Here is a 72,089-nt window from a genome sequence, read left to right on the forward strand (position 1 = left end):
ATGCTGAGGAAATTTGTGTGAAACGTATTCCAGATTTTCTCTCAGTTGTTCTGCCACTAATGCTGCTGAGTCTGGAGGTCGGTAAAAGGAGCCAATTATTAACCTAGCTCGGTTGTTGAGTATAACCTCCACCCATAATAATTCACAGGAAGTATCCACTTCTATTTCACTACAGGATAAACTACTACTAACAGCGACAAACACTCCACCACCAGTTGCATGCAATCTATCTTTTCTTAGCACCATCTGTGCCTTTGTAAAAACTTCGGCAGAATTTATCTCTGGCTGCAGCCAGCTTTCTGTACCTATAACGATTTCAGCTTCGGTGCTTTCTATCAGCGCTTGAAGTTCCGGTACTTTACCAACGCAGCTTCGACAGTTTACAATTACAATACCTGTTGCTGCTTGGTCCCTGCATATCTTGACTTTGCCCCGCACCCTTTAGGCTGTTGCCCTGGCTGTACTTTCCCGAGGCCATCTAACCTAAAAAACCGCCCAGTCCACGGCACACAGCCCCTGCTACCCATGTACCCGACTGCTGGGAGTAGTGGACTCCTAACCTATCCAGTGGAACCAGAAACGCCACTACCCTATGGCGCAAGTCGAGGAATCTGCAGCCCACACGGTCGCAGAACCGTCTCAGCCTCTGATTCAGACCCTCCACTCGGCTCTGTACCAAAGGTCCACAGTCAGTCCTGTCGGCGATGCTGCAGATGCTGAGCTCTGCTTTCATCCCGCTAGTGAGACTGGCAGTCTTCACCAAATCAGATAGCCGCCAGAAGCCAGAGAGGATTTCCTCTGATCCATAGCGACACACGTCATTGGTGCCGACATGAGCGACCACCTGCAGATGGGTGCACCCTGTACCCTTCATGGCATCCGGAAGGACCCTTTCCAGAGAGGATTTCCTCTGATCCATAGCGACACACGTCATTGGTGCCGACATGAGCGACCACCTGCAGATGGGTGCACCCTGTACCCTTCATGGCATCCGGAAGGACCCTTTCCACATCTGGAATGACTCCCCCCGGTATGCACACTGAGTGCACATAGGTTTTCTTCCCCTCTCTTGCTGCCATATCCCTAAGGGGCCCCATTACGCGCCTGACGTTGGAGCTCCCAACTACCAGTAAGCCCACCCTCTGCGACCGCCCGGATCTTGCAGACTGAGGGGCAACCTCTGGAACAGGACAAGCAGCCATGTCAGGCCGAAGATCAGTATCAGCCGGAGACAGAGCCTGAAACTGGTTCGTCAAACTGGGGAGGCCTTCCGTTCAGCCCTCCGGAATGTCTTTCGCCCCCTGCCACACCTCGAGACCACCTCCCACTCTACCACGGGTGAGGGGTCAGCCCCAATGTGGGCAGTATCCCGGGCAGCCACAGCCGTAGTCCGATCGGGGGATGCGTGGGACGAGCTGGCCGTCCCCGACAAACCCCCGCCCGGACCCCCACAGTGATGCCCATTGGCAACAGTCTGAAGCTGTGTGACCGAAGCCAACACTGCCGGAAGCTGGGAGCGAAGGGATGCCAACTCAGCCTGCATCCGAACACAGCAGTCGCAGTCCCTATTCATGCTAAATACTGTTGTGAAAAGAACGTCTGAACTAATCTACAGAGAGCACAAACAATTCCACACAAAACTGAAAAGGTTATTAAAATACAAGACTGCCTAGTAAATGCGGTAATGCTACTACTTGCGCATTGCTGACACACTGCTCGGCGGCAGAAGGAGACTACGCAATTTTACACTGTTCAGGTACTAAAACGCGATGCTACAACTCTCAAATACTGTAATACGCCCGAAATTTATGAATTAAACAATGCAAGTACCCAAAAACACGCAAAGAAATTAAGAATTAAACTATGTAACAAATAAGTGAGCTAAGAGTATACGACTTGCTGCTGGCAGCTGCATATCCAACGGCGGCAGGGAGTCAAATTAATTAAGGAATAACGTCAGCTTTGCTATTAAAGAATAACGCCAACTTTGGTAATAAATACAGCCACTTATTATGACAGCCCTCCAGCAGCTAATAGAGTATAGTAAACCAGAGTAAGTATATTCATGTTGCAGTTCGATGTAGCAGTCACATGGCTATCCAGTAACAGTAAAAAAGGTAAGGAACAGTTCTGGGTTATTGCAGATAACGACTGACGGCCACGACGACGACACATTCTATGTTTCGTCGAAATAATCAGAAATTCACCTTTAATAAGCAGCAATTAAAGTTGTATGCGAAGACTGAGAAAGAGAATAAATTTCAAAGGTAAGATTTTATTTGTTATTATTAAGCAAGAGATAGAAATCCTAAGGAAAGGTTTCATAGGTTATTGTAGAAGGGAAAGTTGCGTAAAAAAAGAGAGAAATAGAGGAGACGGGAAGGTTTCAGCGGAATTAAAGCTGTGAGGACGGGGCGTGAGTCGTGCTTGGGTAGCTCAGTTGGTAGAGCACTTGCCCGCGAAAGGCAAAGGTCCCGAGTTCGAGTCTCGATCCGGCACACAGTTTTAATCTGCCAGGAAGTTTCATATCAGCGCACACTCCGCTGTAGAGTGAAAATTTCATTCTAGATCAGTTTGAGTTCCGGAGAAATGTAGAAATTCACGTGGTAATTTGGACCCTACGGTTTACCTTACAAGATTGCCTGAAAAAATGCATCTTTAGCATTTGTATATTTGGAGAAAGCTTTTGATAACGTTAATTGGACTAAATCCTTGGAAATTATTAAGGTAGCAGTGACATAGTAAAAGGAGCGAAAGGTTATTGATAACTTCTACAGAAATCAGACTGCAGTCAAAAAATGGCTCTGAGCACTATGGGACTTAACTGCTGAGGTCATCAGTCCCCTAGAACTTAGAACTACTTAAACCTAACTACCCTAAGGACATCACACACATCCATGCCCGCGGCAGGATTCGAATCTGCGACCGTAGTGGTCGCGCGGTTCCAGACTGAAGCGCCTACAACCGCTCGGCCACTGCGGCCGGCTCAGACTGCAGTCATTAAAGTAAACGTACTTGAGGGAAGACGGTCGTTGATAAGGGAATGAGGCCGGGTTGTAGCCCATCCTCGATGTTATTCAATTTGCACATTTAGCAAGTAGTGGAATAGGGCTTCCAAGAGCTGTTGAACGGAACAGGCAGTGTATTAAAAAGAGATTGTAAGATAAACATAAACAAAAGTTAAACAAGGGTAACAGAATGTAGTGGAATTAAACCAGGCTATGTTAAGGGAATTAGACTAGGAGACTGGATACTAAAGATGTCGATTGGGTTTGCTATTTGGGCAGAATAATAACTGACGATAGCAGAAGTAGACAGGATATAAAATGCAGATCTGCAATGACAAAAAAAGGTTCCTTTCTTTTTTGAGAAAGAGACATTTGTTACCACTGAATATAAATTTAAGTGTTAGGAAGTCTATTCTGAAAGAATTTGTATGGAGTATAGCCATGTATGGAAGTGAAACATGGACGATAAACAGTTCAGACAAGAAGAGACCAAAAGCTTTCGAAATGTAGTGCTACAGAAGACTGCTGAATATTAAGTGGGTAGGGCGAATAATAAATGAAGGGATATTGAATCTAATTGGTGAATACAGGAATTTAGGACACAACTTCACTAAAAAAAGGGATTGTTTGGTTAGAGACATCCTGAGGCGTCACCGAATCGTCAATTTGGTAATTGAAATAATTATGGAGGGCGAAGAATGTAGATAGAGACCAGCGTGTAATACATTATGCAGATTTAATACATAATGTTAACGTTGTGTTAGGTCTATAGTACAATCACATTGGTGTTGCTGTATATTGTTTGTGTCATCCTACTATTGATTTTTATTACTTTTTTGTCATTCCTGTATGCATTTAAGTCGTTGTAGTCAGTGTTTAGCACCTAAAATGAGTTATTCTAGTCGGTGTCAATTGGTCATCACTGTTTTCTGGGTCGTAGTTGCCTGAACTACTCTCACTGCTACCGGTTTCTGTCTCGTCAGTTTTATTTATACCGCCTGTCGTGCTTTGATATTTTGTGGTCTGTGTACTCGTTTTTGTCGATTTTCGTCGATGAGTAGCACAGGGAATGACAGTTGACCCTGGAAGTAAACTAACATCACATATTACGCATAAGCGGGTGGATAATACCACTAACGTAAAACTGCTCGATTAGCGACAAAGCGCTACCGTAAAATACAAGGGGTACCATTCCGGAGTGACCACTTACAACAAACTGCAGGAGAACCAGCCAGTCTGAGATTCAGTGGCAGAGCTTAAGGAAATGTCATTCATCCTCGAAAGAAATGACTTACAAAGCTTTTGAGGGGATCAGAAGCAAAGGGAAGTAAGTATACTTACCGTAGTTTTAAGAAGTTAATGTTCACAATCTTTCAGGATTCTCTTGAGACTACAAAGTGGAATTTCCTTTCTTTTGTACAGTTTTCTGTTCGCTTGTTGGAATAACAGGTTAATATAAATGAACAGTTTTATATCACACTTCGTAAAAGTCGGTATGCACTTGTATCCCTTTTCTTCCAGACTATTGTGAATCAAGAAGAATGTGATTTATGTTTTCTCTAGAATGCTTTATAATTGGTTGTTATCAATTCATTTATCATAAAACTGCGATTTAGAGCTGTAACAAAATATTTATATAGTGTTACATGAACACCATATCATTTGTGGGTTACTACAATAAAATAAAATGATAAAGATTACTGCTAATGCTTTATCCCATTATTGAAAAATTTCACACCACCTGGGTCACTTCACTGTAGAAAATATATACCACTAAAAATCGGTATAAACATACAGGAATGTAACTGTTTCGTAACAGCTTTAACTATTTTTCTTTACGTTCACCATGGAGTAGCACGGAATGGGATTTCACATGTATCCCTTTGCCACAGCAAAATTTACATGCCTTACCATGCTCTAGATGCACTTATCTCATTTTTGTGGGAGATGTCACTTGTACCCGTTTGCTCCTAACCACCTTATGTCCAGGCCGATTCCTCCGCCCCATTCATCAGTCTGGGACTCTTACCAGGATTGATTAACAGAAGAGACAGAGAAGATCCAACGTAGAGCAGCACGGGTCGTTCAGTGGACGGAAGAGCGTACCTGAAATGTTCAACAAGATCGAATGCCAGACGCTACAAGAGAAGCGTTGTGCAGAACTGAGAGGTTTAACTCTGAAATTCAGAGAGAGTACGTTCCAGGTATGGTCGGGCTACATGTTATTATATTTCCTCTCACATACATCTCGCAAAATGACCAAAACGAGAAAATTCGAGAAATTAGATCTACTGCAGAGATTTATCGACAATCGTGACATTTTTGAATGAAACAGGAAAGGGAGAGAATGTTAGTGGTACCGAAAGTACCCACTAACACTCACCACAAGGTAGTTTGAGGACTATAGACACAAATATGGGTTTTGTTGCGCTCTGAGTACGTAGTGCCCATCATATTTGTCTTCGTCGACCTTCGTCGTGTAGCGTTTTAGATACGAGGGTAGTCTGAAAAGTTATCGGAATAGAATAGAAAGAAACGTCTTAACCCAGTTACGTTGTTTATTTTTCAGTATAATCTCTCTTTAGACTAACGCACTTGGTCCAGTGATGTTCCACTGCCTCGGCCCATCTCAAAATTAGATTCCCCCAGGCCTACAACATTCCTGTCAAGTTCAACCGTCAGTGCTTCGTTTAAAGAAAATCTCCATCCACCGAGGAAAATTTCGAGCTCCTAGAAAAGAATGAAGTCTGATCGTGCCAAATCAGGCGAATAAGGCAGAAAGGCGGATGTAGCAACAGTTCCTATGTTAGTTCACATATTTTTCTCATGGCAATGGCACTCATGTGTGGACCGCATTATCTTGATGAAAGATGACTTTCTTCCTTGTCATACCTAGACTTTTCTCCACGTGTCTTTTGCTGTTGTTGGTTCAGGAGTTTAGCATAGTATTTCAAATGGCTCTGAGCACTATGGGACTTAACATCTGAGCTCATCAGTCCCCTAAACTTAGAACTACTTAAACCTAACTAACCTAAGGACATCACACACATCCATGCCCTAGGCAGGATTCGAATCTGCGACCGTAGTAGTCTCGTGGTTTCGGAGCGAAGCGTCTAGAGCTGCTCGACCACAGCGGCCGGCCACTCACATAGGGTGACCTATTACTACGAGAGAACTTTGTTGAACTAGCACTGACATCTGGTGCTGAGTCCGCGAACTTTTGAAACCGTCGTCGTATTTTATCTGCGTTCCGCGTGACGGGAAGGGATTTGAACCAGACTACTTCGAAATGGAAGAGCAGTTGAACGGAATGGACAGTGTCTTGAAAGGAGGATATAAGATGAACATCAACAAAAGCAAAACGAGGATAATGGAATGTAGTCGAATTAAATCATGTGACGCTGAGGTTGTTAGACTTGGAAACGAGACACTGAAAGTAGTAAAGGAGTTTTGCTATTTGGGGAGCAAAATAACTGATGATGGTCGAAGTAGAGAGGATATAAAATGTAGACTGGAAATGGCAAGGAAAGCGTTTCTGAAGAAGAGGAACTTGTTAACATCGAGTATAGATTTAAGTGTCAGGAAGTCGTTTCTGAAAGTATTTGTATGGAGTGTAGCCATGTATGGAAGTGAAACATGGACGATAAATAGTTTGGACAAGAAGAGAATAGAAGCTTTCGAAATGTGGTGCTGCAGAAGAATGCCGAAGATTAGGTGGGTAGACCACGTAACTAATGAGGAGGTATTGAATAGAATAGGGGAGAATAGGAGTTTGTGGCACAGCTTCGCGAGAAGAAGGGACCAGTTGATAGGGCATGTTCTGAGACATCAAGGGATCACAAATTTGGTATTGGAGGGCTGCGTGGAGGGTAAAAATCGTAGAGGGAGACCAAGAGATGAATACACTAAGCAGATTCATAAGGATGTAGGTTGCAGTAAGTACTGAGAGATGAAGAAGCTTGCACAGGATAGAGTAGCATGGAGAGCTGCATTAAACCAGTCTCAGGACTGGAGACCACAACAACAACAACTCCGGAATGAGAACTTGGAGCCTCAGTCACTGTGGCAGATCGCTAAGTCGTCGCGACAGGGAGTCATTGGTAGCCGCAGCTGGAACTGTGGCTGTTCGGAACTGCACGACCGCAGCTGAACCGGCGAGACGTTCTGAGAATGTGAAGGGAAACGTTAAAATGGAACATCGCACGCTGCGTGGGAGGTGTCGGAAGACTGCGGTTACGTCAGGCAGAATGGACACTCCCGTGAAGCGGACGAGGAAGAAGAGCTGTCCGGGAGTCCATCCGAGACTCGGCATGAGCTTCCGAAAAGCAGAGTTACAGGCGTGAGCCATGTGCGACGGCACGTGTCACGCGTCACCGGGACAGCCTCCTTCCCCGCTCAGCAGCTCTGCGCACGCGCGAACATAGGAAGTCCGTTCCGGGCGGCTGGCTGCCGCCGAGTTATCAATAGACGTATTATTCTGTAAGATTTCCGGTGCGACTGACGCGCCCACACGCAGTTATCGACTGAAACTCGGTGACTCAGCAAGCCGAAAATTTCGCACCACAGTTGTCGCAAACTAAACTTAGATGCGATACAAATGTACCCTCACGTCATCCACACATATTGCACGTATATTCTTTTCCACTGAACTTTCTGACAACTCCCACTTCCAGTCCGCTGTTTACGCATCCTTTTTGAACACTCTTCCCTCCCTATCCTACTCTATACTACTCCCTCTTCCCTATCTATCTTTACCTATCTCTGTCCGTACTCATTTCGAATATTCAAGAACAAACTGCGAGTGCGTGGTGAGAAGTAATGCTTGGCATTCTTCATATGAAAGCTTGCCTGCTTTTCTGTCTACATATTAATTTATCAACACAGTCACCCAGGCGACGAATACGCTTCTTCCATCGAGAGACCAGTTCGTTGATACCGTCACTGTAGAAGGTCTGACACTGTTGACAGGGCAGAAATTTCATCTCACTTTCACAAGTAAGTCTTCGAAGGTATACTTTCAGTTTTGGAAACATGAAAATCGGATGGGGCCACGCCGCGACTGTATGGAGGATGGTCGATGACAAAGAAATCAAGGCATCGGACTGTTGCTGATGTCACAGCGCTCGTATGTGATCTGGTATTGTCATGCTGATGGAGGGGGTGCTCCATGTGTGATCTCTTTGTACTTGAAACTCGATTGCAGCGTGCTCTTTCTCACGCACCGACATAGTTAAAGTTACACAACGAGACGTTGCACGCTGCAGTTCGGAGCCCTCAAGCGGCAGAGGGCTGCAAATTTTCATATAAAAAGGTCGGACGCTGTCGCAAGAACTAAAAATATGGAAGCCCTATTAGACAGTGCATCCCTGAAGAATGGAGGTTCCACATACGAAACAAATACCAATTGAGACACAGAATCTGGGTAGTTTTAGAGAATCCTTTACTCATGTTTATCTCTTAACCTTCTTTTTTAAATACGCAATTTTATTTTTCTTTGTTTCATGATTATGTGCATAATACAGCGCAGGAAACTGTTACGATTAGTTTGTTCTGTTAATGTGGAACTGTATAATACAAGAAATTTAGTTTACGAATAACACCATTGGTTATGCTTAATGTGTAAGTAGTCACCTTCCGGATAGTTGGATTGGCTATGGTAGTAGTATTACTGAAAAGCCATTCCAGTTGCTACGTCTACGACTGGTTTCAGCCTTTACATCAGAGCATTTTCAGGTGAAAATGAAATTGCCAATGTTAATGCATAGGCCTAATATGATGGATGCATAAATATTTTACATTATACGACACGAAAAACAAATCTTAGATAATTAAATATAGTATGAGTACAGAATGAATATACAGGCGACTTCCATGATGCTGTTACAAACTTTCAGGGATTATGGAGGAGCGTAAATGTGTCTATAATTGAAAGTCGTTCTGATACCTCTGATGGTGGAATAGATGTACCGGCACCGTTGCTGCTAACACTGTAGGATAGGCAACTTTCAGAGGCGTCAGTGTGGACGAAAACAGCTGTGAGCACTTTTTCAAAAATTCAAAATGGTTCAAATGGTTCTGAGTACTATGGGACTCAACATCTTAGGTCATAAGTCCCCTAGAACTTAGAACTACTTAAACTTAACTAACCTAAGGACATCACACACACCCATGCCCGAGGCAGGATTCGAACCTGCGACCGTAGCAATCCCGCGGTTCCGGACTGCAGCGCCAGAACCGCACGGCTACCGCGGCCGGCGAGCACTTTTTCATCTTCGATATTGGGAAACACATATTTTCCACTAAAGAAGTGCCCATAGCTGTTAGGGTAAGCATTTTCGAGCCCGTAGGTACTGGAACTTGCTTACTTCCAATTTATACACACTGAACCGTCAAAGAAACTGGTATAGATACGCGTATCCAAATACGGCGGTATGTAAGCAGGCAGACTACGGCGCTGCGGTCGGTAACGCCTATATAATACAACAAGTGCCTGGCGCAGTTGTTACATCGGTTACTGCTGCTGCAATGGCAGGTTATCAAGATTTAAGTAAGTTTTAACATGGTGCTATAGTCTGCGCACGAGCGATAGGTCACAGCATCTTCGAGGTAGAAATGAAGTGGGAATTTTCCTGTACGACCATTTCATGCGTGTGCCGTGAATATCAGGAATCCGATAAAACATCAAATCTCCGACTTAGCTGCGGCCGGAAAAAGATCCTGCAAGAATTCCATCGACGACGACTGAAGAGAATCTTTCAACGTCAAAAAGTGCAACCCTTCCGCAAATTGCTAGTGTCAGCGTGCGAACCAATCAACGAAATATCATCGATACGGCCTTTCGGAGCACTTCAGCACTCGTATACCCGTGATAACTGCACGACACAAAGCTTTACGCTTCGCCTGGGCCCGTCAACACCTACATTGGACTGTTGATGATTGGAAACGTGTTGCCTGGTCGGACGACTCTTATTTCAAAACGCATCGAGCGGATGGACGTGTACAGGTACGGAGACAACCTCATGAATCCATGGACCCTGCATGACAGCAGGGGTTGATCAATCTGGTGGAGACTCTGTGATTGAGTGGGGCGTGTGCAGTTGGAGTGATATGGGGCCCCTGATACGTCTAGATACGACTCTGACAGGCGAAACGTACGTAAGCATTTTGTCTGATCACCTGCATCCATTGATGTCCATTGTGCATTCCGACAGACTTGGGCAATTCCAGCAGGACAATGCGACACCCCACATGTCCAGAATTGCTACAGAGTGGCTCCAGGAACACTCTAATGAGTTTAAACACTTCCGCTGGAAACCAAACTTCCCAGATGCGAATATTGTTCAGCATATCTGGGATGCCTTGCAACATGCTGTTTAGAAGAGATCTACACTCCTCGTACCCTTACTGATTTATGGACAGCCCTGCAGGACTCATCGTGTCTGTTTGCTCCAGCGCTACTTCAGACAAAATGTGTGTGAAATAGTAAGGGACTTAACTGCTAAGGTCATCAGTCCCTAAGCTTACACACTACTTAATCTTAATTATCCTATGGACGAACACACACACCCATGCCCGAGGGAGGATTCGAACCTCCGTCGGGATTAGCCGCACAGTCCATGACTGTACTTCAGATATAAGTGGAGTCAATGCCACGTGGTACTGCGGCACTTCTGCGTGCTCGCGGCAACCCCACACGGTATTAGGCAGGTGTACCCGTTTCTTTGGCTCTTGAGTGTATTTCCCTTTTTCCATCATCCCTGAAAGTTTGCGACATCATTACGGAATCACTTTATATATCTTACTTTGTACAGTAAGGGGTAGGCAAATGAAAACGAGGCAGATGGAAAAATGTAATTAAATTGTTTATAATTTCAAAAGTACAACTATTAATACATTTATTCCAGTGTGAGGAAAGACGGTCTACGCCTTCATAATGTTCGGACATCCACATGTAGCCATGATTGTTTCACTACCCTGCAGAAGTTTTTCTGGGTAGCCTTTGCACATATTCTGCACAGTCCCGATTTCTTTCCGTGCGATTCCGATGTTTCTGGAGCCCTGAAGAACACCATTCGTAGTCGTCGGTTTACTTCGGACGAAAAGGTGTACGCCTCGGTACAATCATAATTCCGTAGGCAGCAGCGAACATTTTTTCATCAAGGCATTGACCGTCTTGTCTCATGGTGTGATAAATGTATTAATGGTTATGGCGATTACTTTTGAAACACTATGCAGTTTACTCTCTTCTTTCTGCCTGTCTCGTATTCATGCGACTGCTCAAAAGTGGTTCAAATGACTCTGAGCACTATGGAACTTAACATCTGAGATCATCAGTTCCCTAGACTTATAACCACTTAAACCTAACTAACCTAAGGACATCACACACATCCATGCCCGAGGCAGGATTCGAGCCTGCGACCGTACCAGCAGCGCGGTTCCGGACTGAAGCGCCTAGAACCGCTCGGCCACAGCGGCCGGCATGTGACTGCTCGTTATATATTCTTTCGGTACTTATATTGTAGATATATAAGTTCTGTTTTTTTCGATTATGAAAAATTTTTGTGTATCCATCGACTTCCATTGTGCTGTAATTTAAATCTTATATTTTTCTGTACTTATACTGCACATATCTAAGATATGTTTTTCATATCCTATCAAGTAAAATATTTTTCTATCCATCATAATATGCATTAAAACTGGTGGTATCGTATCCACTTGAAAATGGACTGGAGTTAAATCGGAAACCGGTCGTGACCTTAATAAAGTTCTCATCAACAACTGGAGCGGCTTCTCATTAACTGTACACGTTTGCGGAGTCAGTGCCATCCATCATGGAGAAATTAATAATGCAGTAGTAGTAATAGCAGTAGCAATAGTCAGCCCACTTCCAAGTTAGAGGGAAGGCTACTCGCTTCGACGTGCTTAGTTGTGGATATAATAACGACTTCTAACAACTAACTTGTAAAATAGTACATAACTTCAATCGTTGCAATAAACATCAAAGTAGATAGGTGTAGACAGTAACACGTTTTTTTTTAAACTTGAGTTGTGGAGCATAAATGTAAATTTAGATGTAAGAACCACATCCCTTTTCCCTTTACACTGTAACCTGTCGCAGGCCCGATTCTCCCGCTTCTGTTTCCAGAATATAAAACTTACACTCATCTCCACAGTGACAACCCACAGGGCCTCTTTCATTGCACCCTCAACCTATTAACACCCAGTAGAACTCCTAATGCTCACTTCTATGACCAACCCTCCGCAGTCCACATCCTTCAAATTTTGGCGAATTTGCAGTGCTTTGTTTTAAAATTGCCCCTTTCTGCGCCATATTTATAGATGTATAATAATAATTTACATTTATTTTTGTTATTAATTAAAAGCAACGGTAATTAACATTTGTTTGATAATATCGATGCTCATTTTTCCTATGACGTACTCGTGTAGCTTGAGAGACACCCACATGCCTTGCTCATACTGTGGCATCAAGCAATCAGTCCTGCAAGATGAGTGGTCTGCCAAGCGAGTGGATTCATTCTTATTTATCGAGTAACATGAGCTCTAATACTCACAATTAAGTTACAAATTGTTCTCCTGTTTGAATATTACGCAACGGAAACGGATAACGCACTTCTGACTATTAGTAATTTACACAACTCTGACTGTTCACTACGCACTGGCAGTACCACATTTTCTTTCTTACCCAACGGCCTTGATCAACACGTGGCCATCGCACTGAATATGAATGGCGCACACATTATAAATTCTGGGTATCATGACAACATACTGTTCGAAGGAAAAGGCCACCAATCTTTTTCTTTTCACTATCTTTTTTATTCCGATAAATTCTATAACCTAAACACACCATTACATTTTCTACAACAGTTGCACATGAGAAACTCCGCCCAGTGGGCATGGCTTTACACTGGTGATTCTCTATCTTATGGTCTCGTAATTATCTAACACTACAGTGCACTTTCTCGATAGGATGGTGGATATTTTGCTATATCTCACACTTCGACTCTCACACCCATCATCACGAAAATTTCCTCCAGACCGAGCGGTACAAAAGGAACATACATAACCCACTACCTCTGTTCCTATCTTGCTACTCTCCCATGCAAACCACACATACTTAAATTACATGAAATGCACCGCACTGGCAACATGGAATACAACACAAGGTATAGTCACAACGTTATAATCACATCACTTTCAGCTTTCCCACTTCAATTTGTATTCATCCCAGTTTCACATGACACTTCCCCACTTCGTAGCTTTTCTTTCCTACTATGAACTCTGGAGGATGTGTGCACGTCTTCCTGTGCAATGCAAGCCAAGTGGCGTTGCTGGATAGACGGCTGACTCACCTTGCTTCACTCTCAGAATATTATAGTTTGAATCAAGCGTCACACGGAAACATAACACGCAAAGTAATATTAAGAACATATTCGTCACACACGCGAGTCCTCAACTGATACCATGGACGAGTACTTCTCCTTATCCTTTGTCTCATACACTGATTGAGACTCACACAGTACTCACCACGTGGAAGTGCTCGTCACTAATTTCAAGTCCTGCACACGCCATTTCTTAAATATTTCCAACTTATAGTACACACGCCAGTAATTCAGCTTAACTTCAGCACTCGGAAGTATTTCAACTTATTGCTACACGTGGTTTCATTGTGACCGTTGGTAACTTCCGAAGATTACTACGATCCCCTAATTATTACCTGCCTGACATTTAATTCTCCCCACAAAACTTCCTGAAATAGAGAAATTATTATTCCAAACTACTCTTAAGTATTACACATGCGTACCATTCTATCCACTCTTTTGTCTTTACGGAGCACACCTAAGACAGGTCATACCAAAATAAGATCCAGCGCCAGAATGCTGAAAACATGGCCGTTCTTCAGGTCATCTCGCACCTCTGTCGAGGTGGGGGAAGACCATGCGACCCATTGGTCAGCCACATCTCAGGCGCTCAAAGCTCAGGTAAATTTCATCTCTTTCGTTCCACCAAAGGTGACCAAAGGACCGTCTCAAAGATGATCATATATTGAACATTCACTATCTGCGGTTAGCAGACGACCATACATTCATTCATTTCGCAGATCTCACCAAATTGGGTGTAGGGATTTATTTTGTGGGAGTGCACATGTAATCAATTAAATAAATAAATTGTCATTCTTTCCTACACTGGTATCCGACTTAGCTGTATTAATTGAAATTGAGTTATTATTAGAAAAAATATGCTGTTATGACAGGAATAACGAAGAATGTTGTACCTATTTTCAATTGTCGGGCGGTACTGTACCCTTTCAAGCTAATACGTAGTAGCGCACTAGGTGGCGAGATGGGATGTGTAGCCAGAAGCAGACTGAATCCGTGGGCCGGGTTATCTGCTGAAGGTCTGCTACATCGGCCAGCCTGCGCTTAGCTTATTGGCAGTTTTACACGTTCTTCTAGACAAATGCTGGGGCGGTCCGCGATTTCAGGCTTAGAGAATAAGAAGCACAAACAACGGAAATAACAGCGATAACACACGGAACAAAGTGTGCTTGGCTCACAGGCTGATGATGCACAGGTCTTCCCACCTGCGTATTGATGACTGTGGGGCAACAGCAGATCCCCGTACGAATGGATAACTCCTAAGAAATAGAGAACAGGCCTACAAGTTACATTTGTAATAATTTCACAATCATTTATACATATTTCACCATCCGCATTACACTGTTTCGGTTAGGTATTTGTAAACCCATTGCATGAAGATTGCAATGTTTTCACGACTGGCAGCTACCAGCCACCAGCCATGTGGGGGGGGGGGGGCAAATGAAACAACAACTAAAAAAAACAGCTTCATACTAACGGTAGAAAGTTTCACCCTAGAACAAAAATAATTCACTTTCGGTGTTTAGCCGTATTATTAGTTGCGAAAGGCCAGCTGAAAAATAATGGACTTAAGCCAATAGAAAGTTTCACCCTAGAAGAAAAACAATTAACTTTCGGTGTTTACCCGTGTTATTAGTTGCGAAAGGTCAGCTGAAAAATTATGAACTTAAGTCAAGAAAGATGAGTTTCAGTTACGTCTCCAAGAATGCGACGCTCAAAACGGGCGCAAAAAATCATTCGTGGGGTGCAGGGTTGTATGGAAACGTTTCATTAAAAGAAGAGAAGCGCATATTATGCAAAAAGGGACTTATCGTAATACTTGCAGAACGTATTGCTTTCGCGGATCAAAATGTAAAAGTTAGTGCACACCGAAGTAAGGAACAACACGAACAGTGCCATATCGTGCACACGACTCTGAAAAGTGATGATATAATGTTCTATTGCTGTGGATGCATGCCGGCCCAAGTGGCCAAGGGGTTCTAGGCGCTACAGTCTGGAACCGCGCGACCGCTACGGTCGCAGGTTAGAATCCTGCCTCGGGCATGGGTGTGTGATGTCCTTAGGTAGATGAGTCCCATAGTGCTCAGAGCCATTTGAACCTTTTTTTTTGTGGATGCATATGGGGTGAAATGACTAAAGATGGGAAAACATTGGTGAATGAAAAATGCTACTGAAAAAACATTACTCGGAATTTAATTAAGTTTTGTATTCTGTAATGGCCACGGTTTTGCCAAGGACAGTCACTACTGCAAACATTAAAGATTTTATTTTTGTTGTGACAATGCAGTTTCGCTATTGAAGAATAACATTTCAGCAGCTTTATTCAGTTTTGCGTTAGTTGCTGGCTTAAATCATTGTGCGGCTACCGGGGAACGTTTAAACAGCACTGGTTTCATGATATTAGAGCTTCACAAGAAAAGTAACAACCATGTATCGTTGAATCGTGATGCGTTCCCGATTAATGAAATGAGAGGAACTGTACAATATTAATTATGTGAATCTCAAAAAGTGGGAGTTATTGCTGAGTATTGGCACTGAAGTAAGAAAAAGGCAGAGTTTGTCACAATCAAATGGTTCAAATGGCTCTGAGCGCTATGGAACTTAATTGCTGAGGTCATCAGTCCCCTAGAACTTAGAACTACTTCAACCTAACTAACCTAAGGACATCACATACATCCATGCCCGAGGAAGGATTCGAACTTGCGACCGTAGCGGTCGCGCGGTTCCAGACTGTAGCGCCTAGAACCGCTCGGCCACACCGGCCGGCTTGCCACAATCGATACCCAGATACGACCATAGTGAGAATACTGCGTACTCCAAGGCAGCGTAATGTTTTGAGTACACATAACGTGATTATAATTAAATCCCTGTTTCAAAACGCTGTGAAAAAAGAACCACTGCTCAGAATGACGTCAAATTTGAATGCAGTATTAACGAAGAACGGGGAAACGTTATGGAAATAAGACATTACCGAAAATTTGAGCACTGGATGCCGCTGTAGACGGCAGAATATGCCAAATAAAAGACGCGGGGTACACAATTGCTTCTCAGTATATGTTTGAGATTCTCGCCATAACTGTCTCGATGCAGGATCTTGAGCTGCTGGTAAAACTCTGTTACGAGAACGGTGACGCTCAAGGGTATGAAAAAAGGCGTAGGTCCGATATTTGTCAACGTTCTGGAGAAAATTCGAAAGAACAACTTGTTTTGAAGTGCGAAATTTCAAGGGAGGAAACAACTGCTCCGACGACAGTGGAAGATATGGCCTAAGTATTGCCGGAAGTGGTGCGCAGATGTGCAGTATACAGGGAATTATTCATATTATGGACATGACTGTGGGCAGGGTGAACGAAGTTCTACGTAGCGTCATGCATTGCTATCCATACAAAATTACCCATATCCAGGAGTCGCTTTATACTGACCTGCCAGTGAGGCAAACGTTTGCTCTAGGATTTCTTATACGCATGCAAGCGGACAGTGAATGGAAAAGGAACGTTCTGTGGACAGACGAAAGCAATTTCCGTCTCCAAGGACATGACAGTAAACAGAATTTTAGAATATGGGCAATGGAAAATCCGCGCACACGTCAACCGGTATCGCTTCATTCTGCAAAGGTAAAAGTGTCGTGCGGTTTGACGGTATCGTTTACAGCGGGCAACAGTTTTCGAGGAGATGAGTCCTGCTACCGGTGCCGCCACTGGCAAACGCTACGAGTAATAGTGTGTAGGCTTTCACAGCCGGCGGCTTCATTAATTAAAACTTCAGAGCTAAGAGGCCATGGGCGAACAGTAGAAATTCTTCCTCCTGACGTTTCGTTGCCAACTGCGGGCAACATCTTCCGAGGTGAGCCAACGACTGGCTGCTAGGCCGTGGAGTGCGCATAGAGGGCGCCACCGCTAATCACGTGTTGTCGACAGTGAAACTAACTCTGACTAACGTCGTTACTCTCGATCAAAAGTAATCGGTTGTCACATCGTTGGTATAAAATCGACCGTCAAATCTTATCTAACTTTAAGCCTTCTTTTTTGTTGCAATTATTGTGGTGTTTGTAAATCTCTATGGCTTCTCTGTACATACGTGCATAACAATGCAATTTCTTAGCTAGCACGTTCATCTCACTAAATTTTATTTCATGATCGCCGTCTTGAAAACACGTTCCGCTACAGCCGATTTGTCGGCGTGTCCCAGACGACAGTTCCTTTTGTGTTTGGTTAGGTGGGTATTAACACATCTTTTCTTTGTTCAAATATAAATCTTCCTACAACTACACGGAATTTTGTGCAACCCAGGGGCTGCAAAAGGATGTTGTGCTTCTTTGCCGATCCTAAACATTCACTAATGTTCTTGGTGGGTCTAAACACTGTTTCAACTCGAAACTCGGCCAGAGCTTTCCCAATGCGATCCGCAATATTGTGGATAAATGGAAGAAAATCTTTCCCAGCTGACAGCTCTTGTGGTTGTTGTATGTTTTCGAACACTTCTCTTCTGGGATGGAGTGCTCGATCTATCTCAGTTAGCAACATATCCATTTTTCTTAAAAGCTGTTCTCAAATGATTTAGCTTCTCTTGGAAATAAACTGGCTACCAGATTTTATTAGCCCTGCCCATCAACACTTTCTCTATTCTGCCTGGGATGATGATTCGATTCATTATAGAGATCACAATCGGTATCTGTGTTTTTCTGTATATCTTACGACTAAAGTCCCATGTTCCTGTTTAATTACTGAAGCATCCAAAAACTTAAGCTGTCAGTTTCTCTAGCTAAGCTAGCTAGCTAAGACTTTACATTATTTTGCACATGTCTACAGAGAAGTCATAGATATTTGTAAACACCACAATGATTTTAACAGAAAAGAGGGAAGCTTAAAGTTGGGTAAGATATGGTGGTCGATTTCGTACCAACGATCTGACAATCGATTACCTTTGATCGACAGCAATGACATTAGGCAGAGATAGTTTCACTGTCGACAGCTCGTGACAAATGGTGGCGTCCTCTATGCACTCTGTAATTATAAACGCGACATCTACGGTGTAGCAGCCAGTCGTTGGCTCACCACGGAAGATGTTGTCCGCAGTTGGCAACGAAACGTCAGGAGGAAGAATTCCTACTGATCTACCACAGCCTCTTAGGCCGGAACTTTTAATTATGAAATGCTAAAGAGTGTCTTTCGCGCGCCAACGTCATTCCAGCCTTTCAACAGCGTGAATGTGTGGGTAGGAGTATTTTTATGCGAGATGGCGCTCCACCAGACATTGCACAACCAATGAACCAGCTGTTGCAGATGCATTTCGGAAATGCTAGAATTATCAGCCGTCTTTTCCCTACAGCCTGGCCGTTCAGATCAGCTCATCTTAATCCGTGTGACTTCTGGCTTTGGGGTTATCTGAAATATCCTGTGTTCAATGCTCCAATTACAAACGTAACTGAACTGAAAGCACGCATCGCGCAACTCATTCTGATTGTGACCCCTGAAACACTTCGATCTGTAGTGGAACAAGCTGTTTCTCGATTTCATCTTGTGGCAGAAATGGTGGACAGCATGTTAAACATGTCTTGCCCCAGTTTTACCCCATTCGTTACTGAGCGAGAGAAAAATGACTGTTTACATGCCTCTGAAAGTGCCTTAATCTCTCTCATCTTTTTCATCGTGTTGCTGTGCGAGATATACGTAGGTGGAAGCACGACTGTTGCTTTTTGTGAGGTTTTTGGCCTCATGACAGTTAAAAACACATTTATTTGTGGATTTTTACGTGTGTTTTTTTTTTATTATTGGTCTCAGAATACTTAAAAACCGATTTTTCCCATCCGATGAGGATGTGTTTGGAGTCGACTGGCGTTCATGGCGAGGGTGTCCGCACCATCTGATGCGGTATGACTGTGCCATGGTGGACGGTTTTACTAGCGGTTGAATGCCAAATTTGTGCTCTCACATACTTTGCACAATGCGGTTGGTTTAATGTGCAACTCACGTCATTTTGCGGTTCATCTGTCACTTGTAGCCGAAACCATTTACGTTACGACGCTTAAAGCGCCATCAGTGGAGAACGTTTCGTTAATTTTTTTTGTTTCCATTGGGTTTCCCCATTCTTCTACAATATTCCCTTCAAATTTGACTTCATTTTGAGCAGCGCTTCGTTTTCTACGGCATTTTGAAACTGGGACTTTATTTATAATCACCCTGCAGAACTACAAAATTGCTCGCTGATGACGCATTTATATGCAGGAAAGAATCACCGCTCGATGATAGTACTGATCTGCAGAAAGACTTGGACATTTCCATTTGATTTAATGAATGGCAGCTCTCTTTAATGATACTGGGGTCATATAATTCATTACTACGGAAGGCATATGGTATACTTATTGTAAAGTTTCTGGAATAGAAAATCACATACAAGACGCTAGTCTAACCGATTCTAAAATATTGTTCCAATGGTTGCAGCCCTTACCAAGTAATCGTGGCAACAGACATCGGAGACGCACTGCTAGGCTCGTAACAGGACAGAAGAGCAGAAATGTAGCAGAACTGTTGGATAACTGAGTTGGGAATCACTGGGAGAAAGGCAGCAGAGTTCTTGCGAAACCGTTTTGCTTGAATTTAGAGGACCTTACTCGATGGTGACTGTGCGACTATTATACTGCCATCTAGGTATATCTCGCACAGACATCACGAGAATGAAATGAGAGAGATTAGGCAAACAAACTGTCATTTTTCTATCGCACAATACGCAAATGGAGTAGAATAGTACCCGTAAGACGTACAGTCCGCTTTGCACTGTACAGTGGCTCGCGGAACATTTATGTAGGTGTTGATAGTGATGAAAAGTGCGTAGATAACTAGCTAGGTACCTGGCGTTGCCCGGGTGTGCACTTATTCCACTATTCCGTTAGTCCATCTCCTCCTGCCCCATCTTCCTAGGCATCCCAACCTTCTCACACTGTCCCTCTCCTCCTCACTCTATCTCTGTCCGTCTTCTGCTTCCCCCTGCTGCCTGTCATTTCCTCTTCCCCTTCTCTCTACATGCTATCAAGCCATCCCAATAGCACGCTGGTCGTTCTTACTCCCACGGTAATGTTTCCAGATCGTAACTAACAAGTATACCAGATATGGGTGAAGTCCCTCCAGAGGTTTAGGATGAGCATTTTACCTGTGGATCTGCCAGCGTACGCACAAGACAAACTTATTTCACATATATTTAACATATTTCATACTTATTTGCACACATATTTCGCCTGTACCCCTAGCGAATTACGCCGTGCAGTTTCATTTTCACACAGCTCAATGTTTATGACGTCATATCTGCTGGACTGTGTGTCGTAGAATGATATAATTTCCTGGTACATTCAGTGATATAAGTGAATGTTGTCTGGAAAATGTGCAGCGAATACCGTCAGTAGTAAAGAAGTAATAAATTGTCACGTTTAATGCGACAGCTTTACTGCAAGAACAGCGACAATCTAGTAATTAATAAACTTTTTCTCCTTTCGTAGTTTTGTGGGTGTTGTCGGCGAGGAAAAGTTGATTAAAGATTTGAAATTATGCATCAAGTGTTTTGTAAGTCACCAAGTGCTCTCATTCTGAAATATTGGATGATTAAAGTATGGGTATTCGCGCATCGTAGGCTACACTGCTTTATCATTCCCACCCCCACCCCTTTGATTAATAGATGGTTCTTACCCCTACAGCTAGTCTTAATCAGACATTGATATGTGCACCAAGTTGAGCTGAAATCAGCCATGTGCCTTAGGAGATGTGGAACAGACGTGTATACATACACACGTAACATATATCCATTTTTGTAATATATGTGTATTTCTAAGCTGAGAGTTTGAAGTCTCATGCATGACGAGGTTATTAGTGGCGTAACATTAGAGCAATGAAAGCAGAAAAAGAGAGGGAAGCGGATGTGGCGTGTTAAAGGATCGAGCCTGGCATCTGGCCTCAGCGGAGCCGTTCACCGCAGCGAGATTCCGTACTTCCTCAGTCTTGCACAAGGTACAGGCAACTACCGCAACAAGACGCGTCATCCGTTCAGGAATGCTTCTCGAGTAAATATGATGAAACATACACTTACATTAGTCAGTAGTCTAAACCTTATTCAATAGGAGACACCTCCATCGTAATCTAAGGCCAGCTATTGCAGTTTACCTATTTTTCTTTTAAGTTGGATTCATTTTCCTTAGGTACTTGTACAATATTGTTTACGCTAAATAAATTATTAATTACTACTCATCTTTCGAAAGTGAGTTTTGTTTTGCTTCTTAGCTAGATATTGTTTCAAGTCCAATTGATGCCTTTATCAAGCTTATACACTGTGGGATGCTGGGAGGTGTCGTCGCTGAGTGACGGTAGCTAAGATGAATGGCAGATAGCTCTAAATACGGATAAACGTAACTTAATTCAGATGAGTAGGGAAAACAATCCCGTAATGTTCGAATGTAGCATTAGTAGTGTATTGCTTTACACATTCACGTCGATTAAATATCTAATGTGGCGTCAACTGAAACTACTTGCAACTCAGCGGCCGAATGTCCCCAGGTGCGGAATCCTGGCTGTCAAGTCCTCACGATGATTTTTGATTTCAGTATCTAGGCGTAACTTTGCAATGCGAAATGAAGTGGGACCAGCACGTAAAGACTGTAGTAGTCAAGGTGAATGGTCGACTTCGGTTTATTGGGATGATTTCTTAAAAGTGTGGTTCATGCGTTCTGGAGTACACGAGACCATTCTTGAGTGCTGCTCGTGTAGGATCCCCATTAGGTCGCTTTAAAGAAAGACATTGAAGCAATTCAGAACCGGACTGGTAGATTTCTTAGCGATAGGTTCTATCAACACGGTAGTATTATCGGGATGCTTCGTGAACTTAAGTGAGAATCTCTGGAGGGAAGACGACGTTCTTTCCGCGGAACACTACTGAGAACATTTGGAGAACCGGTATTTGACGCTGACTGCACAACGATTCTATCTCCACCGATGTACATTTTTCATAAGGACCACGAAGATAAGAGAAGTTAGGACCTGTAGGGAGACATATAGACGGTTGACATATGACTGTCGTCAGCAGTCTTTACGCAGCCTGTTACATACTTCTGTTTAACCTACTTGTCTCATTTATGACATTTGCCAAATTGTATGTATTTTACGTACCACTGTAGAACATCGTTGTATTTGGTGTGCTGTTGAGTCATTTATGAGTTATACGCATTTTCGATCCACCAGATGTACTTCTGTTCTTCCAGCGATGATGATTATAATAAGCGAAACCGATCAAGCATAAAGCTGAATGTGTACAACTGATGGCTATAAAACGATTTCTTCAAATATTAAGCACATGTAGCAAGCCGCTTACATAAAGCAGTGGTTACGAGACTGTATAGCAAGTGATTTTCTAACACTATGAAATTATGAGTTAATTCAGATAAGAGCAACACAGATTCGGAATATAGAAGTTGTGAGAATTGTTAGCGTAAATTTTGCTTATCATACGATAATTAATTATAATTTCTCCGATTTTTACTGTGAACGTCGCCAACTTACCATGAGACATCTCGACAGAGATTTGAGCCAAAGTATTTTATTGCGTGGTCTCGAAAGTCTTGGTTATCAGCCAATGCTAAACCATTACTTCAGGTTACAGTTATCTTCAGTTGAAAAGCGTTTTGTTGTACTGTTGAGAGACATGCGAAAACAGTTGACAGTAAAGGTGTAGTAGGATGGGAATCACCCCAGTTAAAAAATTATTAAGAAAACTAGGAAACATCTATTCTCGAGGAAATGCATCAAAAGCTATCCTAATTGATTTAATGAATTATAGATATGATTTTCTTCACAAGGATCTTAAGAGAACTTTAGTGTGAGATGACGTAACTGGAACAGTTGGCTAGGCACAAGCAATACCTTCTTTTGTTCAGTAACGTAATTAGAAACTTTTGAGTGTGTCTGACTAAAAACATTTGGAAAATGTCAAGGCAGCAGAGATAAATGACAACAGGATATGAACAGCTCATAGATTTCAAAGATACAAGGACATAAAGTAAACAGCACGAGACAGTAAGATAGGGGTGCGTGAGAAATTGGCTAGGAAAATTATACTAATATTTTAGTACACTGCCCAAGGGTCTTGGTCCTAAAATCAGTTAAAGTGCTAAAAGTGACATTTATGTTGCTCGTTGACCTTCTATGGATAAAAAGAAGACACATGTCTCTGCGACAGACTTCCTGTTAAATTCTGTACTCAGTATGCAATACAGCTGGTCCTACTTTTAACTTCGGTTGTTTAACACTGACCTCATTATCAACGATTCTTGACATGTAACTCAGATGGAGCCTAAGATAGAGCCTTTTTCAATGGAGTAGTGAGGCCTAAACAAGGAACGACCGTGACGACTTTTGGCAATAGATTTCTGAAGTAAATTTTAAATCTGAATAAGATGATCTTCTTTAAAATTACTCCTTTCCTGTGTTTTTGTATTAGACTACAGGAATCATATTCCATAGTTCCCAGGTAGGAGAGTGTCTGTGATGTAAAAACAGGTAAAACACAGGCGTTTTATTTAAGTGTAATGCAACTGAGCTGAAGTTACGAAATCTGCACTTTTAGAACTCTAACATGAAGAGTATTATAACCAATACACCGGCTTGAAGAATAATTTGAGAATAGTTTCCAACTTGTCAACCAGATCGACTCTGCCACGTTGTTGAATACATTTACATCCGAGTTTCTAACTCTTTTCTCTACTATACTACTCTTTTGCAGTTTTTAAATTGATTGTTTGCGTACATTATTTCTGAGCATTACTCATAACGTATTATGGCAGTAGAAGGTCACCACAGACCTACGACTGTAAGTCAATTATTATCCGCAATCTAGTTATATCTTTTTTTTATTTTGGTAGTACTGTTATTTTACGTTGATGACGTATGATTTGTTTATTTGTTGTTATCTCTTTGCAAGTTTCAAGCTGTTTGGTTAGTTTCGGTATCGCTGCCGTGCTGTTAATCACGGCTGCTCCGTTGTCTATTTGCAACAAAGAAGAGCAACGTTCAGTGATCCGTTTTTTGTGGTCGGAAGGCGATAAGGGAACGAAATTCATCGAAGACTTTCGGTACAGTACGGAAAAGTGTTTTTCAACAACTGAGTGTCTACGGATGGATTGAAAAATTCCGAAATGGTCGCACAAGTGCTATGCACGATGAAGGAGCTGGACGACCGTTTACCGCCAAAAATGAAGAAACCATTGAGCGTTCACGTGAAATGATACTCTTAGACAGACGATTAACTATTGACGAAGTGGCACATCGTCTACAAATTAGTCACGGTTTGCCCTACTAAATCATCCACAGCACACTTAGGTTTCATAAAGTTTGTGCAAGATGGGTTCCAAAGCAACTCACGCAGTTGCATATACAAACGCGCTTGGAGATCTGCCAAAATCATTTGGATCGCTATGGTAACGAAGGGGAAAACTTCTTAAACAGGATCATTACTGGTGACGAAACATGGATCCACCATTACGAAGCGGCGAGTAAACAGCAGAGCATGGAATGGAAACATCCAAATTCGCCGTGCAAGAAAAAATTCAAGATCCAACCGTTCGCAGGAAAACTGATGCTTACGGTTTTTTTGGAAGTACAAGGTCCAGTACTACAACATTATGGGGAAAGGGACACAACAATAAACAGTGTACTTTACAGTGAGATGCTTACTGCCAAGCTAAAGTCTGCAATTCGAAGCAGACGCCGAGGATTGCTGTCAAAAGGTGTTGTGTTGTTGCACGGCAATGCCCGTCCGCATACTGCTGCCCACACTGCTGAAACGCTTCAGAAACTCAAATTTGAAGTACTGAATCATCCTCCATGTAGTCCCGATCTTGCACCTTCTGATTATCACTTGTTTGGTCCACTCAAATAGGCATTAAGGGGCCATCGATTTGCCTCGGACGAAGCAGTAAAAGAAGAGGCGCATTCCTGGCTCGCAGCTCAACCGAGAACCTCCTTATATGAGGGAATGAGGAAGCTAGTACAACGACGGACCAAGTGCGTTGAAACTCAAGAAGACTATGCCTAAAAATGATGTTCTTGTAAGTTTCCTATTTGATTACAATAATATTTTATAACTACTTTGCGTCTAATAATTAACTTACCTTCGTACATATGCCTTGGGGGTATATGAGCGAGGGGTTACAGGCATACACATTAGAAACCAGCGGGTTTGTTTTGGTATTGCAGCCTTCTTGATAATTCAGGATTGCAGATAAACAAAGGAATTATTATAGGTGTACATGAGAATATCTGGATAAGATTGAGTGCCGGGAAGTGCCACAACGAAAGACACTTGGGAGCAGTGGAGGAGCTTCCATGTCACACACCAGACGCTTCCTACTATCTTTTCCGCGCAAAGATCGGAAATTTTGGCACTCCGCCCGTAGACTGGTAGTTGTGATTACGCCCTGTCAATAGTTCATTGAGTGAGATTGCAAATTGGCTTCCCACCAATGGTATCGGCAATACCATGGGAAATTCATCGGCCTGAAGAACAGAGTGTGTTGGGGGGGGGGATGAACAACACTGCCGAGAAGGAGCAGACAGGTGATGCGACAGTCAATGAGTGTGGACAATGATCGATCAGTGCGAGGGGTTCCCATAGGTGCCTGCGAAAATATGATTTGCACGCTGCTTCACACAAAGTGTTCTGAATTGGCCTTCTGAAGTACTGTCAACCTATCGTCAGCTCAGCTTTCACAGAGACGGATCCCTGCATTCATTACTATGTATATCGTCACACTGTGACGTCTTCATTTTCAGTTCCCTGTGAGAGGAACTTGCTCATGGTTCAGTGCTGGAATCCTTAAGAATCTCACTGTGTATCCCTTGCCTTACTTCTGCCGCTGACTGCACCTGCGTGCTAATCCCTGCAGACAACAGATACTGAGCACATAGACAATAACATCGTGCCGGCTAGGGAGATAATTAGGCCGGCTGGCACCCAGTGAAAGGAAAAAGAGCTAAGCCAGGTCGTCCCTCGGAGCCGTGTGACATGGACGACTAAGGTTACCGGCTGTCAATCAGAGTACACATCTTGAGAGGAGTTAAAAACATCGTATCAGCAGCACCCTCCAGCAGGTGATATAGACTTTGTCAAACCTTGTAACGTGCCCTTTGAAAAATTATGAATGACTGTGCTGGAAAAACTCTTACATTATTCGATTTTCAAACAGCTGAGCAAAACTCAACGTACTCAGATAGTTTTATCTTTATTTATTCTGATCACCACTTAACTGACACACAATATTTTTAGCGCAACGCAATCTGACTTTCACTAATCCCTACAAAAGAATGGCCCTGACTAACAGTAACTTATACCTTTCATGAATCACTTATCTCACTAAAAACTTCGTTACTCGAACTTACTGCAATACAGCGAGCGCCAATACCGCCAGCTAAGTAAAAGATTTTAACTACTGAAGGTACTAACTACGGATAGGCATAGTTAGCAAATGAAAGATTTTGATGGAGAACAAACAATGTATTTACCTTAATAATGTTCAAAAGTCATCATATATATATCTATCAATTCATAACATCCGTCTTTACAAATTTCCTTTTTCTGGCGGACTCACGTTCAGATCGTTCACTTATAGTAACCTCTCAAAACTCTGGCATCTCTCTCTCCACATCGACCACTGCTGGCGGCTAACCTCCAACTGCCCAACGCTACGCGCTGTTCACATCCAACTGCCCAACACTACACAAGCGAATATTCCAAGAATGAGTCCAACAAGCCACAGACTGAACATAGCACAGTCAGTGATTTTCATACAGAGCACTACGTGGCCTTACCAACATAAAACCGTGAATAGCCTACTTACACCCTGACTCCGAACGATAAGGAACAAATCGAAGGAAAGGTCGCTAACGCATGCTTGTGTGGTGGTGAACCCGGGGGTAAAACAGTTCGAATCCTGGTCGTGGAAAAAATTTTCGCTGCCGGTATTTGGTCGGCAAGGGGAATGGAGATAGTGGCGTAAAGTTCTTGATCACTAGACTTTGCGCCAACGCCCTGGTTTAAATACCAAACCTCTCCGCAGTGTCGAATGAAGGGCGGACATCTGACACTGTTGAAATGATCCGCCCGTCGGATGGAGAAGTTAAGCTTGGCGCCCTCCTTGTTTCTATTCGCGGCTATGTGCCGGCACCGGGTTTTATCCTCTCCCTTCTCTCATCATCATAATCATCATCAATAAACACTGAAGACCCAAAGAAACTTGTACACCTGCCTAATATCGTTTATGGTCCCCTCGAGCACGCTGAAGGGCCACGTGGTATGGACTCGACTAATGTCTGAAGTAGTGGGTGCTGCAGGGCTGTCCATAAATCCGTAAGACTACGAGGAGTCGAGATCTCTTCTGGACAGCACGTTGAAAGGCATCCCAGATATGCTCGATAATGTTCACGTCTAGGGAGTTTGGTCAAACGAGTGTTCTTGGAGCCACTCTGTAGCAATTGTTTACATCTGCAGTGCCGCATTGTCCTTCCGGAATTGCCTAAGTCCGTCAGAATGCACAATGGACATGAACGGATGCAGGTGGTCAGGCAGGATGCTTACTTACCTTTCACCTGTCAGAGTCGTATCTAGACGTATCGGGCGTCCAATATGACTCCAGCTGCAAACGCCTCACACCATTACAGAGCCTCCACCAGCTTGAACAGTCTTCTGCTGAGATTCAGGGTCCATGGATTCATGAGGTTGTCTCCATACCTGTACACGTCCATCCGCTCGATACAATTTGAAATAAGACTCTTCCCACCAGGCAACATGATTCCCTCCAGTCATCAACAGTCCAATGCGAGGCATAAAGCTTAGTGTCGTGCAGTCATCAAGGATGCACTGCGCCAGACACTTGTTTTATATAAGCGTTGCCGACCGCAGCGACGTATTCTGCCTGTTCACATATCTCTATATGTGAATACGCATGCCTGTACGAGGTTCTTTGGCACTTCGGTGTATAAAGGGGACGGCGTATAAAACGCTAGTGCGGCCCATCCTTAAGTACTGCGCCAGTGTTTGGGTCCTGCACCAGGTAGGATTAAAGGGAGACACAGAGAAAATTCAGAGACTGGCTGCTAAATTTGTTAGCGTTAAGGTCTATCATTACGCGAGTGTTACCGAGATGCTTCGTGAACTCAAACAGGAATCACTGGAAGGAAGACAACATTGTTTTCGTGGAGCGCAATTGAGAAAATTTAGAGAACCGGCATTTGGAGAACAATTCTACTGCAGCCAACGTACATTTAGCGCCAGATAAATTAGGCCTCGCACGGAGACATATAGACAGTCCGTAGCTCTATTTGCAAGTGGAACGGGAAAAGTTACTAGTTGTGGTAGAAGTACCCTCCGCCACGCACCGTATGGTGGCTTGCGGAGTATGTAGATGTGCTGTTTAGAACGTTAAGCAGCCGTGATGGACTGTGGCTGTCATAATTGGCACCAGCTTCACCACTGCGGATATATTGTTACTCTGCCGGGTGTGTCCCTGTTTGCATTGGCTGAGAACGTGTGGTCTGAGCAACTATAAAATTTTGGAGTGGCAGCGATTCATAAAATTTTTGTACAGAGGCTGATTGTTTGTATTACACTCACGTGCGAGTATCAAATTTACGTTGTTGCCTTGTAATCAGCGGAAACACAACGTAAAAGTAAGCTTTGCATTTTACGGAATAACTAAACTGTATTGTGTTGAAAATGCTATCGGTATGTATCCATCAGTTTAGAGGGAGATAGTAGACGAACATGCAAACAGACGAACAGCCATTCTGTTCTATATTTGTAGTAGTTATATGAATCCTGACTTACGAATTCCATTTCTCCGTTAACGCAATTTGCTCAGTAATGCGTTTCGGAAGAAGGCGAACGTTTCCTGTATTCCGTGTGGTATTAAGTAGTTCACATAAAAACAAGCTGCCTGGACGTATCTGCACACTGCATCGCCACTGATTTTAATTGCGTGACGCCTCGATACAACGTTGTTAAACAACTTGTAGAAGCACCTTACGACGTAGCTGGGTAGTCAGAGTGAGGCCTCGCCACTCTCACCTAAGTTTACCGACAGATTGTAGAGGGCCTCAGACCTCCTTTGCGCAGTGTTACAATGCAGCTCATATGAGTCAATTAATGGCATTTACCTCATGTTATTAATTTGTTTATGCTTTATTGTAATGTAACGTACCAACCTTTCGCTATATAGTCAGCTGACGTGTAAAGTTGTATGATGCTAGCAGATGGTCAGAGCCACCCATTCATAATGGTCTAGTAAGCTTCACGCTGAAGTTTACAAGGCTGTAGCAGGAGCAGAACCCTGTCAATTGTTTTGTAAGGTAGCGCATGAAAGGAGATTTAGTATGCTAAAGTTAGCTTGCATGTTATAAAGTGAAGGTTTGTTACAATAACTCAAGCACATAGAGTTAAGTACATGCATTACCTTATTCTTTTTTTCTTTTTTGTGCGTTTAAGCCCATTCACGCAGATCACACTGCTGACGTAACAACAGTGAAGTCACTGGAGGCCTCAACATATGAATAATGCGCGCCTCGCGTCATATAATCGTAGGGGATGTGGTGTAATTGAGAACTCCGGCACTTTTATTTTGTGGAAATCATACCCAGCTAGGTGGAACTTTGAACACTATACAAAAACTGTCCGAATAGGTCATGAAGATTCAATGGTACCGACCGGCCACAGTGTCGCCCGTAGCCCGTGGGCGTCACCATATGCGGATACAAAGGGGCATATGGTCAGCTCTCCAACCCGATATCAGTTTCCGTTACCAGAGCCACTGCATCTCAATCGAGTAACTCCTCAACCGGCCTCACGAGGGCTGAGTGCACACCGCTTACCAGCAGCACTCGGCAGACCTGGACGGTGACCTGACAGCGCTTAACGTCGGTGATCTGACGGGATCCGGTGTGAGCACTGCAGCAACGCCGTTGACATGGTTTATAATCTTGTGCTGTTACCCATTCCATCCTATCTGGCCTGGCCTATGTTTATGTAATGATCTGAGTCATGAGTATTTGCTTTTTTGTGTCGTTACTCGTTTGGGTTGGTATCTACTTCATATCTTTTATATTTCTTTGATGAGTATTATTTTCGATGACGTTTATTCGGTAAGTCCAAAATGTGGGTGACTTCAACTGTAAAAATGTAATATTATCTTTAATTTCGTTCAGAGGGTTGATGCTACTTTTATTTGAATATTTTTATCATTTGTGATGTGGGCAAAAATGAATATTGTGACACTGCGATTGTAACATTTTAGTGTATATTAGTAACAATAGTTCGCCTCCATAGCTGAGTGGTCAGCGCCGCAGAATACTATAGGCCTACGAGGGGCCCTCGTTCGACTCCCGGCTGGGTTGGAAATATTCTCCACGGACTGTGTTGTGTTGTCTTTATCATCATACCATCCCCATCGACAAGCAAGTCGTCGAAGTGGCGTCAACTGAAAGAGCTTGTACCAGGCAACTGGTCTACCCAATGGAACGCGCTAGCCCCACGACGTTTCCTTCTTTTACTAATAATAAAGAACCTAAGACACAACCCTGAGAAATACCACGTTTTATTGCTTCAAAATCAGACTGCCTCTTATTTTTTAAAAACACAGAACGAATTTTTTGCTGCTTTCAGCTACGCGTATAAGTACTGAGACACTTTTGAATGTGGTTATCATCGTTAATTAAACCATAGCCGTAGCTAGATAAGCACCCTCAGTGAAAAAATTTCATTTTTACTAATAGTAATTTGTTTTCTGTTATTGTGAATTTAGTTTTGATCGTTCAATAATCTTTGATGAAATTCGAATTTTTTACCAATGATAATGTCTTTCTGACGAATTTGTAAAGTCTGTTGTATTGTACATTCTCGTTTTTGGAAACATTGACTCCCGTGAGGCGGGTCAGTATTTTTTTCAGTTACTGTCTTATTTTTCTGCAGAATATTCGTGTGTTACTCTTTTTCTGCCCCGAACGCACAGCAGGATAGAATAACAATGATAATCCCAATGCATTGCATACATTCACTACAAGCATTTGCATCTTCTGTGATGTTTGTTACGTGTACCTGTTTAAGTTTGAAACTACTGTCTGGGTCGTTATAGTCCCTGACATTTCCATCACTGGAGGCCGAGGCTTCAGCCACAGATACGTGGCCTAAATCACATAGTAATGGCCATAAAAGTAACAAAAATCACAAAGGATGCTTAAGATACTTTTTATCTTTCACAGGATTAATGAATGTAACTATGAGGAGGGCACATACACTCCGGCAGTTGATTTTTGGCGTATACATGCAGACATGTTGTGGACAGAGGTTAAAGCTAAATGCCTCTGAAGTATAGAGTTATTTGTGAGTGTCTCTGGGGTTTTCGAAGACAACTGTGCGAACTCTGTAGGACATACCGAAAATATACTTACTAGTGCATACAGCATCTCCAAGTTTTTAACCTACATTGCAGGCGCTCAGCATAGGCATCGCTTGTGCTGCTGCAGAATTTCAACATGTGCATCCGATGTGCATGCATATTCTTCGCTGTTGCTGGTAAATGGACAGCTGGTCAGATAGAGGAGAAGTGTGGTGTTGCTCCTGAAAATCAATTGTATAGTAATAACGGTGCTAATTATTACCTTGGTGTGTTGATGGATGACCTTGAACCTGAATCTACACAACATGATGTATATATGAGTAAATATGTAAATTTTCTAATTGATGTAAGATATTATTATACATTTTCTGGACGTGATCCTTATGGTGCTTGTGTACATTAATTTCAGAAATAAATGACTGCATTGGACTTTTTTGAATTTAATTGGGGACCTATCAACGATCTGCGTCCTGTTGTATCAAATGGTTCAAATGGCTCTGAGCACTATGGGACTCAACATCTTAGGTCATAAGTCCCCTAGAACTTAGAACTACTTAAACCTAACTAACCTAAGGACATCACACACACCCATGCCCGAGGCAGGATTCGAACCTGCGACCGTAGCAGTCCCGCGGTTCCGGACTGCAGCGACAGAACCGCTAGACCACCGCGGCCGGCTGTTGTATCGCAGTACCTCCTTAACCCTAACTGGCTGGTGGACGACGCCTGCTTTGCCTGCTTTGGAATACTGTTCATTGTGTTGCCTATCTGCAGGTACGAACTAAGTCTATGGGACAATACGAGTGGATGATATGTAAACTTGTTTTGACACGTCTACCCCTTATTGGTGCGTTCTGGAACCAAACCACGGCGTTTAATGCGAATCGAAACTTGCCCTACCCACTGATGTGTCGTTTTTCTGTATTCCTCACAGATCTTTCCGCAGCCGTCTTCTGAAACTTGGAACTACTTACGTATAATGACCATTTACACTCACTGGAAAACTATCGTCTTTGTTAGAGATGGTGCTGTAACCCCTTGCCCCTTCATGTATATTTCCTAACAATTTTTGTATTTTATAAGCCTGTCAACCAGTGATGTTTCAGTAGAAATATTAAAACATGTGTCATAACAGTACACTGTTCTTGTTCAGCAAACAGATATGAATGTAGCTCCATACGTATTTCAGTTATTTTATTCAAGGTCTCTTACTCTCTCCTACATGAGGTATGTTGTTACCTCATGTGCTGGATGAGTCCTTTTTGTATGATTAGGATGAAAAATTAACATATAGCTCCATGGCGTTTCCTATTACCAACTTTTGATTTTTTGGAATAAGTTTGCAACGAGATTGACCTTCCAATTATGTACAAAATTAGAAATGCGCTACACCACAATACAACTGGATTAAATGTTTTATTTCTGATGAAGGCGTTCTTAGAAGGGGCCGAAACGTAGATCAAAATGACTTCGTTTTCGCGACCGACGGCTACAATTGTTTTAATTTTACGTCTCATTGTGCCAAACAAAGTAGATAAATATTATACAAATAATAATAGATATAAATAATGAGATTTTTAAGGTGTTTATTTTTAAATAACATTACAATTTATGTAAAAACATTTTCTTCAGTAGCAAGTAAAATTAAGCTACAATATTAACTTCATGAAACTGTAATATAGGAACTTTCTGTTGAATACTCTATAACATATATTTGCATTATAAAACATCCAAATATTATCAAAAGTCCCATATCACTGATACATATTACCCTTAAATTTATAACCCAACTTTTTAGGCATCAAGATAATCATTAGAAACACAAGTGAATAAAGAAACACTGAGACAAGGCCCCCTGCAAATACTGGTAGTATAAGTGTTATCCTTTATGTGCAGTTTATGCTGGTTACTAGAGTAATCTTAGGGGCGTTGAAGCAAATGATAATAATGAGAGTGCCAATTAAGTCCTCGGCTTCTAACCATAAAAGAATTCATAGTGCAGCAAATATTAGCATTGAAAGAAATGAGTAAAAATTTTAAAAGTTTCCTTGCATTTTGATTAACAGTTCGGTGGAACTTCTGCAACAAAGTACAAATTACCTTAAATGTTATAAGAGAAGTAATTCATTTATATTTCGAAATTTGGATCGCATTTAATACTACATTTACACAATAGATATCTCTAACACTATCACACGCGTGGCGCTTTAGTTTAGGAAGGTCGCACTGAGACATCAAGTAAAATAAACTGTGAACGCTAAAGAACTATGCTTTCAAGTGATGTTAAGTGCCTTTAAAAGTATTTTCTGTATACATAATAAACTAATACCACATAATTCTGATCACGCCATATTCTGCTGCAACACAAGTAGAGTTCAAAGTCAAACCAGTACTTAGGCACAGTGTTAATAACGTAGTTCACTGTGAGCTCCATATGGTTTACTTCAAAGCATATATCAAAAGACGGTATGATGCGTAATGGGTAGGAGGAATAATAAATATATTTTGTTATTTAGACGTAGCCAAATAAGGAGTTTCTTTTCTTCGTTAATAAATTGTAAGTGCGACAGTCACATTAAATAGAATCAGAGACGTCCAAATTCATATCGTGTATCTGAAGACGAGGATGGCACTCATCGAAACTCTATGCCTTTGCGGCGAGCTTACGTGGTTCGAAGCCTGAGGAAGTAACAGCACATCAACTGATGTGATGTGAGTCTGTTTACTTCACGGTTTATGAAGTTATGATTTACGGATGTGTACTGAATGAACTTCTTATTAAACTTCTAGAGTTACCTATTACCCGTAAAGTGGACTGAAACTCTGGCCGGGATGACAGCACTGTCGTGGTTTACACGGAGAAGCAGGGAGGGCTAACAGTAAGAGCGTACACTTCTGTAACCCCACGAGTGCAACGCTGTGAAACATACGCGTCTGTACGGCCAATGCCCCACATATACTAAGAATTAAACATTGACAGCAACTTTTGTTTGGCAGTATTCCTCGCAGCCTATCACTTCGACAAGATGTATTTGCCGTGAGCTGAGCATGCACCAACTCGTGTTCAGAATAAACTAATAGCTACGCTAAATCCGATGCTTCACTTTTTAGTATCATTCTAATGCATTAAGCTGTTTCTGAAATTGTCTCGTCTCGTTCGCACATCACTCGTTTATTTTGACGCCTTTTAAAATCATAATAAGGAGAACAATTTTTCTTTGTGTTTGTTTGCTGGCTTTGAAGTAGAATTCTTTGTAGCAAACTCTGTGAACCGTTTGCAAACTTGGTATTTGTTTTTATTGTTCATAATATGGCAGAATTTGCTGTCAAATTAAGACATTTAACTATATAGTCAAGTGTTAATTTATCTTCTTCTTCCTTCAGGTGAGAGTTCTTACTTCACTCAGCAACGTTGTTTGCACACAACCTACTTTTTCAGCTGTAACACTTTCCGGTAAGCACTGTCACTCTTTTTTTTGTGTCTCACAGTCGTTAAATATAATAACTCTGACTGTGAGTCGCCGTGATTGCCACCGCTAGCGCACTTCGAACTCGCACTGTGAGGCAACAACGCCCCCTGCTATGAACTGGAGCTCGGCTGCACATAATCACGTCACCATAATGTCCGCAGCTCGTGGTCTACTGGCTAGCGTTGCTGCCTCTGGATCACGGTGTCCCGGGTTCGATTCCCGGCCGGTCGGGGATTTCCTCTGCCCGGGGACTGGGGGTTGTCGTCATCATTTCATCATCAACATCATCATTCGTGACAGTGGCTGCATTGGACTGTTTAAAAAATGGGGATTTGTACGGGCGCTGATGCCCGTGCAGTTGAGCGCCTCACAAACATAACATCATCATCGTCACGTCACCATAATAGATCTCACTGCGGTTGGGTCTACAGCGAACTTTATCGAGTAATAACAGGGTTTTACCAACAAGAAAGTGAAATAGTACAGAAGTGAGCAGCACCATGGGCTTACCTAAAGTAATATCCCAGTACCACTTAGGATCAGCTACTTCGGTCAACGATCTATGGCCACAGCGTACGAAAATTGTAATATCATAGATGGATATCATCATAACCGGCATATCACAATTGGCACGTATCCGACAGACGCCGAAAGGAGTCAACGTTGCGCCTTCTGCGGCTCCGACTGCGAGAGCACTCTGCCGCCGCGATATAGGATGGCTGGCGGCAGCTACACGGCCAGTCTCAATCGTAGTCTTTAGTCTTGTATTGTATTGTATTGTATGTTAAGCGGGGGCCTAGAAACGACGGAGAAGCTCCGTCCCCGCCGCAGCTGCAGTGGTCCACAACGCCACGACGACTACCGCAGTCCACTTCACCCCTCCGCCGCCCCACACCGAACCCAGGGTTATTGTGCGGTTCGGCCCCTGATGGACCCCCCCAGACAACATCTCACGTCAGACGAGTGTAACCCCTATGTTTGCGTGGTAGAGTAATGGTGGTGTACGCGTACATGGTTCAAATGGTTCAAATGGCTCTGAGCACTATGGGACTTAACGTCTGTGGTCATCAGTCCCCTAGAACTTAGAACTACTTAACCTAAATAACCTAAGGACATCACACACATCCATGCCCGAGACAGGATTCGAACCTGCGATAATAGCGGTCACGTGATTCCAGACTGAAGCGCCTAGAACCGCAGGCCACACCGGCCAGCCGCGTATGTGGAGAACTTGTCTGCGCAGCAATCGCCGACATAGTGTAGCTGAGGCGGAATAACGGGAACCAGCCCGCATTCGCCGTGGTAGATAGAAAACCGCCTAAAAACCAACCACAGACTGGCCGGTTCACCGTAGCTCGACACAAGTCCGCCGGGCGGATTCGTGTCGGGGACCAGGCGCTCTTTCTCGCCCGGAAAGCCGTGCGTTAGAGCGCACGGCTAACCGGGCGGGCATCTTTAGTCTTAGTCAGCCTTCGACAGCTCGCTCATGCATTAGCAGCGGGAGCCTCACATTCCACGACTCTATTTCTGTTTCTTGTAACAGCTGGATTTTATTGCTGTTCGTTCTTTTGTAAAGTTTCTTCGCAACGCTTGGAGAAAGCTAGAAGGAAAACTTCTGTTTATTTTCCTATTAAGCTAATCATTTCTGCTCGTGTCCAGCTTCCCTACGACAGCAGCTGGTGCACCGCTCGATAGCCCACCTCTCCTTAACATTGTGTACAGAGTAGTACACAACAAAAATAACCTAGACCACAGGTACAAGGGAGTTGTAAAAGCTAAGAAACTATGATTTCATATAGCCTAAAGCGGAATGAATCAAACATCACTTTAAATAACATCACAGTATAGCCTCCCTATCGAACGTCTCATTAAAAAGCATCCTCAAGTTCCCTGATTTAAGTGACGGTAACAACGGCCAATAAATTGATGGGGTAATCGAAAACATTTTGACGAGGTCGTAAGCATATAAATTAGTAAAATCAAATGTGTGTGAAATATTATGGGGCTTAACTGCTAAGGCCATCAATCCCTAAGCTTACACACTACTTAACCTAAAATATCCTAAGGACAAACACACACACTCTTGCCCGAGGGAGCCGCGCGGGATTAGCCGAGTGGTCTGGGGCGCCGAGTCATGGACTGTGCGGCTGATCCCGGCGGAGGTTCGAGTCCTCCCTCGGGCATGGGTGTGTGTGTTTGTCCTTAGGATAGTTCAGGTTAAGTAGTGTGTAATCTTAGGGACTGATGACCTTAGCAGTTAAGTCCCATAAGATTTCACACACATTGGAACATTTTTTGAACATGCCCGAGGGAGGACTTGAACCTCCGCCGGGACCAGCCGCACAGTCTATGACTGCAGCGCCTCAGACCGCTCGGATAATCCCGCGCGGCCATATTAATTAGTAGCTGAACAAATAAATAATTTAACAGAGTAATTAGCTATGCCTTACATTTTCAAGGAAGGAGAAAGAGATCTTCCGTAATTTCTTAAAATTTGAATCTTTTTTCGAAAATATTTTAACTGCCTAGGTCGCGGACATATATAGAAATTAAAATATGATTACTAGTTTGTTGTCGATCAACCATCTTCAGACAATACCAGCTTGATCTGAGGCTGGTTGTATTGACCACTGAAACTAATTGTCACACTTCGGTGTCTATGTGCCCTCACGCTACGTCAGTCTTCTGGTAGGATTCTGGCGTCGATTTTAGTGACCTGTGGTATGAGAGCGACGCAGCCGCCGGCGATGTCCACGTCGGAGTCGCTTACGGGCACGGAGTAGCGCAGCGTGGAGCACACGTAGTGAGAGCCGCGGACCTCCAGCATCTCGCCCTCTACTCCGGCCGCGCACCAGACCTGGTGCACTCGCAGCGCGGGGCTGAAGACGACCTCCGCGGGGCACAGGCTGGAGGTGCGGATGCTCTTCCAGTCTTCCAGGCCACTCACGTCGGGGGCGGCGGACCGCCGCTGTCGCAGGCCCGGCTCTGCTGCGGGGGAGGCGGACGCCGGCGCCAGCGCCAACCACGCAGCGACGGCCACCAGCGCGGCGGGAGTGAGTCTGGGCGTCGGGAGTCGCCGCAGCAGCCGCCGGACAGGGAACCGTCTCACTCCTGCCTCGGGCATGTGGGCAACACCCTAAAGTCGGCTGGCGCGACTGTCGGCGGCAGCACCTCTTAGTCTGCTTAAATGCGCTCCCGTTTTCCGGGATGACAAGCCTCTGTTGCGAAGGTGTTGTTGCACAACGTTCTTGACTATTGCCGGGGCCGCTTCGTTTCCTGACATATGCCGCGTCGCGTTAGACTGCGTTCACAGTGGCACTGACACCGGCCGTCAGACGTAGTCGCCACAGGTCTCCCGATAACATCGGCACACAACGGTCTCCTTCGGCAGTCTTTGGTATGCATCTCGCCTCTTAGAGTGAGCTGCATACCAAGACGCCTCTGTCCCTGGAGATAATGCTGCATTGCGGCTTTTGCTATTAAAAAGAGGTCGAATGCATGTCAATAAGCTGTATCTGTCTTGTAAATACACTATTGGCCATTAAAATTGTCACACCAAGAAGAAATGCAGAAGATAAACGGGTATTCACTGGACAAATGTATTATACTACAACTGACATGTGATTACATTTTCACGCAATTTGGGCGCATAGATCCTGAGTAATCAGTACCCAGATCAAACCACCTCTGGCCGTAATAACGGCCTTGATACGCCTGGGCATTGAGTCAAACAGAGCTTGAATGGCGTGTACAGGTACAGTTGCAGCTTCAACACGATACCACAGTTCATCAAGAGTAGTGACTGGCATATTGTGACGAGCCAGTTACTCGGCCACCGTGGACCAGACGTTTTCAATTGGTGAGAGATCTGGAGAATGCGCAGGCGAGGGCAGCAGTCGAACATTTTCTGTATCCAGAAAGGCCCGTACAGCACCTGCAACATGCGGTCGTGCATTATCCTGCTGATATGTAGGGTTTCGCAGGGATCGAATGAAGGGAAGAGCCACTGTTCAAATAGCCGTCAATGCGAACAAGAGGTGACCGAGACGTCTAACCAATGGTACCCCACGCCGGTTGATACGCCAGTATGGCGATGACGAATACACGCTTCCAATGTGCGGTCACTGCGATGTCGCCAAACACGGATGCGACCATCATGATGCTGTAAACCGAACGTGGATTCATCCGAAAAAATGACGTTTTGCCATTCGTGCACCCAGGTTCGTCGTTGAGTACACCATCGCAGGCGCTCCTGTCTGTGATGCAGCGTCAAGGGTAACCGCAGCTATGGTCTCCGAGCTGACAACTTTCCTCATGTCGGCACGTTGTAGGTGTCGCAACCGGCGCCAACCTTGTGTGAAAGCTCTGAAAAGCTAATCGTTTGCATATCACAGCATATCCTTCCTGTCGGTTAAATTTCGCGTCTGTAGCACGTCATCTTCGTCGCGTAGCAATTTTAATGGCCAGTAGTAAGAGACGAGCACTTGACACTCTGTCCTTGGTTATCGGAATAACCAGACAAGTTTTATGATTATATGAGATTAGGAGCGAAACCTTCTCTTACATACTCTACATGACTCGTGTTGGCCTTGGAAAGAGAGTTACAAATAGTTTCTCTGTGTTTATTTAAGTGTAGACGTGCGTCAGTTAACCTTCAATGACTGTCATTCATCATACGTTTTAAAGACGAGCATAAGGTTTTGCTTAAGATACTCTGAACACCTAAAGCACTGAAAAGTGGAAATACATACCGCACACTAAATTTGCAAACCACTTCATATAAGAGTATCACCAGCCTACCGGCGTTAAAACGCCAGTAAGCAGTAAATCAAAATTTGTAGACAGCTGATGCCAAACTACCACAACCCAAGAAAGACACACTACAGCAGCTGTGAGAATAAAATACATCACCCTTCTCACTTGGACAAATTATTCTTTAAAGTTATAATTTACGCCCAAAATTCCTGATAAGGGTTTTGCCTATTTGTCGTTTCTAGTTCAATTGCTCTTTCAGTCCATAATTCCGTACGTTCGGGAGACGGGATCGACTACAGTGTGACCGTTCACGTAATGGCGCACAGATTTGAAAAGATCGGCCGTCTTCGGCCGATGTCGGTCGTCGGCGGAATCCACCGGTATCGGTGCTACTTTGACCGTAGCCTTAGAGCTTTCGCTGTAGCGCTAGTACCGATTTCTAAAGTAGAATTCGAGACCCTATTCTACGAGACAAAAAATACACTTAATTTTCAATCTACTGCTCTCTTGGCCAATACATTTCATCCTGTGTTTCTTCCGGGAACACACTTCCTCTGTGAAATTCGATTCCGGAATGTCTGCAAAACACCCGTCTCCTACACCCATAACCTCTACACTGGGCTCAAAGTGTTTCTAAACGCAATATTTTCGGACGTGGAGGCGAATGTAAGTGAACCGATCTTATTGTGACGAAGCGCGACTTTAACGTGCTGTGTGTTTCAGTTAGCAAGCAGCGCGGGCACGCTCGCCTTATTTATTTCCTTCGGCCGACACTAACATGACTCCGTAACGCGAAAAGATATGGCGAGCGATTTTGGAAGAGGCCAAGATCTTAGCTGAAGACATCGTCGGCATCCACTTGTCGATCGTAAGTAACACAATTTACGTGAAACTTATTAACGACGATGGCATTAATGGAGGAAATCTCTTCTGAGGAGGTGGGAGATACCTTGGTTCAGTCAATAAGTTTCCAGCGACCGATGGATTACCAAAAAAATGTTCAAATGTGTGTGAATCTTATGGACTTAACTGCTGAGGTCATCAGTCCCTAAGGTTACACACTACTTGACCTAAATTATCCTAAGGACAAGCACACACACCCATGCCTGAGGGAGGACTCGAACCTCCGCCGGGATCAACCGCACAGACCATGACTGCAGCGCCGTAGATCGCTCGGATGGATTACCAGTCGAGTTTTACCGGACCTTCCGTAACATCACGATGCCCCTCTGGGTTACAAGGTTCCGAGAACTAATGTCCCCAGACTGCGAAATATCGCCTTCCTTAGTCGAAGGACTTCTCATGTCAGTACGCAGGCCAGCATAAGAGCAGTCGGTCAACGACTATCGGCCACTTACAATGTTAACCGCTAAATACAAGATTTTCATCAGGCTTACAGGCTTTAGGCATCCCACATTAAAAAAATATCGCGTATGAATCACGCCCCATATCACACGATGCAAGGGGGAGACGCCTACTGATACATGGCCACTGGTGACTGCAGGGAATTAATAGTGATCCCCTCAGGGTGCCGTCTGCGAGTGGCGATTGTCTCCGATTTCAGTTGGGTCTTTGATAGAGTGCACCACGATTTCTTCCTACTGTATGGGATTTCCTCCCAGGCTCGTCGACACCCTGCGGCGTCTTCTGCCAGCAGCCAGCTCTCAGGTCCAAGTCAACGGACGGACTGCAGATCCAGTACCCATTAAGAGGTCCCTACGACAAGGTTTCCCCCTTTCTACATACGTATAGGCAATCGCGCTCGAGCCACTCCTCGGGGGTCTCAACCACATGCTACCTGACATCACCCTCAGGGATTTCACCTTCCTCTATAGAGCGTACGCGGCGACCTACTATTACCAGTTCCTTCCACCAATGAAATCCGCAGCGTACTAAACTGGACCGAGCGATCTTAAGATCAACAAGGCGACGGCGCTGGATATCTCGCGCAGTCTTGTGTCCCCCTCCCCCGCCACCACCGCTCCGCCACTTACTGAACTAAAAATGTTTCGGCGTCAAGTTTACGAAGGATGTGCGCGGAATGGCCGTGACAAACTATCGATGGAGATTATACGCTTGTTGGTGCGTCAGAAACTGCTCCGGGACTTGACCAGCTGTAGCGTGTGGAGTACCTGAACCTCTAAGCGACATTAAAACTCCATCACCTCATACCAGCTGTGATAGGTCGCGGATTTGAGGCGGCCTTCGGTTATTTCTTAGCCACAGGCACGTTTTTAATGAACGTTATGATTTTTAAAGTGTGTTGTGACACCCCACCACCACCACCACCACCACCTCTCTCCCACCGCTCCCATCCCTACCCGATAGAGGACAGGGACTGATTAACATCCGAGCACAGGCGGCTGCCCATTATGTGTGCAATACGTGGAAACGATGGTTTAGTCAACGTGCCTACCTCATGGGCCGTCTAATTGGAGGTCTATTGCCGGCAGGAGTGGCCGAGCGGTTCTAGGCGCTACAGTCTGGAACCGCGCGACCGCTACGGTCGCAGGTTCGAATCCTGCCTCGGGTATGGATGTGTGTGATGTCCTTAGGTTAGTTAGGTTTAGGTAGTTCTAAGTTCTAGTGCTCAGAGCCATTTGACCATTTTGGAGGTCTATTACCCGTCTCTCGCGTCCTGCCGGTGTCGCCGGCGCAGTCAAACAAAGCTCTCCCGTGTATCGACATTCATTCTGGAATACAGCTATGTGGGCTCGGATCTCCCAGAAACATGCCCGCCGAAGTCGAATGATTTTTACACTACCCTTCCGCGGACAGTTCCGCGTAATGTGGTAGAAACATAGTACACGACTGGCAATTGGTCACGAGTGTGGAAAACGATGCACCACCACTTTCGCCGACCACTGTGCACGCGGCGTCATGTCAGATCACCAACAAAAAATATGCGATGAGACACCGGCTCCACGCTATCAGATTGACAGGCTCCCCACTTTGCCCCGACTGTTGCCTCCTAACACCGATGAACATCACTTCACGTGCGTGTCGTCGTCCGTTGTTTGGTGGCTGACACAGAAGATCTTAGCATGTTACATCAGTGTCTCACCTGACGTGACTGATGCTTTCCCCCTTCTGTGTCCGGATGACTGTTACTTCCACCTTGTCAAATATCATGCGCTTACATGGTTTAACGAAATGACAACCGACAACATCTTCGGCGAAGGGGAGAAAGTGGAGCTTCATTACTGGTAGCACCTGCCAAACGCTCCGAGCTACCGTAAGCTCTTTGGAAATTATTTAATTAGTGTTTTCGCAATTCCCTCTGTCCCCCTGCTAGCTGGGGAGTGCCAGGTTCAGAGTAACGTACTGTGCTGCATCACATCGTAAGCAGAATTACCCAAACTGCAAGCAGTGCGAAATGTAAGCTGGTTCGCTGATTGAAGGAACGCTGCATTCACTGAGGCATTAGCAACGCAGCATGAGTCTGTCGTCGATATCTCCGACGACATTATTGGAAAGACAAAAAGACAGTGGCAGTGCACAAAAAAACTCCAGTTGCAGCATTTCTTGTAGACAGATTTTTTAGCTGAAGTAGCGTAAGCTACATACAAAGCCATTTTCGTTTATGCCTTGAATAATAAACACATCAAAAAAAGTTTTGCATCACCTCGGTTCCAAGACTTCCGGAACCTGTACAAAAAATTCGAATAGAGATAAACATAAACATCATTTCCGCCCTTTTTATTGATCATGAAAACCACACATTGCATGTTGTACCACCATACAAAGAGACCTTCAGAGATGGTGGTCCACACTGTTGTACACACCGGTACTTCTGATACCTAGTATTATGTCTTCTTGCATTGATGCATGCCTGTGTTCGTCGTGGCATACTATCCACAAGTTCGTTAAGGCACTGTTGGTCCAGATTGCCCCACTTCTCAACGGCAATTGTGCGTAGATCCCTCAGAGTGGTTGGTGGGTCACGTCTTCCATAAACAGCTCTTTTCAATCCATCCAAGGCATGTTCGATAGGGTTCATATCTGGAGAACATGCTGGCCACTCCAGTAGAGCGACGTGTTATGCTGAAGGATGTCAATCACAAGATGTGCACGATGGGGGCGCGAATTGTCGTCCAAGAAGACGAATGCTACGCTAATATCCTGCCGATATGGTTGCACTGTCGGTCGGAGAATGGCATTCACTTATCGTACAGCCTTTACGGCGCCTTCCATGACCACCAGGGGCGTACGTCGGCCCCACATAATGACACCCCAAAACAGCAGGGAGCCTTCACCTTGTTGCACTCGCTGCATAGTATCTGTACGGCGTGTATCCTGACCGGGTTGCCTCGAAACACGTCTCCGACGATTGTCTGGTTCAAGGCAAATGTGACACTCATCGGTGAAGAGAATGCCAATCTTGAGCGGTCCATTCGTTATGTTGTTGAGCGCTTCTGTACCGCGCTGCATAGTGACGTGGTTGCAAAGATGGACCTCGCCATGGATGTTGGGAGTTAAGTTGCGAATCATGCAGCCTAATGCGCACAGTTTGAGTCATAATGCGATGTCCTGTGGCTGCACGAAAAGCATTATTCAACATGGTGGCGTTGCAGTCAGGGTTCCTCCAAGCCATAATCCGTAGGTATCGATCATCCACTCCAGTAGTAGCCATAGACCGGCCTGAGTGAAGCATGTCATCGACAGTTCCTCTCTCTCTGTATCTCCTCCATGTCCGAACAACATCGCTTTGCTTCACTCCGAGACGCCTGGACACTTCCCTTGTCGAGATTAATTCCTGGCACAAAGTAACAATGCGGACGCGATCGAACCGCGGTGTTGACCTTCTACGCTACACGAGCCGTGTACCTCCTTCCTGGTGGAATGACTGGAACTGATCGGCTGTCGGACCACCTCGGTCTAATAGGCGCTACTCATGAATGGTTATTTACATCTCTGGACGGGTTTAGTGACATCTTGTTTCTGTGATACAATATCCACAATTAACGTCTATCTTCAGGAGTTCTGGGGGCCGGGGCGATGCAAATCTTTTTTGATGTGTTAATTTCTGTTGTAACATTCTATTTTACAACGTTTTCATTTGTGTGTATTTACTAATTATAATCATGAAATTAACAAAAATAAATCAATAAATAAAAATGGGGTAGCGTCTTAGATCAGTAATCAAAACGTCTTCGGTCCCGGTTTCGAATCTCCAACCACTTAATTTTTGAATAAAAAGCAGCATTGTCGACCGAAGACTTTCAGCATAAGAGGTCACCCTCATTTTGCCGACGGCCTTGTCAAAGAGCTCTTGGTGGCGGACATAGGTTCTGGGCACTCTCTTGCCCTTCGAATGGGAAACTGCCCCTGCAGGCGGAAGGATCAGTAATGATCAACGGCATGGAAGGCAATGGAAACCACTGGATTACAGACACATACTGTGGATTCTCGGGACATGTGGCCTGTAACTGAAAAAGTCTCATGATAACCTCTCCAATGGCAAAAGATTTCTGAACAGTCCCCCATTCTGATCTCTGGGAGGGGACTGCCAAGTTGAAGGCTACCATGAGAAAAAGACTGGATAACCAACGAAAGGATAATGTTCTACGAGTAAGGGCGCGGAAAGACGGAAGCTTGAACTTGGTAGGGAAACTGGAAAATCTGAAAAGGGAAATGCAAACGCTCAATATGGATATAGTGGGGGTCAGTGAAGCGAAATGCAAGGAAGACAAGGATTTCTGGTCAGATGAGTATAGGGTATGGTATAACGGGAGTACAGGGTATGATACTATGGGAATAGGTTTCGTATGGATAGGAAAGCTGGGCAGAGAATGTGTCATTTCAGTGACCGGGTTGATCTCATCAGAAACGACACCAAACGACACCGACAACGAAAGCTCAGGTATACATGCCGGCGTCCAAGCTGAAGACGAAGAGATTGAGAAAATATGTGAGGATATTGGATGGGTAATGCAGTACGTAAAGCAAAACGAAGATGTAATAGTCATGAGGGACTGGAATGCGGTTGTAGGGGAAGGAGTAGAAGAAAGGGTTTCGGAAAATATGGGCCTGTTACCAGGAATGAGAGAGGAGAAAACCAAACTGATTCCTTTAATAAATTTCAGCTAGTAATATCGAATACTCTGTTCAAAAATCACAGGAGGAGGAGGTATACTTGGAAAAGGCCGGGTGGTACGGGAAGATTCCACTTAGATTGCATCATGGTCAGAGATTACGAAATCAGATGCTGGAATGTAAGGCGTACCCAGGAGCAGATCTAGACTCAGATCACACTGTAGTAGTGACAAAGAATGGGCTGAATTCTGAGATATTAGTCAAGAAGAATCAATAGGCGAAGAAGTGGGATACGGAAGATACTACGGAATGAAGAGATGCGCTTGAAGTTCTCTAAGGCTATAGGCTCTACAATAAGGAATAGCTCATTAGGTGGTACAGTTGAAGAAGAGTGTACATCCCTAAAAAGGGCAATCACAGAAATTGGAAAGAAAAACGTAAGTACCAACGTGGTAAACAAGGTAACTACGAAGGAATACTTCATTTGATCGAAGAAAGAAGGAAGTGAAAAAACGTTCACGGTTAATCAGGAATACAGAAAAACAAGTCGCTGAAGAACGAAAGAAATTGGAAGTGCAGCGAAGTTTAGACGGAATGGCTGCATGAAAAATACGAAGAAATTGAAAAAGAAATGCTTGTCAGAAGGACTAACTCAGAATATGGGAAACTCAAAACAAACTATAGAGAAATTAAAAGCAACGATGGTAACATTAAGAGTGCAACGGGAATTCTACTATTAAATGCAGAAGAGAGAGCGGGTAGGTGGAACGAGTACATTGCAGGCCTGTAAGAGGAGGAAGGCTTGTTTGATGTGGTAGAAGAAAAAACTGGAGTTGATTCAGAAGCTGAAGCGGTACTGTGAGTACGCTTCATGAAAAACGCAGCTAATGGACATGTAGAAGGTAAGTTTTTTATTTCGATTACTTTTTCAGTGTGTCACACTTCCTCGTCCTCTCTGTACTTTTCCAGTATGTATGAGGCCGCGCGGAGTGGCCGCGTGGTTTGATGCGCCATGTCACGGATTGCGCGGCCCCTCCTGCCGGAGTTCGAATCCTCCCTCGGGCATGGGTATGTGTGTTGTTCTTGGCAAAAGTTATTTAAGTAGTGTGTAAGTCTAGGGACCTATGACCTCAGCAGTTTCGTCCCTTAGAAATCCACACACATTTGAATATTTTAGCAGTATATATGAGGGCATGTTGTGTGAATGTGTTGGAGTTAGAAACGTGAAGGGCTGTTTTAAAGATTGTCAATAGCTGCAGAAGGCTTCTCAAAAGAGAAACTATAGAAGCTGAACACAGGGACAGCTTGAGGCACTTCGGTTCTGAGGAGTGTAGAGGTCGGAGTTTGGCCTTTAGCCAACAGGAACGTGGCGGTATGAACAACGGCCGGGCTGGCAGGTCGGTAGCGTGGCGGAGAGACGGGTAGCCGGGACGTGCTAAGGAGAGGACGCAGTGCGGAGATGCTCCGTCTGGAATGTGGTAAGATGTGAAATGCAGCGTATCTTAGTAGACGCAGTACACGAACCAAATTCCCCTCTTTGGCCCGTCTCACGAGCGTACTTGAAAATTATGGACTCAAGCATCTCTGTGGGTAGCTTCCCAGCTCCGTGCAGTAGCGCTTGTGCATTAATTTATGTAGTAGCGGCATTTCGCGTAGTGCTTCGCGGTGTGCTTCAGCGTTGCGGCGTATGGAAGGATGGAAGGGTTGTGCCCTGGTGTGTGATAATGAATTCTCTTCAGCCTCCCTATAGTGTGACCATTAATCGGCTGATAATACCAGACCAATTAGCTATTTCAACACTTGCCAAGATCGATAATAGTATGAACCAGTTATTCCAGATTATGTTCAATTTTAACATCTAAATGTGTAATAAAATTTCAATCAATTAAAAAAAAAAAAAACAGGGTTGGAATTTTCAGATAATTGCCTCTCGTCTCCCAAAGCTCAAATCCATAACTGTAAAGGCAAGAACCTCCTCATTACCTTAGTAAATAATACCAAATCAAGAAGAATTCTACCCTTTTGATATGGCAATAGGCCTGAAAAAAAGGCTAGCGTTACTGAGTGCGTTGATTTTGTGTGTGTGTCCTGTTATCCGTTGCGTGAACTAGTGTTTTATCGATAATTAGAAATCAGGGTCGTACTCACACGAAATATTATCACGCACATTCAACCACAACATCCGGTACAGGAGATAAGAATACAGTGCCACATTAATGTATGAGCACCGAGCAACCAAGCAAGCAAGCAGCACAGGCCAGCAATGCAACCAAGAAAGACGGTTACCGCTCGCAAACTGATCGGGGTTCCAGTGTTAGAATCACAATTTAAAACAGCTTTGGAAGGCCTTAATGTTAGGAAGAAATTTCTGAGATTGTACGTTTGGACCACAGAATTCTAGTAATGAGCTATGGACGGTGGAAAAACCGAAATATATGAGGATCCAAGCATTTGGGATGTTATATTACAGACGAATGTCGAAAATTAGCTGAACTGAGAAGGTAAGGAACGAGGAGGTTAAACTTTCTGGCAGATTGAAACTGTGTGCCGGACTGAGACTCGAACTCGGGACCTTCCCCTTTCACAGGCGAGTCCTCTACCATCTGAGCTGCCCAACCACGACTCAAGGCCCGTGCTCACAGTTTTACCTCCGCCAGTACCTCGTCTCCTAACTTCCAAACTTCACAGAAGCTCCCCTGCGATGCTGCAGATCTAACACTCCTGGAAGAAAGGATATTACAGAGACATGGCTTGCTACAGCCTGGGGCATGTTTCCAGAATTAAATTTTCACTCTGCAGCGGAGTGCGCGCTGATTAAAACTGCCAGTAAATTTCATATCATCGCACACTCCGCTGCAGAGTGAAAATTTCATTCTGAAAATGAGGAGGTTCTGCGCAGAATCGGAGAGGAAGGGAATATGTGGAAAACGCTGACAAGAAGAAAGGACAGGATGATAGGACATTTGTTAGGACATCAGGGAATAACTTCCATGGTACCAAAGCGAGCTGTAGAGGGCAAAAACTATAGAGGAAGACAGAGGATGGAATACATCCAACAAATAACTGCACCTAGGTTGCAAGTGGTACTCTGAAATCAAGAGGTTGGCACGGGAGAGGAATTCGTGGCGGGCCGCTTCAAACCATTTACATGACTTCTGAGTCAAAGAAAAAAAAGCAACAGGAGATTGACATACATTGCTAACATTTTGGCTTGGAAGACGTGGAGTATAGCTGAGACTACAGGACTCTTGGCTAAACAGCCTTATGGTACACTTGTTCCAAGCATGCCTTTTGTTTTGAGTACGAGAAAGAAGAAAAAATTAAATGCTGATGAGTACCTTTTTATATGGGCTAAAGTCGGCAATGACAATTGTAAAATAAAGATCAACAGTGACTGTATGTTGTATTATATTAGTCGTCGAGCTCTTTGCTGAGCGCCGTGACTCCATGAACCATTCCTCCATCCCGGACCAGCTTCTCTTAGAGCCTGCTGATCTGTTCACGTGCTCGCTGCTCTTGCCCTCGATCTTCTCTTCCATGATTACTTTTACAGGTTTTCCTCATCTATTCACAGAATATGGCCAAAGAACTGGAAAAATGCACGGTTCACAGAAGAGGAAAGGTGCTGGAGATACTGAGTTGCTCAAAAATTGACACATTTGTTCTTCTTTCGGTCCATTTTACGTGCAGCATCCTGCACTAGCATCAGAGCTCAAATATATCAGTTCGCTGCTTGTCTCTGACCTTAAGTGTCCTTGTTTAAAATCACAAAATAGTTGCGATGTTCCTTACTGCTCTGTTCTGCCAGATTCAGGTGGGATTCTTCATAGCCACTCGCCCTAGCATCATCTGTTTCTTTTCTCATCTTCACAGCTTCCCGTGTCGAATATGGTTGGCCCAAGACAGACGAAAGAATACATGACTTTCAATTCCTTTAATTGACCTGTAAGTTGATTCTGTGCTCCTCGACCAATTACTATGAGGCTGGAATTTCTGAGACTGAAGTCCCATCCACATGATAGACTAATGTTCTTAACTTTTGTTAGTAGTTCAGGAAGTTCATATTTGCTACTAGCTAAAAGCACAGTGTTGTCGGTACATTGGAGGTTGTTAAAAGTTATAACAACAGTTCAGATGTCTTTAATCCAACCATCAAGAGCGGTCCTAATGCCATGTTCTGGATAGATGTAGTGCAGTTTGGGGAAGAATGCAATGCTACCCGACACCTTTTGATGCATTGAAGAAATCAGACTTGACAGCACTTGTCTTCACAGCTGCGAGCTGATTATAGACTTCTGATCAGTGCTGTCGAGTGTGGTGGGACACCGAGCTCTGCAAGCACCTGCCACAACTTTTCCCATACAACACAACCGAATGTTGTATGTACCAGTAGATCGTACTTCAGCTACACTTGTCTTCCTTCATTAACACGTAGTCTATTAAAGTTCAGAGTTATTTTATTTTATCAGAAAGTGTTAGATCAGACAGGGTATATTTCACTAACAGTCTCCGAATTAGATTTGCTTCACAGTCTCGCAGACAGCAGTTAGTTCTTAACAGTAAACATGAGGTTAGCTTATGCACATCTTTTCTATGAATGGATATTTTGGTAAGCAACAGTTTATATTCATAAACAGATTATACATTCAGAAAGAGACAAACCACACAGTCACGTAATCCTCTTTATCGGTTTTATTGATTAAGGTACCTTTCAACACAATAGCAAATAAAAAAGTAGCATTTATTAACATTATGTTACAAAATGGAATTCAACATTGGTACAATCTAATCAGTGGCACTTGATGACCTGAACCTAATACAGAGATACCCAGATAACTTTGCTGGCTCTTGATATTATAATTAATTCCTAAGTAGTGATTTATAAGTCGGAATGCAGTCTTCAGAGTACTGTACTGAGTTGACTGTAGACACTGTACGCTAATGTCTAATTGCTGGTTCGTAACTCTCTTTTTGCTGGTGCGGCGCTTCATGTTTTGAGCCTGTCGGTAGCATTATATGCATGTCCACCAGTTCAAGGTGGAAGTGAAGTAGTCCACAGTTGACAGCATTCTCTATTAGGTGCCTGCGCTATCCGTGGACACACACGAAGCGCCGGAGGAAGTGGTGCTGAAGCAGTAAGACGTTCGTGTTTGTAAGCACTATCTGGAGTATGTTGCATGCACTTGAGAGATGCCAAACGAAAGGTTGTTTGTGCCTGTGTGGTGCCCCCTCTCGCAGGATTTGTTGTGTACCTTATGCCTGGTACAAAACAGTTAGCATTCTGAAAACACAATTTTCACTTTCGCAACTGTCATATCACACACACACATACATTACACGCAAATGTTTACAGGAAAAAAAAGTAGTGGAAACCAGTGTGTCCGTAAGAAGATCAATGCGCGAAGGATAGAAAAACTTCCACCATCATACATTAACGAAAGATCTTGCCGAGAGCCCTAGAAAGTTCTGGCCATACGTAAAATAACTAAGTGGGTCGGAACCTTCTGTCCAGACAGCAAAAGGAAAGCTGATATTTTAAATTACAGATTTAAGAAATACACTCCTGGAAATTGAAATAAGAACACCGTGAATTCATTGTCCCAGGAAGGGGGAACTTTATTGACACATTCCTGGGGCAGATACATTACATGATCACACTGACAGAACCACAGGCACATAGACACAGGCAACAGAGCATGCACAATGTCGGCACTAGTACAGTGTATATCCACCTTTCGCAGCAATGCAGGCTGCTATTCTCCCATGGAGACGATCGTAGAGATGCTGGATGTAGTCCTGTGGAACGGCTTGCCATGCCATTTCCACCTGGCGCCTCAGTTGGACCAGCGTTCGTGCTGGACGTGCAGACCGCGTGAGACGACGCTTCATCCAGTCCCAAACATGCTCAATGGGGGACAGATCCGGAGATCTTGCTGGCCAGCGTAGTTGACTTACACCTTCTAGAGCACGTTGGGTGGCACGGGATACATGCGGACGTGCAGTGTCCTGTTGGAACAGCAAGTTCCCTTGCCGGCCTAGGAATGGTAGAACGATGGGTTCGATGACGGTTTGGATGTACCGTGCACTATTCGGTGTCCCCTCGACGATCACCAGTGGTGTACGGCCAGTGTAGGAGATCGCTCCCCACACCATGATGCCGGGTGTTGGCCCTGTGTGCCTCGGTCGTATGCAGTCCTGATTGTGGCGCTCACCTGCACGGCGCCAAACACGCATACGACCATCATTGGCACCAAGGCAGAAGCGACTCTCATCGCTGAAGACGACACGTCTCCATTCGTCCCTCCATTCACGCCTGTCGCGACACCACTGAAGGCGGGCTGCACGATGTTGGGGCGTGAGCGGAAGACGGCCTAACGGTGTGCGGGACCGTAGCCCAGCTTCATGGAGACGGTTGCGAATGGTCCTCGCCGATACCCCAGGAGCAACAGTGTCCCTAATTTGCTGGAAAGTGGCGGTGCGGTCCCCTACGCCACTGCGTAGGATCCTACGGTCTTGGCGTGCATCCGTGCGTCGCTGCGGTCCGGTCCCAGGTCGACGGGCACGTGCATCTTCCGCCGACCACTGGCGACAACATCGATGTACTGTGGAGACCTCATGCCCCACGTGTTGAGCAATTCGGCGGTACGTCCACCCGGCCTCCCGCATGCCCACTACACGCTCTCGCTCAAAGTCCGTCAACTGCACACACGGTTCACGTCCACGCTGTCGCGGCATGCTACCAGTGTTAAAGACTGCGATGGAGCTCCGTATGCCACGGCAAACTGGCTGACACTGCAGGCGGCGGTGCACAAATGCTGCGCAGCTAGCACCATTCGACGGCCAACACCGCGGTTCCTGGTGTGTCCGCTGTGCCGTGCGTGTGATCATTGCTTGTACAGCCCTCTCGCAGTGTCCGGAGCAAGTATGGTGGGTCTGACACACAGGTGTCAATGTGTTCTTTTTTCCATTTCCAGGAGTGTAATTCATGGCAGGAGGGTCATACCAACATAACGACGTTTGACTCTCGTACCGACTACTGCATGGAGAACATAGAAACTAGCATCCATGGCGTAGAGAAGCAACTGAAAAAGTTGAAAACAAATAAGACACCAGGTCCAGATGGAATTCCAGTTCGGTTTTACAGTGGTGCCGTGATTGGGTCAGTATTCATATTTGCTACGCTTTCTGCATCATGTGCCATGTTCCTAGCCTACACATTTTCAGAATTGCCTTTAACTGCAGATTAGCTTATTACCAATGGTGCCTCCATCTATCACCAAAGACGCCACAGAGCACCCAGACGTATCTCTGTAAGAAAAAAAATGGTTCAAATGGCTCTGAACACTTTGGGACTTAACTTCTGAGGTCATCAGTCCCCTAGAACTTAGAACTACTTAAACCTAACTAACCGAAGGACATCACACACATCCATGCCCGAGGCAGGATTCAAACCTGCGACCGTAGCGGTCGCGCGTTTCCAGACTGTAGCGCCTAGAACCGCTCGGCCACCTCGGCCAGCTGTGAGAAAAGAATAATATGCAACGACCACCCCATTATTGTAGAAATCCTCTCACATGTCTTCATGCACAGCCATTCACGATCTGAATCAGTGTACCAACCTTAAATTTTGACTCCCAAGCTAACAACTGCTATCATCCCATACCACACACTCTGCCACATACTCCTATGAGAGTAAAGGAAACCTCCTCCCACCGGACCTGAATTAACCGATACGACCCTACTGTTGCAGCGCCCCATCCAAACAACTTCCTACGCCCTATTCCCGCCAACATAATGATTACTGGTTTTTCTGTAATCGATCTTCAAAACTTTCCTTTCGCGCGATCCCATTTCCATCAAATTTCATACACTTTCGTTCCTGTTTCATCTTAGCGCCACCACCCCAGAATTACTCGCATCTGTCTTTCTCTTATCCAGTCTGAAAAGCCTTTAAGGTTGTTGCACGGTAGGTTGTGGCGAGAAATAATCCTCAAGAAAAAAAAATCGATACGTTGCGCTATTCCCGCGTTAATTGGTATTGAAGTTAGCCCATCAGGCTGATGCGTGCGTGAGTTCTTGCGGTTCGCCAGATATAATTAGTAAGAGTTGTTTTCATAGCGTAGACGATATCGCAGGAGACTGCTTAGCCTTTGGCTCGGGTTCGGTCCATACTACTGTGTTCAATTTTGGTATTGCTCTCTTGTTTGATTCTAGGAAACCACGCGAAGAACAAGCTTTGGGACACCGCCTCTGACGGGTCGCTTGACTGGCTGACTTCAATGCTAATTAACTCGGAAACGGTTCAACGTATCGTATTTTTGCTTAGCAATTATTTCTCAGCGCGGCCTACCCTGCAATACTGTTGCAAGCTTTTCAGAGAGTTTCTTATCATACTGTACCATTCACACCTAATCGCATCCTGTAAACTACCTCCCATTCTGCTGCACCCAAATGCAGCATACGTACCCTCACAATATTCCCTTGAAATTTCTCTCCATTAATCGACACCTCAAAAAGAGGTCCCCACCAACACCTCACCTCCAATTTTCGTCTCATAATCCCTTTAGCCGCGCGGTCTTAAGCGCCTTGCCACGGTTGGCGCCCCCCCCCCTCCCCCGTCGGACGTTCGAGTCCTCGCTCTAGCAAGGGTGTGTGTTGTCCTTAGCATAAGTTATTTTAAGTCAGATTAAGAAGTGTCAAGCCTAGGGACTGATGACCTCAGCAGTTTCGTCCCATAGGAATTATCACCACCAAATAATGCCATCAGGTGAAACGTGTTATCCGTAACTGGTCACTGAGCGATAGAAGAACACCTTTAGTAGGACTACAGTAGCTCCGATATCGACAGCTTCAGCAGCATTACAGTACTTACTCCATAACCATCGTGACATAAAGATCATCAGTTAGATCCGTACTTTTCTCATCATTGAGATTTTTTTAACCTTTATAGTATTCAAATCATATTTGCTAGAAAAGGAAGTACGTAGCTGCTGTCACACTGCGCTGATTGGGGTTTGAAAAACATTAAAAGTTAAAAGTTTAATAGCCTAGCCTGTTTTTTCCACTACTGACGTCTCCCAAAAATGATCCCCGTGAAAAATTCCCCAGAATGCAGACACAGAGGAAAACAGAGAAAGCTGACAACATCTTGCTGGACGGTAAATGATGGAATGGTTATGAAATATTTGACGCCAAAGGTATACTAGAATGGCAGGAACGAACTCAAGGAATTAAAACACCCACAGTAACTATGAAAACGTTTTGTGCAAATGGGAATCACAAACGTTGAATGCTGCCTGACTGCAACCCACATCGTCTTTAGCTTCTTGCTACAGTCAAGCCAAGGGGCTGGTCTTCATCTGGAAGTTTTAGTCGCCCCTCGCTCTCCACGCACACGCTCTTCTTTCCAAAACTAAATATTACCTCATACTTCAGGATGTATCTGAGCCGTGCTGCGGCTCGCGTTGGTGCCGTGTGTAGGTTTCTGCCAGACCGTATCGTTTAGTTGGCACGGTTGCGTTGCTTGTCTTCTTCTCGTGTTCACTGGTGCCACCCGGTTTCGTAAGCGTTGACTGTCCGCTAGTGGTAGCAGAGGCGCTTATCGATATGTAGTTCTGCTGCCCTATCTTCGGGGGAGCTCGTGTTTCTTCCGTGTAGTGTGAGTGAGGAGCTCGGTTGGGGACGCTGGTGCAGCGAGGTCCGCGCAGAGCGACAACACGCCAGGACCGCTGGCGGCGTGTATCGACTGCCGGATCGAAGGGCAGTGGTCACGAGGGTGCACGACCTCGTTGAAACCGGATCCCGCAGGTTTAAGTTGAGTGCATTGCAATTCGCGTAGAGAAACCTCCACCATTGAGAAATCTCGCGATTCTCCAGTAACTTGGGTTTGTGTTGCTGCTCGTAGTGTCGCCGAGGCGAAAAGCAGCAAGTGGAGTACCTGGGGAAGGCGGATCTGATTAGCCTTTCCGAGCTTCTAATTACAATGTACTATTTTCAGCTTCTTACATTGTTAAGATCAACCAGCGGTATTTTTCTGTCTTGTTGCCGCTAACGCCCCAGTTACGTGCCCTGGGCGTTAGTGTATGTAACGACAGTGTACATTTCCTCGCCTTGCCGCTGCTGTCCAGTGAGGCACGTAAGTTTGAGAGCTTCTTGACTGTAGGTTGGGTGGCGTTCTTCTACCTTTGTGGTAGTCATTTCTTCTTCTACAGGAAGCTCTAACCACAGTATTCTGCGGGCAGAGCGCAGACCACCGGTTCCGACTTTGGCGTAATTTTACATCTTGCATTTATTTTGTGGGATGTCAGGTAGCCTCACCAAGATTATCATTAGTTGCTCGTTGGACTGCCACTAGTCCGAGTTACCATCTTGTCATCTGAATGCAACTCTTGGCTGCCTTTGTCTTCGCTCGCGGAAAATTTTTTGCTGTGACCTACTCAGAGGTCGATTCCTGGAGCACCGTCAGTCGCTGGCCCTTGTGTTTTATTTTATTATTGTATTATTAATTTACCATCATTCGTCTCACCTGTTTGGTGATCTGTTGTTTTCTTTTTTTATTAAATTCACTTTTGCTATGCCATTGCCGTTTGAGAGCATATTGGTTAAAAATTTATAATTGCCATTTTGGCGTTAAAGGCCTTCAGGCGTGATTGTGGTTAATTGCTTTAAAATTCTCATTGCGACTACATTGACTTGTTTTCAAAGATTATTTGCTGTCTGTATTTTATGTATGTTTGTTAATTTTTTTAATAATTGCCATTTTGGGCGTTAAAGGCCTTCAGCCGTGATTGTGGTTACTTGCCTCAAAATTCTGATTGCGACCACATTGGGTTGTTTTCAAAAATTATTTACTAACATAAATGAATGAAATCGCAAAGAAAACCAATAGTAATTGATTTGGGCCCCGTCCACAATCGTAACTCATCCTGCCTTCCTTAATTACCAAGTTTCAGTACGCTATCAACCGATCCCTCCATTTAGTCATGTTGTGCCAAACATTTCTTCCTATTTAGTTCCATCCAGTATCTCTTCATTAATTATCAGATCTAACCATCTATGGCGTTCTGCTGTGACATCACATTTCCAAAGTTTCTATTTTCTTCTTCCCTGTACTGTTTGTCAACCACTTTTCCATTACGTGAGCGTGTTGAAAAGTAATGTCACCGAATTTTTATGTGAAAATTATTGACGCATTTATGATAAAATAACTGATCTAACATTCTAGATCTTTATTCTTCATGTCAAAGTGTTTGTTTCTCAACATAATCATCCTGACGACGAACGCATTTCTCCGAACGAGAGACGAGTTTGCAGTTACCTTCACTTTGGAATGTTTGACGCTGTTGACGTATCCACAACCTCACCTCTGCTTGCACCGCATCGTAACTGTCACAGTGATGTCCTCGAAGGCGTTCTTTAAAATTTGGAAACAGATGAAAATCTGTTGGGGTCAAGTCGGAACTGTACGAATGACTATCGAAGACAGTGAACCCAAGGCGTCGTATTGTTGAAGGTGTGTTAGCACTCTTATGAAGTCTGGCATTGTTATGCTGAAGGAGAGTAGCTCCTTGTGTGGATGAAATCTTCGAGTTCGAAACTCGGATACAGCACGCTGTTTCTCACGAACTGACTTAACACAAAGCCACGTTAAACGCTACAATGTGGCGACATCTAGCGGCAAAATGCTGCAGGGATGTAGAGATGAAGAATAAAGATGTAGAATGTTAATAACATTTGTTTTATTTAATAAGCTTTCAGAGTTTTCATATAAAGAAAATTCCGATGCGTTACTTTTCAGCACGTCCACACACAATCAAGACATACACTTTCAAAAATGACTCCTTTACACTCCGGTTTATATAATATGTTAAAATATGTCTCTTCTTCAGCAACCGTTTTCTTGCTGCTGTCAGAGTACTTTTTATATCTTCCTTATTTTCATTACCGTTGTTTTCTTCTTTTCAAGTACAAAAATTTGTCTACTACGGTAATTTTAGTGTCTCGTTTCCTCACATAATTCCTTCAGCATCGCCAAATACAATTCTACTACACTCCATTCCCTTGTTTTACATATTTTACGTTTCCCTTATAATCTCTTTTCAAGACACTATTAATTGTGTTTCACTGATTTTCTAAATCCTTTACCTGCCTTAATCAGAATTGCAGAGTCTTTGGCAGACCTTCAGTTTTTTTTCCAAATTTCTCCTTGCTTTTCTTAACGGATTGCTCAACTTACTGGTTGAATAACGTGACGGATAGGCTAAAATCACATCTTACTATCTTCTGAACAACTAACTCCCTTTCCCATCATAACTGTTAACTGACCTTTTGAAACTGAATACTGGTGTCTCTTTTATTTAGCTTACGTGTTTCGCAATGGAAAACGCAGTGCAGCTGCTCTAGTAGAAAAATATGACAAGGCGTGTCTCAATTTCTGATCTGCTACTAATATATGCATAGTGCAATTCGATGTCTTAAATACAGGCAATGCAAACTTGGTTCTCATAAAATTTATCTCTCATAACAAAGAATATCCATCACGTAATGGGAGCTGGATAATAACGTAGCATAAATAGAAGAAATAGACAAAAATTCTTCTCTAGGAACTGTAAAAAAAATTGATAAAAATTTGTAAACTCTATTCCATTTACAAAATTCACCATTGAAGGCTTACAAAACAATAAGAATATATTTTAAATTACAATAATGCAAAATCAATGCTGGAGAAATACCAAAATGTAGCTCAACATAAACATTTGTTCTAACACAAAAGGCCTCATACTGATGATTAAGTTTCTTTTTGTGTTTTCAAATTCATTAATATTGACTGTGACAAAACTGTATAAAAACAACAAGAAATATCTGATTTGGATGTCTATTTTGAACCAAGAATGCTGGCTAAATGCTGCCACAATAAAATAAAATAAGTTCATTCGTTACCTTAAATCCCAGTCTTCTCAAACTAGTATCTTTCTTAGTAAATCAATCACATTCCGTGCATTATGATAATATTCCTTTCATGGTAATAATATCTTTCGTCAGATCAATAAAATAAATCCCAAGACTACCATGTTCTGCGTCCTTCCTATAAAAGCTGACTGCCACAACATCCCACTACAATTCCCATCTCAACACTTAACGCCTATGCGAACATGACCTAACTAGTCTCTGGGCAGTGCAGCGTCTCTGACTAGGCTGCGCGCGCATAACTAAACTATACACTGTTACATGCACGTCCTAGAGCATCCAAACACAAGAAAAGTACCTGTAAAATTATATAACACACCTTTCATTCTTGCCATTGCAAGTTCCTACAATGTGTTTCCGTGTGAAATTTAGCCAAAATTTACCTCCCACTCTACAAAAAGTCTACATAGTACCGAAACTATGTAGCCACAAACTGTTAACCAACACAAGCTCGTATGCTAACCTTTGACTAAACGGAACGTAATCTGAACTGAACTGTATCTTGTCTGAATACACTTTTCTGTATATTAAATGCACAATTAAAGTAAAACAGTTATCTGGCACTACTCAAAATGTCCACTTACCTCGCGTCTTGGCAACATTGTTTCAGGTTTCTCGAAAGCACAACAGCAGACAGCAAGCAGGGAGCAGTTAAGCTAGATTTCTATTTTTAAATAAAATTTCCAAACAGTATTCCAACTGTTGAATACCACATGGTGCAATGTGGTAATGCGTAGTGATAAACCTTCTTCAAACAGGCGACGATTTTGAAATGAAGTATATATTCAAAATGACAGAGTAAAACTTCGGTGACATTCACACATAACATTGGTCTAAACAGTACTAAGCTTAACAAAGTGAACAATGATTTAAAAAAGGATACGATGTTAACAAAGATTTTCTATAAATGCAAAAGTAACGAAATGCGAAAGTTCTTCAAACATCAACTTGTCTTTTCGCGCGCTTTACTACAACAAATTGTTGATGCGTTTTACAGAGATCCTCAGTGTCGTTGTGCTTTGAAATGGCGTTTATTGATAGAACGCAATGAAGTATTAGTCATGTATGTACAATTAATAAAAATAGCCCGAACTTTACTGGATATTCTTTAAGCATGACAAATAATTTAGTCTCTGGGTAAATAAATGTGTAAAATGATATGAAACGTTATGTACTAGAAATATTTAATTATATGTTAAAGATTCATCTTTGAAAAGTAATCATATGTACTCGTAATTAACTTTTGCTCTCTATAGAACAAGAGATCACATTTCCTTCTCATGTGTTGTGACAGATGTGTTTCGTAAGCGTTGGTCATGCTTTTGTACTTTAATTGAATAATTACGGTGAATTTACGTTAAGTAGCCGTGTCATTACTTCGATGCCTCTTCCTAGTCCACCCATTTGATTTTTATTATATGTCTTCTAGAGTAATGTTTCAGGACGCATTGGAGAGAAGTTGCGGGAACGTCGTTCAGTGGCAACGAACGAACGATGACAGTGTTCATTCGTCGCTTGGACCATCGTTTCAAATCCATACGTCCCTGAGATCATTTTTCCGATCTTTTCTATTCGCGATCCGGGCTATGTTTACAGGCGTAATGTTTCAGATCGGTCATTAGCCGCCTAACAGTGTCACCATGCAACAGTCTCTCCGGTGTTACGCAATGATACAGCTGGCGTGCAGAAAGTATCACAGTTTTATTTAACTCCATTATTTGGTGAGTAAAACAATTACGAAAATTTGTGTGTTTCATGTTTTATTTTGCAGAAGTAGGGCCTCCAGCGAAGCATTACATTAAATTATGGTGTTACACGTTCAACCAGTTTAAATTCATGTGTGAAAGCTTTTTAGTTCAAATTCATACTAATATTTTCAAAAGATATAAATTCCATTAAACCCGTATAAGAAACACTATAGTAAGTTATAATATAAAACACACCAAACATAGGTTTCAACAGAAAACGATGAAATCCAGTATGGTGTCTGCCGAGTTCCGCTTGTGGCCGAAAAGCATCCTCGTCTCTCATTGCTTAAAAGTTTCGTTGCAAGTTGTTTCACGTGCGGCAGTACTCCCTTAACGTCAAAAAGTCGGAAATGACGTCACAAAATTCGGACCGCTCCACGTCCACGTCATCTTTGACGTCCCGCGTGAGGACGGCTTAAGCGACTTCCCCCCCCCCCCCCCCCTCCCCCTCACCTTCTCGAGAACAGACCAGTGCGTCTGGCGGGAAGAATTGGCAGCATCCGGAGCGGCTGCCGTGACCGACAGGATATCACGCCGTGACGTAGGACGTTGGAGGAACGCGGATTGCTAGGGACGCTATAGACGACCGGGAGTGGAAGTGTTAACATTTGTCGCTTCTGTTGCGTGAAGGCGCGTTTCCACCTGCGCAACTTTCCGTGCGCGCTGGGCGTATGCGGCCGTTGCACTAAGAGGCAAGAAGGCGCATGCAGCGGCGCAAAGTCACCCATGCATCTTATTTGCGCGCACGGGCGACCGTGCACAAGCGCAGGGATCTTCTCATCGCAGACGGAGAGACAGGTGCTACAGTCGTCATCTGACCGCGTTTCTCTCCATTTCGTAGTCTGTTTTACTATGTTCGCTGTTAAAAAAACTCAGCTTTCCACACTCATTCAAATTTGTCTTCACGTTAGCACTTGACATGGAATTTGAACATTATTATCGTGCGTTTCCTTTTTTTCTGTCATGTTGATTTCGCAGACTGTAAAAGAAGAGTGACTGTCGATAGTTCCTCATTAATAAAAGCTGTGTGTAAACCAAAAAGGCAAACTTGAACAATACAAAAAGTCTTCGTTCGCACTTCCGACGAATGCGTGTTGAAGAAGTGGAGTTGGTCTGAAGCCTTTGATGTGACGATGCCGTCCCAGTTCCTTTACGACCCTCTTTGAGCCACAAATTTTCTCGACGAGAGCAAATAAAAGAGCACATTAACCGTGCTTGTAATTGAAATAGCTGCTTCCACTGTTGTATGGACACTGTAGAGCCTTATTTTTGCCGTACAAAGCCCACAAACAGTGGGGGAAATTTCACTTCACTTCAAAATCTCGCGATACCACTCTTTCCAAGAGTTTGGAGGCTGAAGATAGACTATAAAATCTAATTATCGTTTTTGACAAAATAACGCCCTCCTCAAACCCCCGTCAATCACACGCAGATGTGCATATTGAGTAATTAACACATGTACACATTGTCTGATACTACTGAATGTAAACACTAAGCATAAACTGTTTCGTTTTCTAGACAAATAAAACGTAAACGTTGTTCATCCAAGGATTTTACCACATTCTGACGAATTTCTGCGATGATGTTAAATTGCTATACAAGATACCTTGAACTGAAACATGAAACCGGGGGAATTATCTCCAACAGCAAGAACTCGGATTGTCATAGTTAACGTTTGCGCCACTGGTATAGCGTCTCTGTACTTTGTATTTTCCTTGACTATTAGTGGCCCGGTGTTGTAGAGGGAGACAGCAAGGAAATGGCGCCCCCTCCCTGCCCCCAAGAGTTCTAGTTTTAAGCTTGGAAAAGATTCGATGAAACACGCCATTGCAAGTTCTCGGGGATATCTAAAATGCTAGATCATTTCGTAACTGCGCTCAGGGAAACAAAGTTTCACGAAGGGTGGTCATCTTACTTCCTTTCGACAATACATTCTTGAAAAAATTAGAAAGTTTAGCAGCATATCCTCCATTTTCTAGGAAAAATGGGCATTCATAAAGTATTTCTGATGTGCAACTGGAATAAGTAAACCGACAACTAAAGTGTTTTACTTCTTCATTATCCGCCAGCCAGTTAATGTACGTTGCAAAACCATATTATGCTTCACAACTTTCAATTTTCAACGCACCCGCCTTAGCCAGAGAGTCGATTTCGTCAGAGTAACAGCAAAATGCTCAGACGTCATAGAATCTTTCTAATACTTCAGTCTGTGTGCTCTCCAAGTGAAGCAAACATATGCATTCGTAAAATATATGGTTCAAATGGCTCTGAGGACTATGGGACTCAACTGCTGAGGTCATTAGTCCCCTAGAACTTAGAACTAGTTAAACATAACTAACCTAAGGACATCGTGCCCGAGGCAGGATTCGAACCTGCGGCCGTAGCGGTCTCGCGGTTCCAGACTGCAGCGCCAGAACCGCGCGGCCACTTCGGCCGGCCGTAAAATATACGAAGGGCTTTACTACGGTATTTATTTCATGAGTGTTACTTATTTTTATTAATATAAAGTTTTCTCGTATTTAGATTTCATCATAACGATAAACGTTTGTGAGATAAAATACATATACCTGCAGTTTCTGGACTGTTCATTGTAAATATTGAGAGTATAGCAAGTGTTTTGCACCTCACAGAAGGCCTTGCAAATAACGTTAGATTGTCTTCAGCTTTCCTTTGAGGGTCACTTCTCTACCACAGCCTCCCTGGTGCACATCGAAAGCACACATAGCTGGGGCTCTGATAAATAAACCCACTGCCCACTGGCTAGCTACAGCTGCAGCTGCAGCTTGGTCACTGGAGTAGTGTGCATGCTTGTTTCTAGGTGTGAATGGGATAACTCAAGCGCACAAGTTGAGAAAGAAGTGTGCACCTAAACGCATGTGTCTACTTGTGGAGCAAGCACAGGTGCACGACGACTGGGCGCATGTCGCACTAGCGCAAATGAAGCATAAAGGCCTACCAAACAGTTACAGTCAACGTCCTTGAAGGCAGTGCCAGGTTCGTGGCGCAAAACATGGAGTTGCAGCTGTTGCGGTCTTCATCCATAAGACTGGTTTCGCTACTCTATCCTATGCATCCACTCTGCATAACTACAGCGACCAACATCCATTTGTGCCTGATAGCTGTATTCATTTTACATTGTAAAAGAGAAATGCAGACATCAATTGCACGAGCATGTTGAAATCATTCAGTGGCGACAAGTGAAAATTTATGCCGGACTGAGACTCAAACCCGAATTTCCCGCTTTATGCAAGCGGTTGTCTTAATCCCTTCGGCTGTCCACGCACGCTCCTAGTCCAGCCCGAATTGCCAACTTGTTGCTCACTACTTACGTAGCGGCCGCTGTGTCCACCAACCTTATTTGGGTTATACAGGAAGCGTGCTCGGATAGCCGAAGCGGTTAAAGCGAATGCTCCCATAAAACGGGAAATCCGGATTCGAGTCCCGATTTCGCACAAATTCTCACTTGTCACCAATGAAGTATTTCAACTGTCTCAGGCGCCTGACGTCGGTACTTCTCTTTTATAAAATATATATACGATTGTGGAATCATGAATGTGTGGCGTCTGTTCTTTCAGACAAGTCCGAAAGAACTGACGCCACACATGTAATAGCAAGTAATTTTAGATTGTTTTTACTCCCACATTTCCCACATCATCAAACTGACAGTTCCTTGATGCCTCAACATGTCTTCTGTCAACCAATCTCTTGTTTATTCAAGTTGTGCCATAATTTTAATTTTTACGCAATTCGATTTAGTACCTCCCCATCAGTTATTTAATCTAGCCATCTTATCTTCAACATTCGTCTGCAGCACCACATTTCGAAAGCTTCTACTCTCTTTTTGTCTGAACTGTCAGTCATGCATGTTTCACTATTGTTCATGACAACATTACAGACAAATGTCATCAGTAAACACTACCTAAGACTTATATTCGTCGACGTTGGCAAATTTATCTTTTCCAAAAATGACTTCCTTCCTATAATATTCTCTCTAGTTCGGTCATGGCCAGTTATTATTCTGCCCAAATGGCAACACTTGTCCACTACTTCCATTGTCTCTTCTCAATCTAAGTGCCTCAGCATCGCCTGATTTAAGCTGACTACATTCCATAACCATAGTTTTACTTTCGTTGATGTCCATCTTATTGCCTCTAAGACACTATACTTTTTGTTCATCTACACTTCCAGCTTTAAGTAGAACATTACTTTACAAATGAGTTAATGTATTGAATATTTGACTTTAAGCATGTAAAAGAGGAGAAATTATGATTAAAATTTGCTGTAAATCGTTGGTTGAGCATATTCTGGGTAATTTGCACTCTGTTTCAAGCAAACACTGGTTTCCACTTATCTCAACATTTATGACGTCAGATCACCTGAACGACGTGTCGTACAGTGTCATAAGTTTGCAGGTACATTCAGTGGTGTATGTGGATACCGTTTGCAAAATGTGTTACGAATGAAGTTAGTAGTGCCTGGTGATTACGTTCTACTGCAAGAACGGCGAAAATGTGGCAAGCTACAATCTTCTTTCCTGTTAATACTTTGTGGGGACTTTAGGGAGAAAAAGACTGATAAAGATTTGAAACCATGTTTAAAGTTTTTTGTAAGTCGCTAAGTGCTCTCATTCTCAAACGAGGAACAAATGTTGCGCATAGATAGGAAAAGAAATCCACTAGTGTACAACTACACTATTGATGACAAACAGCTGGGGACAGCGTCTGCTGTAAAATATCTAGGCGTAACTATCCAGAGCGACCTTAAGTGGAATGACCATATAAAATAGATGTGGTAAAAGTAGACACCAGACTCAGATTCATAGGAAGAATCTTAAGGAAATGTAACTCATCCACGAAAAAAAGTGGCTTATAAGGCGCTTGTTCACCCGATTCTTGAGTATTGTTCATCCATCTGTGATACCTATCAGGTAGGGCTGATAGAGGAGATTGAGAAGATCCAACGAAGAGCTGCACGTTTCGTTACGGGATCGTTTAGCTGGTGAGAGAGCATTACGGAGATGCTAAACAACTCCACTGACAGATGTTACCAGAGAGGCGTTGTGCATCACGGAGAGATTTACTATTGAAATGTCGGGACAGCAGTTTTCCGGAGGAGTCGGACAACATATTACTTCTCCCCACAGACATCTCGCATACTGACCACAAAGAGAAATTCCGAGAAATTAGAGCCAGTGCAGAGGCTTACCGACAATCATTCTTCCTGTGGTGTCACCGCCAGACACCACACTTGCTAGGTGGTAGCCTTTAAATCGGCCACGGTCCGTTAGTATACGTCGGACCCGCGTGTCGCCACTATCAGTGAATTGCAGACCGAGCGCCGCCACACGGCAGGTCTAGTCTAGAGAGACTCCCTAGCACTCGCCCCAGTTGTACAGCTGACTTTGCTAGCGATGGTTCACTGTCTACATACGCTCTCATACGCCCATCCCCGAGGCAGGATTCGAACCTGCGACCGGAGCGGTCGCGCGGTTCCAGACCTGAAGCTCCTAGAACCGCTCGGCCACTCTGGCCGGTGGGAGTCAGCCCAGCATTTGCCTAAACAAGCGCGAAAAACCGCCTGAATTAACACTCAGCCTAGCTGGTGTATCAGAGCAATGATCACGCCGATGTTATCTGGATCTGGCTTACTTTCCTGTTTTGCAAGCTGGAGCACTGCGCATTAAGTCACATGAACAGACTGGAGAACTGATCCAGTAACGAATCTTGATAACTACAGTATTGATAATCAGCCTTGTGTTCTACATTGTTCAGCTGTCAAAAAATAAGTAATTTTAACGTACCCACTTTTTAAGAATTGCCACTTTAGGTAAAGTTAGTCTATGGGAAGGTATGGGAAAAACCACAATTATGGTTAAAAGTAACCATTAATTTTTCTCAAAAAAGTAATGAATAAAATGACTGTAATGTTTCAGAAAATCAATAAAATTAATTGATTAAATGACCATAATTTTTAGAAAATATATCGATATATGCAACGGTTAAAACGTCCTATGGAAAATAGTAATGCACAAATAACCACAATGAAATCTTTACTCAGTTTTTCCTTACGCAGATGTTGCTAGTCCCATCACTGAAAGCTCTGAGCTTCCCTGATGGTGATCAAAATGTTCTCGAGTTCAGCAACAATAGTTTCAAAAGATACATCTTTTTTATTTACAAAAATATATTTGAACAAATACTTGTCCTTATTCTGGTAGAAGATACCGTTAAGCACAAATATTTATGTGTGTTACATAAGTGCAGTGTGTTTTTAAAAAATGTCATCATCCCATGTGGCTTTCATACAGTGAACGCCATTTTAATCATGCTCTCCGTGCCACCAGTGTTTATGTGCTACTCCTCGTCGAGTGCCTCTTTATCTATATGTGGATTTTGTGTAAATGTGGCTCATCAAACCACTTCTTTTTTGTTTCTTTTAACCCCTTCTCTTGTGTCAACTTAATCTTTTATCCCCCTATTTCATGTATTTAACGTTTCTCCTGTGATATTTTACATACAGTTTCTTGACTGAAGAGCAGTAAACTGCGTGGCTGCCAGCTAATCCCTGTGCGCATGTAGTAGGGGTATGAAATAACAGAAGAGAAAAATCGAAATTTCCCAAAGAAATTACAACCATCTCCCTCTCCAAGATCATAAATTCTGTCCCAAAATGTACCCCTCCCATCAACTCTGAATCCAACCCTACTGTCGACACACTCCCAGGGCTCCCTCCTCACTTCCTTCACTCCTCCTTTTCTACCTCCCAGTCACTCCCCACTCTCTTTTCCTTTCAAATCCATAAATCCCAATTCCAGTTACCCCTCCCTCCCTCTCACCCAACAACCATCCCTATCTCATTGCCACTTCTTACTAGCCCTCAGTTCCCATCCTCATCATTCTCCTTTTTCCCTTTGTAACTACTTTTCCTTTCGCCTATCATCCCAGAGCAGGTCCTTTGAGTTTTAGTGAAAGTATGCAAAGCTATGTTTTACAGGTCGGCGTTCTTCAGTTTCGTTCCAGTGTTTTTTCGAGTGTTTTTATCGTTCTTCATGTGTTTTATAAACTGTGCTGTCTGATCATATGTTTATTACCGCTTTTAAGCTATTCAGCCAGCCTTCTTACATTAGTCTTCCACAATCTACATATTTCACCGCTATTTTAAAATCATTGTCATTGTGCCTTCGTGTTTATTTATGAGCGCCTGAGTTGTGTAGTCCCCTGGCTGAGAATCAAATGGTTCAAGTGGCTCTGAGCACTATGGGACTTATCATCTGAGGTCATCAGTCTCCTAGAACTTAAAACTACTTAAACCTAACTAGCCTAAGGACATCACATACATCCATGCCCGAGGCAGGATTCGAACCTGCGACCGTAGTGGTTGCGCGGTTCCAGACTGAAGCGCCCAGAACCGCTAGGCCACACTGGCCGGCGAACACGTTCTCACAAAATGTATGGTGTTTGCTATTAATACAACGAAGAGCGTTCAAAACCATACTTTATGAGAGACCATCAGGTGAAGTCATACTCACTGTTAATCACGTCATATACACTCAGGTGACAGAAGTCATCGGAAACCGATATGCACACTTACATTTGGCGGTAGCATGGTGTACAAAAGATATAAAAGGGCAGTACCTTGGCGTAGATGTTGTTTATAAACAGGTAATCCAAGTAAAAATGTTTTCGACCTGATTAAGGCCGCACGACGGAATTTGCCGGACTTTGAACGCAGATTGGTAGTTGGAGCTAGAAACATGGGGCATTCCGTTTCGGAAATCGTTAGGGGATTCACAGTGTCAAGAGTGTGCCGAGAATACCAAATTTCAGGCATTATCTCTCACCAAGGAAAACGCAGTGGCCGATGGCCTTCACTTAAGGGGAGGTTTATTATCTTTGGCCCGAAAAAAGCATGTTCTTTGAGAATTTTTTTCTCGGGATGTGTTATACATATCAATGTCAAATTTGGTCAAAATGTTTATTGTTATTTCCTCTACAAAATGGAATTTTTTCGACCGGAAATGTCGAAGAGCAAAGGCGGAAGTGCCGTTGGAACGAAACAAAATTTCGGTGTAGACCTCCACGCGTGGTATGTCACAGGTCAGCCGGCTCGTCTGAAATCAAAATTGAGTTGACGTTAGCGACATATATAAGATTCTTTAGCAGTTGTGCCTCGCTTAAGTTATTTGGACCATAGGAAACAAAATGGCGACAATTTGAACCAAAACAGAGTTTTTTCATCGATTTTTCGACTTCGTCGGTCAAGTAAAAATATTTATAGTTGGTGGATCGGAGTAAAAGTGATACAACTTCTAGACAATTTAGTTAACTTCGTCGGAAACAAAGAATCATGCCAATCAGTTCAGTAGATTTGAAGTTACTATACCGCGTGATAAAAAAAATAGTTTCGAGAAAAACGGGTTTGAAGTTTTGACTACATATAAATGCAATATTATGCAACTGACGTTCGATCTGCTATTCCGGGTCCACAAACTAGTCCTTCCTCTTCCTCATAGAGGGCGTTGTGCTTTATCTGGGCCGTCCTGCGCTGCTCCAGAGCCGCTCGTACGGCCGGTGATAACCGGTTTTCGGCCGCTTAAATCCGGTGGTCATGCGAATGCTTGGCGAACTGCGTCGAATAGAGTCCCAGACTTTCTGAATACCCTTCGCTGAAGCTGCTCACTGCCAGGCGAGTCGGAATCTCCACAGTCTTCGTACCAGAATGCAAATGCTTTGGGGCTAACTTCCAAACACACGCGTTCAGCTTTCATTTTAATTTTGTATGCTTCCTCCCAAGCACCGGTACAATAACTCGTCCTCCGAAAGGGCCTCGTAGATCGGATGAATCACTTTTTGAACTTCTTCGAAAAGCAGCTGGTCGTGTTGATCTTCGTCCAGATGTCTGGTAGCCTCTGCAATGCGCCACTAGCACCAACTAGTTTCCCCAGCCTGACAATTTTTGTGTTGTGGGTGGTCATCCGTTGAACACTTGTGGAAATACATTGCCCAAATTGCCTTCTTCATCTGTTCCACCGAATTGGAATGCCGTCGGATTTTCAAGCCGTAGTACGTCGTAAGCTCCTTGATCACTTGATCATTTGATCCTGGGGCAAGCACACAGAATAATTTTTCCCGGCTACAAACTTGAAATTCCCAAAAATACTGGTGCATGAAAAAGGCCGATTTCCGTTCCGTATTCGGAAAAATCGTTTCAGGAGTGGATTCTAAACACTTTTATGGATCCAAAAAATGCAGTTTAAAAAAAACGATTTTTTGAACGAAAAGATAGTAAACCTCTCCTTAATGACCGATAGCAGCGGCCTTTGGGTAAAGTTGCTAATGCTAACAGGCAGGCAACACAGTGTGAGATAACAGCAGGAATCAACGTGGGACTTACGACGAACATATCCGTTAGGACTTCTCGGCGAATTTGGTGTTAATGGGCTATGGCAACAGATGACCGAAGCGATGCCTTTTTTACCAACACGAAATCGCCAGTTGCACCACTCCTGGGCTCGTGGCTATAACGGTTCGATCCTAGACTACTGGTGTGATGAGTCCCGAATTAAACTGGTAAGAGCTAATGGACCCAAGTTGCCAACAAGGCACTGTGGAAGCAGATGGTGGCTCCATAACCATGTGGGTTGAGTTTACATGGAATGGACTGTGTCCTCTCGTCCAGCTGAACGGATCGTTGACTGGATATCATTATGTTCACCTACTTGGAGACTATTTGCAGCCATTCATGGACTTCATGTTCCCAAACAACGATGCACCGAGCCACAATTGTTCGCTATTGGTTTGAAGAACATTCTGGACACTTCGAGCGAATGATTCGGTCACCCAAATCGCCAGGCAGGAATTGTGGTGTCACCGCCAGACACCACACTTGCTAGGTGGTAGCCTTTAAATCGGCCGCGGTCCGTTAGCATACGTCGGACCCGCGTGTCGCCACTGTCAGTGATTGCAGACCGAGCGCCGCCACACGGCAGGTCTAGAGAGACGTCCTAGCACTCGCCCCAGTTGTACAGCCGACGTTGCGAGCAATGGTTCACTGACAAATTACGCTCTCATTTGCCGAGACGATAGTTAGCATAGCCTTCAGCTACGTCAATTGCTACGACCTAGCAAGGCGCCATTCACATTTGTTATTTATCTATGGATGCCTGTACCGTCAGACCGATGTTCACCAATTATGAATTAAAGTTAAGTATTACATCAACTACGTACTTTATTTGCTACTATAAATTCCCTTAACTGTTCCAGACCTCACGCCAGTCTGCGTGAGCTTAACGCGTGCCTTTCCGCATCCTCGCATAGTGACTTGGCTGTCTTGCCAAGTCACAACAGGAATCCCACCGAACATTTATGGAACATAATCAAGAGGTCAATCCGCACACAAAATCCTGCACCGGCATCACTTTCGCAATTATATACGCAGCTCATTAATATTTCTGCAGAGACATTAAACGACTTGTTCAGTCCATGGCACGTCGAGATCCTGCACTACGCTTGGCAAAAGGTGGTCTGACATGATATCAGAAAGTATCCCATGACTTTTTCCATCACAGTGTATATTGCACCGTGGGATTTAAATGGAGTGCACTTCTGGCTTGGGTTGTGTAGATATGGGGCGCAATTTAATTATTTTATTGATCATAAAAAATTTCATTTAACAGAACGGGAACATTTTACAATTCTCTGTAGAATGAAAGAAAAGAAAGTGGCGCACCACAAAAGAATTATCCGAAAATGAGTAGTTGTAATGTACATGTGTAGACAAACAAATTATTAGTATTTCAGAATAATTGAACGATTTGTTCAAGAGAAACAGTTTCAATAAATGACCCTAACTGAGCAAGTCAATTACGCGTTGGTCTGCCTCTGTCCCTTACGCAGGCAGTTATTCGGCTTGGCACTGTTAGAGTTGTTGGATGTCTTCCCAAGGGATATCGTGCCACATTACGTCCAATTGGCACGATATATCATGAAAATCCCGAGCTGGTTGGACGGCCCTGCCCATAAAGCCACGTTCTCAATAGTGGAGGGATCCAGCGACCTTGTTGGCCAAGACAGCGTTTGGCAAGCACGATGACCAGCAGCAGAATCTGTCGCCTAGTGTGAGTGGAGCGGGCATTATCTTGCTGAAATGCAAGCCCAGGGTGGCTCCCCTCGAAGGGCAACAAAACGGGGAGGAGAATATCGTCGACATGCTGTAACGGTGACGCGGATGATAACAAAAGGAATTCTGCTACGGCACTCCAAATCGTCACTACCAATTGTTGGGCCTTACAGCGG

Source organism: Schistocerca piceifrons, chromosome 3, assembly GCF_021461385.2.
Source record: "Schistocerca piceifrons isolate TAMUIC-IGC-003096 chromosome 3, iqSchPice1.1, whole genome shotgun sequence".
Lineage (NCBI taxonomy): Eukaryota > Metazoa > Arthropoda > Insecta > Orthoptera > Acrididae > Schistocerca > Schistocerca piceifrons.